We start from the raw sequence: 72,089 nt of genomic DNA on the forward strand, positions 1-72,089 counted from the left end.
ATATAGTGAAGTAAACAGTTCCATTTTCTTTGGAGACATTTTTCAAGCATTTTCCCTGACATGTCTCACGTGAAGGATTTTTATCGTTGAGGAAGAGTTCTTCGTGAGATTTTTGCTTTTTACCAACTTCATGGTAACATTTCATTATACTTTGTTAGCGCGAGCATCTCTTCTTTGCGACTCCCCATCGCGATCATCTTCTCTCTTGGACCCATCTTGAGCACGTAAGTTACCTCCAAGGTGGATAGACGGCAAAGGAAAGAGCCTAGACGTCTTATTTGAAACAATGTTTCCTTCTCGCTTTTGCAGTCCGCCCGTAAATCCTCATTTCAAATCCCGAAACTCATATAAAATCTCGCTGCGTCAGGTCCGAGAAGAAACCCTTTCTACCGGCTATTGCTCGCGTCGACCTTCGTCCCGATTCCACGGCTTTCTGACCGCCCTTCTAACGTGACCTCGTCCCTTGCCATTTTCCTTTTGATATATCGCCTGTAGTATGGTTTTTGCGAAACGTGCCCGAAGCAATAAAGAAATGGCTCCAAGATAGGAATTTGGTCTTCAGTTTCAAACTAGTGAAAATGAATAGAAGTTTTGATAGTAAAAAATATCTGGACGTGTCAATTAATTTTCGTCTTAATATATGAAAATCCTTGCCGAAGTCCAGCGTCGTTATGCGTTCACACCGAGCCACGTTTCAATAAACTTGGAAACTTTACGTGCATTTAGAAGCCACCAAGATGGCGGCCAAGCGTTAAGGGAGCTCTTAATGAGGAAAGTTTTCATTACGCGAAGCGTTTAAAATTAAAGCAGTCTCGAGCTTGTTCGAGCGTAGTTTCATACCCTTCAGCCGTCTGAACTCGCTAAATTCCCTTGCTCGAAGCTTTCTGTTTCGAGAGCCAAGGTAGGATAGAGAATGCTGATGGAATTCCACTTCCAGGCGAAAAGGTCCCGCGCGAAGGGGAACGCATGACCAGCATTCTTGGTATTCCATGTACCCGTCTATCCGGAATACCGTGGGGTGTCGTTGCTACATTCACGTTGCTACGTCGACGTCTAGGCTATCAGCCACATATATTTTTCACGTCTACGTCGCTCGTCTCGTTTCCTGTCAGATAGAGACTTACTTCGGACAGATACGATCTTATTAAGGGAAACGCTTTTAACTCGATACATTCTCCGATGAAAATTCGATTACTTCGTCTCATTAGACAGTAATTTTCGTTTTAGTGAATCTAATTTATTATTTCGATGATAGCGAGCTCCGTTAGCTAAAAGTTTTAATTAGAAGAATCTCAAAGTTTACAGTTTTAGAACAGCTGCCACGTAAGTGTTAATAGGATGCCACTCTACGAATAAATTTCAAGCATCTTCGACAACGATGATGCAATTTCGCAGAGATAAGAAGTTACAGCATGTATCATCAATTTCTAAATTGACTGTTTTCATTTATAAGTCTCGAAAACTAAAGCCTTTTAACGATTCACTCCTAATTCTCAGAAAAAGGAGTTGACTATTAATATTCCTTTTTACGTAATCTGAAAATGTAAAAAACTTTTCGAATACAACATAATATACAGTGTGTATGAAACTTCCAAATAACTTATGCAGCATTCGCTTTTAGCCATAATATCTTAAACGGAAATTGTTAGAGTGAAATCACGTTGGTGGAAAATTGGACAGCTGCCTTTAAACGTTTCCCCGGAAACGATACAATTTCCACTCGAACAGACGGGTTTTAAAGTCACCTCTTTCTCGAGGTTTTTCCCTTGGAAGACACGTAAGAGTAGATACTTTCTAGCAAGTTGGCAAGGCTGAAAGAGGGTGGTTGTAGGGGTGGTAACGTCGCTATTGATCCATCCTCGGAAGAAGACCCGAGGGGTGGAGCTGTGCCAGGGGTCGCGAAGGGTTGTTTTAGCCCCCTTTGGCAACAGCAGCCAGACGATTGGTGGAATCGAGGGAAAGATGGCCGTCTGGTGCACGTACCGGAAACGTGACCGCCTTGCCAGCCTCGTTCCCCGGCTTTTCTTTGGTTTTTCTTCGTTCTTTTTACTTGTTCCTTTTCTTGCAGGCCCTTAGGCTAGCTGCAAACCTTTGCCCACCCTCCTTTCGGGTTTTTTGCGAAATTTATTACGGCGATATATTCGCATCCATTAGATAGCTAGGTTAGCTTGCATCCTTTCCTATCCTTCCATTCCTCAGACCTTTTTCAACTTTCAACCGTGTAATCAATTACTTTGCCTTGGATTCAAAGTGCATCGTTTTTGTATCGGCTAGATGCAATGGGATTTTCCTCTCGGAAGAGGGATGGTTTAAGTTTAATTCGTTTATGGAGAGAGAAAAAAGTCGAATGGTTCTGGTGATGGGTTAGGTTAGTTAGGAATTATAGGAATAGATTTAATGGTTCATGGCGTTTAATTTCTCTTACGTATTTTAACATTGCAAACAAACATCAGAGCAATTAGCAGTGGAGAGATTGCAACGAATAAAAGCAAGAAACGTTTAATTCGTTTTAATTATTCGCTGGAATCCAGCCGGGTAGAGGAGATGGCAAAAGGGTGAAGGGTTCGAGGATCGTGGAGGTTGTTCGAAGTGCAAAAGGAAGGAGAAACTCGGAGGTTGAGATGCTGGTTTGGCCTTTGGGGGCCGCGGTCGATACCGCGTCTCTCTGAGGAAAGCAGTGTTGCCAACTGGCTTCCCTGGAATTTGCACTTTCTTAGCGAGCTATACGACCGTCTGTTTCTCAATAGTATTTTTACTTCATCAATAATACAAAATAATAATTTGAAAAATTTAATTTCAAAATTACCGTGTTATGTAAAAATTCTTATATCTTCAGTAGCAATTTTTGGAAACGTTTTTGTAAGATACCCGTTGCAGGTATCACGGTTTTATGATTTCGTTTCTATGGTTGTAAATTTATTGGCCCGTCGAACAGCCTCGAACTTTGTATTTGAACGGCACTCTTGACGAACGATGATCAACGATAAATTGTGATTTTACAAACCTGCTGACTGGTGTTATTTAAACGCGGTGGTCGTCTGTTTAATTCTGACCGTTTGCAAATTATGCTGCTATAAAATAATAAACATAAAACACACGGTGGGTCGACAATGAAGCGACTGGGTCTCTTCCATGGCGTAATTAAGCGATCAATTTTTTATTATTTTCTATTTTGGTCTTGTTTCTCATAATTAGCGTGAAAAGATTTGCATAAATACGTCTTAATGTGTACGTCTAAAATTTCATATAGTGTTAATCTGGATTCTCCCAAATTCTGGCTTAATGACACTTGCAACCCTCACAAAAAGATTATCTATACCCTAATTTCGGCAACAGAGTTATTCTGCAGTTGAACGAAGCCACGATGACCTTGTAAACCTTCCACTAATACGTTTTCCCTTTCGAGGTTATGCAAAAAATCTTGGGGAAAAACTGCACCCTTACCTTGAATGTTTACCTTCACCGAAACGATGTTTCGTCTCGGATTTATCACGATACAAGGTTTTTCTATCCTTTTTTTCTTTCGTTCTTGATCTCCGAAGAGGTTACAGTATTCATAAATAAATTTCTTCGAATATTTAAAATCGACCTTGCAAGTCATCACTTCTGTGAGACAGGTTGTGATGATTTATTTGACGTTTTAGTATCTTACAACTTAACAGTCGCATTACATAGTAAAATCTCAATTTCAAATTAGGCAAATTATTTACACAATGCTTTAAATGTAGCACTTCTGTTTTTGTCTATCCTGTTACAATTTCAACCAAGAGGAATTACATATTTTTCTGCCCGAAGAAGTAAAAGAGAAGCTTACGGTAAAAGCACGTGGTCTAGCTCGTTCACTCTCAATTTCAATGTGTTTTTATTGCGCCTCTTAAATTCGCATTTATGAGCTCTTATGTTCTGCCGGGCCCTCTCCGTGCACACGAGTGGACCGTGTTAACGTTTCCTTGTGTGCCGAAGACAAATCGTTCGGTGTGAAGTTAAACAGACGATAATTGTGACGGATATCCCGCAACAATCGTAACCGTAAATATTTTAATGAGCAAGTGACAGACCCCAAGCTGCACCCGTCACGCGTGACGATTCAAGTTCACTGTCCGATCGCGTTTATTAAGTTTTACTTCTTCTGTCACTCTATTTCTTTATTTAACAACCTTTTCTCCCGCTTCGACTCACAGTTGATGATGTAACATTTTTTTCGAGAATAATTTCGTTGAATAGAAGCGTTGTTGGGGACCAACAGCTGACGAAAGAAAATAAACGAGCGGCCATTTCGTGTACTCGAGAGTAGCCTGGAACCTATTAAGATATCATGGGTTGGACCGAAAATCTTGAGACAGCCAAGGTGGACCAATCGCTGGAATTAACATTAAAATCTTTCAGCGGTTCTTTCGAAATCCTAATTCGCGGTGGAGTTTGACTCTTCTTCTTTAGTATGTTAATTAAAGTATTTAAGATTGCTGGGCGGTCATACAAAGGGCTACGAATATATTTGACACTTTTATCGTTCCTCTTGAAATGGGACTCTGTACGAATAACGCCAAGATCTGACAATTTAAAATGAAATAACCCTTCGAGAAGAAGCATTAATTATTCCTTTCAAAATATAAAATATGGCATTTCAGTGTCAAGAAAAGTTAGATCACAAGTTATTGGAATAGATATGAGAAACATATTGGAGGTTTTGAACGCAGTTTGAGCAAGACGAGGCTTCAGATGAAGATATTGAGACTGAACAGGTTAAAATGTCGGCGAAACGTTCAAGGCATAAACCTCTGAGAATGGTACACGGTCGGTGCGCAGTTAAAAGAGTCATTACAGGATACTCGGCCAAACAGTGTTCTCCATCAACCAGAATCTTTTTTTAAACAGAGACGATGGTATTTTGTGCAGGACGAGTTGATTATACATTCATAATTGTTTGTTCAATATTTTTCAAATGGGTAACAATGTTTTTCTAAGCGGCAAGCGGAGATATCGTGAGAAGTCTGAAGCGAAACATTTGTTCGCGGTCCGATTTACTACGATACCAATGTCGATTACAATGTCCATGACGACGACGATCATCGAGGTAATGAACGGTCTTGGTAAACCGCCACGAGAAGGTCAGGCAATTCCACGATAAACAACAAATGGTCCAGTCGAGAACGCTAAACGTTTCCAGGAGAGCAGCAAGTTCAATCAATGGCGAGATCCTTTGTTTCGTATTTGTGGCTGCTGTCTGAAATGCTGGCAATAGGGAGAGAAATAAAAGCGACTAGTGACTCAATCAAGCGCAGTTCTGCTCTGCAACTTTGCTGTTTCTTTTCGTAATTAGCTCGATCCTTATTTATCTGCGATCAGGGAGGTCGGTTGAAAGGAACGTTCATTGTTTCTGCCATTACTTCTGATTCTAATTTTATTTTACTGAGAATCTTTAACCTATTTTTTTGTTTCGTCACTATTTTCTAACAATTACTAACAAATAGTGTCATAGTAATGATATTGAAATTTTTCCACGTGGTCCTAGCCTAACATTATCCAGTTCCACTCTGAATTATCTTTTGAAGGATTAATCAATCCCATCACCGCTGTATGGAACTAAAAAGGGATTAAAGAAACACACTTATAAACCGTCGATCTGTCGTCGAATGTAGCCGGCATTTTACAAAGTATAATATCCAGTCACGTTGGCCGCAGGTGCTACACAGAAGGCAGTCCACAGGTAGATACGGTGGCCGCCTGATTGGCTTGCTTCGAGCGGGGTACCATCCTATGGTTTAGCGACGGCTATCGTGCCAGGCTAAGAGAAGGCGGTCGTTGTTAAGTTCTGGTGCCGGTCGCGGGGCTCTTGCTCTCTCCTCGTCAGCCTCGAGAGATACGTCTACGAGAGAAAGCAACAGAAAGAGAATGAACAAAGATAGACCGGTACAGTTGGAGAACATAGTAAATCCCGTTGGCCCGATACCTACCGACACACGATCAGGCCTGGTTGCACGAGTAGTGTAGACCCGGCAAGCTTTGCCAAGCGAGCTAACTCGTTCAGCTCGTCGCGTGTATTTCCGTTCCGTTACGTTTGCGTTCGCCAATGCGCGTATACAGCCTCTCTGCTTGGTTTCATTTCGCTAACTCGCCGCTACCAGCCTCAGTCGAAACTTTACCAACGCGATGCATTCCTCTTAACAGCATCGTTCTTTGCGTGTTCTACGCTTCTTGTGCTTCTTATTCCTTCTTGGAAGGTTATCTTTTGAAGTAGCACCCTTTGAGCTTTCGATTACAAGGTGATTTAACCGGTGCTGGATCCCAAAAATCGCGTCGTAGTGAGTGTAACATGTTACCCAAAGAATTATAAACAATCTATAGTAAGATATATATAGTGTTTGAAGAATTGAGCTTAAAGGCTGGTTTCTGTGCCATTGAAGAGAGAAAGAAGGGAGGATTGGTTCGCGACGGGCAAACCTGAAGGACCAGAGCCAATATCCGATGTGTTTGGCCGGCCAAGTTGAAAACGAGTTGAACGTGCATTGGATGTTTCAGCAGCTGAAAAACGAGACGGCATGGACTAGCCGCTCGGGTCGTGGAAACCCTTGGAAGGGAAAAGGGCAGCGGCATCCCCTCCCTACGCCCTGCTACCGTCGCGACGCTCGACGACGCTGCTACGTCGTCGCACCGCAGCCACCTCTTCAACCTTGCTATTTCAGCCGAAAGGTGAGTGACCACTTTTTCAACCTCCTCTTACTTTCGTTTTGCGTTTCTCCTTGATTGGAGTGGAACGTTCCTGGGGTTAATTTCCTTCTTTCCTTGAAAGTAGCCATTGCGTGCATCCTGTACGATGGTAAATGAGTATACTATTACTTTCTCTTCGACAGAATTCTGTAATCTTTTCAGCTTTGAATACCTTTTGTAGCTCACGTTGAATTATCTTTTTCTCACTATGAAATTTCTTGATAATTACTGGTAACTGGCGTTTCCAAAGCGATGCTGGTACCGAACATGTTAACAAGACACTGCAATGGAAACATTGCAAGTAATTTTCTTTAAAAAACCCAGTACCAGCAACCAGGAGCTTGGAAAAACCCGTTTTCCTTGCGATAACTTAGAGCGCGAACACGTTCTGCGTAAGAAGAGAAGAAATTTCGCGTCACGTTTCGAAGAGGCGGTCATCGTAATCCCGAGATTAACGGTCGAACACGTACGCGTCGGTGTCGTCGAGTTTCTCCCTTCGGTTTAACGCGATCCACGGGGCTTTGTTTTATCATCGGCTATCAGCGGCCATATTTCAACGATGCTAGCCGTATGATCTTCATTAGGAGCCCGGAATTCCCGCCACGGAGAGGCAATTTCATTAAAGGTTGACGGAAACCACGCAGGAACTATCAAACCGTGTACAGTCCGTTTCGTCTTCCTTCTTTTTACGATCGTTCAACGTTGGCCGCATGTTCAGCATCATTTTGTTCTTTTCCATGCACAAACAGGTCGCTGGTCATTACCCAGTTCCACGTGAGAATTCTTGAATGTGTAGTTGTTCGACTTGTTGTTAGGCAGATAAAGGGAACCATGAAAGAAGATGGCTACTACATTTTCTAAAAGTTTCGTTAAAATCGGCGACTCGTTTCCGAGCGAAGTTTCTTCGCTTGCAGCAAACGAATCTTCGAATCACATTCTCGGCAAGCCGGTATCATGGGTGTTCTTGAACCCATGGACCAAGCGCGGATGACCTGGTGGTCTGTGGATCGGATTGGACCAACGGTCGAACCGGTCCTCGTGTAGGGATAAAGACGCAAAGAGGCGACGGTGCAACCGTGTGGACTAAATAAAATTCAGAATTTATGGAAAACGAGGGGAGAAAGGTGAACGCCGGCGGTCGAAGGGAAAGAGAGAAGGAGGAGGATCAAGCAGGAGGAGGTTGGCCTGTAAAACTGGTGAGCTGCCTAGCGTTCCCTCGGCCATCGTCGGAGTAGCTATCCGATGAATTTGAATAAAAATGGAACGGGGGATGAGGTGAAATAACCGAGAACCCCTGGGAGGAGAGAAACAGTGGATGAGAAAAAGGGGTGGCTGAATGGGTAGGCGGTTATGACACGTTGTGTTTCTGTTCGTATGAGAAAAATGGATACCCTGATGCGCGTGTGTTACACTCTGTGTATGACCAGCGGCTTTTTACAGCGTTGCTTTATGCTGAAAGTTATTTCCTCTCTACTTTTTTTGGATTATTCAACAGAACGTTCGCAGTCTGTTCAGCGTCGAATGTGACGAGAATTTTTTTTAAATTTAAAATAAGCTTCTCGAAAGTTTATACAATGTTAAGAGTGGTTATGCAATTTTTGAAACACTTTTGGTAAGCTTATGCGAATTTCTGAAGATTGGAAGATTCTCGCGGAAAGAAGAGAATGGCCGCCGTCGGATAATGGCGTTCTCCCGCTTTCGATCCGCTCCGTTCGGTTCTACCTCCTTCGGCTGTTCCTTTCACCCGGTATCCCCACTTCTAAGAAGCACGTTTGGGTACGAACCTACGAGCGTGCATCCAGACTAACTCCAACCTAACTTCTATGATTATGCATATGTTACACTTGTAACCATGGCATAAGTTTACATAAAATTACTGCTATCAATGTTTCATGTATTACAACATTGATAAGATATAAATGAAAATTCTAAAGCAAGCAAGGTGTGTACTGCATTCTATAAAAAACTGTAGGAATTATTTTCTCCATCTTCTATTCATTTACATTTGTATGAAGTTTTTTCTTGATTTATGAATAACTTGGGTCAAGACATTTCTCTTAAAGAGCAGATAATTTTTTCAAATTTTCCTGAAGTAGAGGGTCAAAATGTATATTCATTTTAAACTCGAAGAGAGGGAATTTTCGAGGGAACGAAGGGGACCGAAACACACATGTGCGGCAAAAGTAGAGGGACGCTGTGTGTTACCGGGTTGCCCACGTATACTGCAACTCGAGCCAGCCATTTTGAATTCCAGCTTGCCTTCTGAAGCTGGCTCGCTAGAGAGAGAGAGAACGAAAGATGAAGGAAAGGAGAGAAGGAGGTAGTAGATATGGTGTCCTCGTCTTATTTTTCAGATGTCAAAGGACTGAGGCCACGAGGCAATATTGTTGATAGTTGATGTTGCAGCCATATTCCAGTGCTCGACTGCCACGCTCTCCTCTTGGCGGGAGATTCCCCTTTTTCCTCGTATTCTTTCTTTTTTCTACCAACTTGCTAGTCTTTGGATCCTTCCACGCAACGATCCTCCCCTCGAGGAAACGTCCGCTTCCAAACCTTTGCTTCCTATGCCTCGAACGTTGAATTCTATCATTTGAAATTAGCGTGACCCATATTCTAGAACAAACGCGTTTAGAAACTGGGACTTGAAACATGACATAAGTGTCCAATAATAAAATCATCCAGTGTTGTTCCGTGTCTCGAAATACCGTTTGCTGGATGGTTGAAAACGCCAGCCAGTTGGATCGTAGAAAATTCAAAGACAAGCGTAAACGTTGAAACGTTTGATCGTCTCGAGGATGGTGGATAACGTTTCCCGTTAGCTCATTCGTCTAATGGCAGGCACACGCCATAGAGAAAAAGAGAAGATTGTTTTGCCTCGATCGTCGCCAGAGGTGTTGGATGTCTTTCGTTTAATGGCGGCTACGATTTGAACGAAAAGATAGAGAGCAGCCGGGCTGTTTTCTACCGGCGCTCGTCTACTTAATCAACCGTACGAGCCGTAATATTCATAACTTAACCGGGGCAAAATGTCGTAAAGCTTATCCCCTGTCCCCATGTTTTTACGGAATCGCCTCGAATTTATTTGAATTCCCTTCCTGCGTTGGCCGTCATTTTCTATACTGCCCGAGAGTGCTCCGCTTCAACTAACAAGGGAACCATTGCTGACTGATATGGATGAAATTTTATGGGTTTATAGAATCAAATGAACTCAAAGTTTCCAAATTTCTGCATGGTTTGCTTTGCACCACCTATGCCTTTTTGATCGTTTGTTCGTCCCAGCTTCTTCGTCGTTCCTTTCTACCGCAGGTTTCCTCTCTAATAAGCTGCAGAATTTATTTTCTGTACATACGCGCGAAGGTCCTTCGAGGATTCGCTTATTACGGCGCACTCGCTTCGCTTGTTAAACGTTCGAGCGGTTCGTTAATCAGCCATTCGAATTTTTCCGTGTCAGTTTCCTCGTGGTTGATCGTTACCCGCAGCTTTTTGCACACACATGAACATGCATAAATTATTTCTAATTCACCATTGTAATTTACGATTCGTTTTAATTCGTCTTTGAACCGGCTAGAAAGTTCATTTCCAATCTAACCTTTCGAGAACCTAGAATTTTTAGATGTTTAATTTTTCTTCAAGTTTATTGCTTATTAAATTCAGTAAATGCAAGCGCATCATTAAACATTGGGAAATTTTGATTTCTTTATCGATTACAATCTGAAAGATCATTTGAAACACGCGTCTGAGGCTCGTAGGATGAAACTCGTAAGCTTTGGACGACCTTCCTTTCCATTGTCCATCGTTACCAATCGCGATATGGTAACACGGTTGAAGGCATGCAGCAACCACGCGGGGCCGTGTGTTTTCGAGCCGTTACGGATTATTTATTCAACGAGAATAGACTTCTATATCAACTTCCTATGTTTGGGATCGCGTGCGCACGCATAAAACCGGCAGATCGGCTGGATGATACGTAAACGCGGCAGTTTACGAGCAACGACAAGTTTACGCGATTCGCTCGTTATCCGCACACCTTTTCCGCGACTCCGATCTTCATTAATGTTTCAAGTGGTCCGCTGAATTAGACGAAAGCTGCAGACAGCAATTCCATCTTCAACAAATGTGATTTATATTCTTTGAGGCAATTCATATCGGGAAAATTTCGGATCATGGCGTCTGGTATTAGAAAAGCTTTGAACCGTGTCAACGTTTATTAGAAAATCTTTGAATTCGCGACTCTAATATCGCAAAGAGCCACAAATAGCCGAAGGAAGAGTATTAGACAAGCTTCAAATCATTATGCCACGTCCAAAATCACCTTCTAATGGTTTTCCTAATGGTCCTGAATAGAATCCTCGCCTATCTTCCCACGAAATAACGAAATAAATGTGACCAGCACCTTTGCTCGCCTGCGTGTGTAAACATACGGAATTTATGTTCATATAGTGCAGTTAAAAGTCTTGATTTACGCCGGACACTATCCAACACTAGATCTACCTCGCATAGATATTATCCTCCATGTGTCGGAACGCGAATATTTAAAAACAGCTGTTTCTTTGAAGGGGGTTTAATGATATTTCAGCTCTGCACCGTGATTGGACCATTAGTTAATAGTGTCGTATGAGGTCAATTGAGGTGGGAGGAATGGAGCTGTGGTTTAATAATCCCAGTAGCTTGAGACACTCGCTGCTGATTTAAATTCGTGGAATGTGTTGAGGTCGAAGCAGGTCGATGGTAAAATATCTTGGATTCTTTTCGAAGCTTACCAGGGTAATTCCAGAGTAATTTCAATTCTAAAATAAACTGAAGATCTGTTACTTTGCTTTTGTAAAACAATTAGCTATTCAAAATTTAGCTTTACAGAATATTATTATAATCCTATAACAATACTTCAAGACCTGGTAACAAAAATGAAGTTTGAAATATTATGAAAACATAAGAGCAAATACTGTTAACAGAAATGGAATAAATTTGAAGCTAATTTTGTTAATAGCTTCTATTTGAGAACCCTATACGATCGCGTTAAGTTAAGTCCAAGATTTTTATTCCCGTCGCCTTTTTCCTTCTTTTGTTTGTCTTCTCTAGGAGTTTCGTTTGTTTACGTCTACAAACTAAAATTTATGAAGCAACCTATTTTCTCCTCCATGAAAATAACTTTTCATCTTCTCGGAACAGGCCACCCTCTTATTTATATTACCTCACCCTTTCGACGTTCCTCAGACGTCGTAATATGAGTAATGAAATGAGGGGTTGCTTTTTCTTCCAATTGACTTTATCGACTGGTCTCCTTTTTTCTACCTTATCGATTCTAGACCAGTGATCTTTCAGCCTGCTTCGTACGATGGCGCCACGATAGGATCCTAACTACTAGCCCCCATTTTAATTTTATGTCCTAAAAAACATAAGATTTAAGACTTGAAACTTAAAATTAACAAATAATTTATAAAAAAATAATTAGTAATCAATTAGGAGTAAATTACATGTAACAGAAGGGGGTGTAGCAGACGATTATTTAAATGATCTCTGTACCAACACGTTTTCTCTGATCTTTTGACTACGATCGAGTAAACTTTCGCGAACCGTACAGCTGAACAGCAAATGTAGCGATCTAAACACGAATTCCTGGTATGTAAACGCAGACTTTCCTAAGGTCTGATGCAATGAATTTCACGTATAAAAAGCTCGCTGCTGGACTATTCGGGAATGTTGTTTATTCGCGAATGAAAGCAAAAAAGAGACTGAACAGAGGAGCTAGCAAAACCGTTCCACACAAGAGGTTTTAACAAAGCAACAAAATTTTGCGTTCCTTGCATATCAAATGACGAATTTCAAAACATAAAATGTCCGACAAAAAAGTATCGCAAAAAAGAACACTTATAGTAAATCAATCTAAAGTTTGAGGTCTGACAAAAATGACTATATGGTTAGTTTTGCGATTACATTTCGAAACAGTTGAGTTACCTCAGCTTTAAACGCACTAAATTTAAAACTACCTCGTCTCGTCAGCTCGCTTTTATTTTGCAAGGCTCTCCTTCAACTCGATATATTCCGTCTGGCAAAGCGTTCATTTCCATCGCGAACACCGACGCCTATCGCGATACAATACGCTTTTTATAATAGCCGGTCTCGTGTGGGCGGAAATGATTTGCGCGTGTCTGCGTGTACAGCTAAACTCCACCAGTTCAAAGTGTATTTTCTCTTTGAAACAGTGATGGAGGTGTGTTTTATTATAAATTTCCGTATCTTCCCTTTGAAATTTCAAAGAAAATAGAGGCCTACTCTGAAAAAACAGAAGAAATTCTTATCATCCATGGATTTCAATGAATAATATTACAAAACTCTCCTTCGGCAAATTTACAATTCCATTTCCTTGGAGATTCGAAGAATTCTATCAAAGCCAAGCTTAGAACAGAACCGTGTCGAGGAGAAGGCAGAATAATCGAGCGTGCTCGTATAAAATCCTTATCTAAATTCTTGGCTGGATCGTGAGGCGAGATACAGGCGAAAAAAGGAAAAAGGGGCGGACGTCTGGAAAGTAGACGTTTTACTTCCAAGATGGACGAGTAGCATGGAATGGGGAAACTACGGACGAGGAAACAGAGGGAAAAGCGAGCGTCGACGAAGATGGGCTTTGGGATGGGCGAGGATCTCCAGGACTCGGTAGATAGTTGGGGTGGAACTGGCTGACTCTCATTAAGCTAAATTGTCTCCGAGGATGAGCTTCCTTAATTACTTAGCCTGGTCCATCGTTGCTCTTCCACGTTGTCTACGTTTTTGGATACAAATTTTATCTGCAGACTGGTCTCCTCTAAAGTCTTTTCAAATACGTGGAGCATTCCACTATCTGAAATTAAATCATAGTTTAAAAGGGAGAACACATCAGTGTAGCTTAATTTAACAAACACCTTATGAAAATCAAACTCTCAATTTAATCCTAAATGCCGCCATGTCTCCACAACTTAAACAAGTAAATTTTCAAGAAAATATTATGCAGTATTCCAGTAATCCGTTTCCAAAAAAGAAGATAATCCTCTAGGCGATGAAACGTTGAATACCGTCCGAAAACGATTTTCCAGGAAACGCGAGACGCTAGCTTTTCCATCGAAACATAAAACCGCTTGCCTCCACTTTCTCGTCGGCGCGCAAAATTGGATGCACCGGGTTCACCTCTCAGCCAGTAGGAAGGAGGGGTTCGTGAAAGGGAAGGGGATGGTGAAATGGAAATAGGGTGGGGAATGAGCAACGGACAGAGTGGTAGGGGGGGTTGATAAGAGGTGGAGTGTCGGGAACGATTGGGGCGAGCTACCTCTAAATATGCTAATACCCCCTCGACGTAGGGTAATGAGTTCCTCGCGCCACCAACCGACTGCTATGCATATATATTCAGCCATAAACACAACTTAGATTACTATATGTAACGTACCAACCGCCGTAGGGTGCACGACTTATTGGTACCTTCTTCGTCTTCTCTTTTGTCCTTGCCACAAAACGCGTCAACTTCTTCCCGTGATTTGCGTCTGAAGGGATCACAGCGAGGGATGAAATATTCTCTTGCTTGTCACGATCCTAGGACCAAGGGTCTAACGTCGAATGATTTCTTCAGCTTCGTTGTAATACGATTTATTCAAATCTTTGCAACGAAGAAGAATAGCTTGATTGTTTAAGTAATTTATGTGCTTCCTGAAAAAAAATTATTTATGAGGTGTAGTAATAAAGATATTTTATAAATAAAATCAAATTCAAGTTATAATTCAATTTCAGCGCACAAAACGTCAGAAGATAATTATTTACAGCATTCAATCCGTGTGCACGTACTTGAAAGCGTAGGGCACGAAAACGACTCACGTAATTTCCGTAGACTTGCAGCTCCATTCCTATATCCGGCCTTCCATCTGTCCCCCTTGCTTCGTCCTCCATCCCATTTTCAATTTCCACCACGTTTCCCGTTTCCTGTTTCTGGCCTGCTCGAGCTCGCTTTCATCATAGTGGGTACCTCGTTTCATTGGCCCTGAACGGTCTGGAAGGACTTCCCTTTCACGGAAAGGAAAAATCGTGACTCGTTTCCTTTACTGGATTCTGCTGAATTTTTTTCTCTTGGTTAAGGATGCTCTTGAATACAATGCAAATTTGAAAAAACCACCTACCTAGAGGAAAGAGGGCCAGATCGCAGCTTTTGTTTCTAAATGAAAATGGAGTTGACCGATCTATCGGGTATCAGTCGCTTTTAATGGAGGTTAAGGAGGAATAAATCCGTGAACGATGCAGGTTGGAGGCTCGAAGAGAGTCAGGGACACAAGGCGCGTGGCCTGCGCCGACGACGGATCACGATGCCCCAGGAAAAACTAGACTAGGCGTTTTTATGGGCCATCAAATTACGCCGACCACCTCATAAAATGTTTAAGCGGGCTTCTGTGCAAGAAGCTCAACCAGCGACTGGGCTAATGTCCTTTGGCAAAAGTGCATCCTTCAGTTGTACCTGTGTCCTTTGAATTCCTCTTTGAGCTGCCCTTTGATAGTCCATGAAAATCTGCACCAGGTTCTTGTGATCATAGGCCCATAGCACAGCTTCCTGAAACCTTAAAGCTAATGATAGCGAACAGCCAGATTAAATGGAGAAGTTAAATATTACAATGTAGCATACAACATAGGGCGTTTCAGTATGGTAGCCATCGCAGCGAGCATAATAAATTTCATCGTTGACAGAGGAATCCCAATCGAGCAAGGGAACAGCCATCTCGAATAAGTCGTCCAACAGGAACGAATCTCAACAAAGAAGCTAATTCGCGAGACCAGTTAGAACCCTTTCCATTTTGCGACCAGGCCCTGCCCGGATCCCTGAACATTATTTCCTTTACGACCAATTAGTAGATCCAGAAACACATCTACGCCATTCGCGATGGCAATGAAGAAGGAGAAGAAGAAAACAAGAATGAAAAGAAGCAGAAATAAGTAGGGGAAGTCTCGTTTGGTAATCTCTTAAGCAACGTTCCGATCCGCGGTCTCACGATCCTCTTCGGTTTTCGAATTTTTGCCCAACAGCCAAATACAAAAAAAGGAAAATGGAATGCCGAAAACGCTCGAAATTGAGGTATATATAATCAAGCAGCATGTGGGTGGTCCCGACATGTGAACCTCGTTTAAAATGACCGCCGCGTCATGAGAACGTGAAGAGGCTTCGTACCGATCCCTTCTCTCTCTTCCTTTTTCTCCTTCTTTTCTGTCTTACATGCCGGTACTCGATGATCACAGGTATTAAGCTTGAAAATTCTTCTGCCGAATGATTCTTTCGGTATCTTCTTATTTTTGACAAAATTCATTATTTACAACACACCAGTGATATTTCTTCTTTCTCTATCCGGTTGGTCCACAAAATCGACTCCCATTCGTCGAGTAGCCCAAAAGAATTTCCATAAAGATAAATTTCTCCCACCGCAGCGTTTTCGAAATGTCGATCCGCCCAGTTCCACTCTACTGTCCGAACTTTTTTTTCCACGAACAGGCGTGAAACTGGGACGGTATCCCATTAACCGACCGACAAAGTGGTTGATTCGAAGAGTAACAAAGTAGAGAATCGGACATCGCGATTAATTAATGACCAGCTACTTTTAGAAGCCTTTTAGAACGTCCTTGGGCAAACCACAAAGTTATTGAGACCTCGAGGTTCTTACGAGCTTGATAAGCTTGTCTTTCAAACATAGTTCACAGCTTACTGGTTCAAAATGGAATTTCTTGGAGCTATAAATAATTATTTAAATTTCTATTTACATATTTTATCTATGAGCATACCGTTGTTCGAAGATACTTTCTTGCACCTGTTTTAGGTGGCAGAGTAGTCCGCGCTACCGGCAATTACTTTAACGACGCATATTAATCGGCACAATAAAGCCAGTTACGAGGGTATAATTACAATATTGAATTATGACCGACGTTTATTCTTGTCACGCGATATTAACGGCGCCCCTTTAGTTGCCCACGCGGATCGTTTACGCGTTCATTCACTGCGTCGCCTCGCGGACACTGGATTAACAAAAGTCAACCGAGAAACTTGTCTTTCTTCCACTTCTCCTTTTCCTGCGTCGCGTCGTTCCTCTCTCTTTGCTAGCTGCTTACTTCGGCACTTTGTCACTGTCAGGATTCGTTGATGTCTCTACTTCACTATCCTCGTAACTTGACAAACTGGTATCGCCTCGCTGAATGACTTCCCGATTCCTTCTGGCGCGTTTAATGACACACCATCCACGCTACTTGGCTTTTCTATAAGGAACTCGCATATTTGTCAGATTTCCTAACTGGTCCATGCTTTGAACATGGATTATATCCCAGTGACGAACAATTTCATCCCTTTTATCTGGTTTTCTCTAAGTCCACTTTTCACAGTGAAAAGAAGAAAATAAGCTTCTTCTTTGTTTTCTTACCTAAACTCATTTATCCGACGCGTGCCAGAATGTTCTTGTTCGTTTACGAAATTCCACCCCCGGTTAACCGTTTGTTCTTGGAGGACGACGCTGCTGCCGGTGGAGGCGGCGGCGATGGCGTTGGTGGTGGCAAATATATTATGCCTCTCGTAAAATTAAGTTTTTACGATCATTTTATGGTCGCGCGCGGTCCGTCGATGCTTAGTACCTATAGGTGTGCATTTCTCGCAGCTGTGCTTTTGCGCGAGACTCGGCTCGGGGGACTCGTCACGCGGATCTCTTTCATCATACACACTTTACCAGGACATTGTAACCCTTTTCGACGTCTTGATTGATCTTTGTAGCTCATATTCCCAAGTATCATCCAGTATGAACAGGAGAAACGTTTCATAGAATCTTATAAATATCTATGATCATACTTAGGCACTCTGAAGTATCCATACTTCAACGATCACAATATTTTATTGTCATAAGCACAAATACTGAACACTATTTGGCACACGAAGTACGGTAAAGTAGAATCGAGCAAACGGTTCGAGCGACGAGGACTAAATGAGAGCGGTTTCAAAGCGCGGTCGCCCTTCCCTCTTAGGGTTGCAACTTTCTCTTCGTATGAAAAAATTGTCGGGTTTGATCTATGTGGATTTCACCGAAAATTCCAACCATCACGGGTGTCCTGAATCGAGGGAAATTCCTCGTTCGTGAAAGTTACAAGCAGATACCGGTTGACAGTGAAACGAAGCACCAAACATTTCTTCTTTCCTTTGAAACCTAACTGAAACCTATTAAATGGTAATGTTTAAAACGATAACGGTATTCAAACATCAGGGGGTAATTTCGACACGATTCTACCACAGAGTAAATTATTTGACTTGCTTGTTACGAAGTGACGATGCATAAATAACGTAAAACTTTTTAAGACCATGCAGTTAGCGCACAATACAAGTTTGTTCGATCCAAAATTCCAAGAATTCTGGTCTAATCCAATCCACGTGTGCACTTATGATATACGCAAGTTCATGTTTTCACAGATGCGTATGATCCATGTACGGAGGGTGAACACGTGGGTGCTGCGTTTCGAAATGTAATAAAACCACGCTGGACTTCTATATTTTACACGTCCATGATTTTTTAGAAAACATTTCGCGCAAAATTTCGACCAAATCTAAACAGACCTAATTTCATGGCAGCCATAGTGGTAAAAGCCAAGACTGAATGCCAAGGAAATACTATGGTCGACCGAGGGGATATTATTTTAGTTGAATTATTTATAGAACGTTGCTCGTGTGTTTCTTGAAAAGGAGGCGAAGGCTTTACCTGAAGAAAAATATAGGGTATCTTTTAAAAAAAGATGATCTCTTGGAGGGAGATAGTACAAAAAATAAAATAGAATTGCTGATACGTAGTTTATTTTTAACATTAATTCTTGAAGAGTTCTATACGAAGTTTCATATTAAGAAAGAAAAAAGGGTTACAACAACAAAATTTCACCATACAACGATTATCGTTTTCAAAGACACCCTGTGTGCAAAGGGGTATAAAACGGAGATCCCCACGTACGTTCTCTTGCGAACGACGATGAAATTCGAGAAAATTTTGTCGATTCGGATTGAAGGAAAAGCTTCCAGAGGGACAGAAGGACCGTAAAAAGTTTTCCTTAAACAATCGCTGCTAGAAGGATTCCTCTTTCGTAGAATAAACGTTTATTCGATCAATGGCTGAGTTTCAAGAAAGGCGAGTCGGTATTTTCGCATGTTGGTATCGGATTGTGATAGTAAGGAATTCACCGATAAACTCGAACGAATGGGTGGGGAAGGTAGCAAAGTCTTGGCATCTGGATATATCGCGAGGCGTGGTTGCGATAGAATTTTCTATCTATAGCATCGCCTACCTACCTGACGCAACCATTCTTCGAATAACCTCACAGAACCTTCTTTTTATTCGTAAAGAAATTAGAACTTTCAAAATTTAACTCTATTGCAAATTACAATATAACATAATTGATGGTAAGAAATTGATTCATCACTTAACAGAGACGAAACCTTTGCTACATTGTAAAACTAACCATCACCGTTATCAGTCGTTGGTTCAATCAGGTCCCAGAAAGTCTTCTCTCCTTTATCTGAAGACCAGGACGATAGAATGCAAAACGGTGTCGCAAAAACAAACTGCAGAGAGGGGCATCGACGGATCGTCCAAAAAGGAAGACAAGAAGATATGTAGAGGCTGATGGGGCCAGTCTTTCGAACAGAAGAGAGAAGGAAAATCTTGAGAGAGACTTTGGCTGATGAGAGAGTACGGTTCCCATGACAACGCAACCCCAGGAACACGAAACGGTCTAGCCATCCTTGACTCAATACCAGCTCGCTGAATACACACGTAGCTTCGCATCAACCTCACCACCACTAGTACATCTTCGCTGTTGAAACCCTCTTAAGCTCTGCCTCGGACCGTCCACCTCCTCTTCGTCTCCTCCATCCCTCGCCACCTACTTTCACCATCCTGGCTTTGGCCAAATGGAATATCCCACTTTCATACTTTGTTCCATCTGCAGCTTCATATCGCGAGCCTGCCTGTGTAACCGACGGCTCGAACGCGGAATACAAACGATCGAGAAAAAGAAGAAGACCGAGTGGACTTGGAATTGTTGCATTAGGGGTTTGTTGGACTTCAGGGTTCGCCTCTGGGCGATTCGAGGAGGTTTCTCGAAGGAGGAGTGAGATAAGGGATTGACATGGGGGATTACATGTTTTATAGGCGATTGCGTTGATAGGTTAAGTTAAGACTTAGAGGAATCGGTTGGGGTAATTAATAGGTACTGAAAATTGGGACTTCGGTTCGTTTCTGCTTTGCCTAATGCTAAATATAAACGTCGACCGCCTCTGGGTTATGAAATTTAGAGAGAAACTTTTGGACGGTTGGAACAACTTAATTGGTCGATGCCTGGTAAGTGAGGGGTTCAGCCTGTACCCTCTTCAGGCGTTTCAATCCTTTTGGGTAAAAAACATCGTCTCACTTTTCACTGAGAACTGGTATCGTGTATAATCTACCATTTTATCATTGAGCTTTAAGTGTCAGGTGACTGTTTATCTTAGAAAACATCATAGAACAAAGTTAGAGAACTGTCGAGTTTATATCTGGAATAAATGGCAGCCTTTTGAACCAATGGTGAAATCCTATTTCGAGTGTAATGGGACGATAACTGATGGAGTGTTTCAAAAATTGAAACCAAATAAAAATGAAAGTCTTGATTTATTTCACATTAGAGTTAGGTTGACGTAGCCTACTGGAAGAATCGCTTGTCGTTAGCGTTGGAAACATTTTTTGAAAATAAAATATTTAAGAATTGTGGCGAGATTCGAAATCGCGGGATTCGTAAGTCCATTCCGTGTGGCAGAGCGCACGTCACTGCCATGTTGGAGGCAAGCGTCGAAAGCAGCGTCTACGATTGGTCGCGCGGCCATACCGTCCGTCCGTGGAAACGAGAGGGCGTCCCGGTGCTGGCGGCGCTCCACGCGGAAGGCGTCTCGACGCCCTACTAAAAACGGCACGCGTCACCTAGCCATGGCTCTGGAATTCGACCGACCCCTTTTACCGCCCACCCCTTTGTCCCTCGTCTTCTCCCAGACGATTCGACCCCTCGTAGTCTCGTACTTTTCGTCAGGGTACATTTCAATTTCCTCTGTCACGATTGATGAAGATTTGTATTAGATTGATCCAAAGCTTTGTTGTATTTATACGACGCCCGATTTTATCCAAAGATTTAGATATCTTAATTGCGAGAAAATATACAAAGATATCCACGCGGATATTTTTATTTTTATTTTTATTTTGAAAGGGTTGATTTTTATATATTTATTCTCAGAAAGAAAAGAAGGAGGGGTTGAAGTGAGGTTGAAAAATGATTCAACGATAGAACAGGAATGTATTTTGCGGTTGAATTATTATTCCGGTGTATACTGGATCGAGTAATTTCCGACCGAATGATTCGAAGATGGAGAATACGTTGGAAAGTTTCCTCGTTTAATATTACCGTTTCGAATAAACGAAAGCTGGACGATCTTGGTCGGCTTTTAAGGATACCCTTCTAAAAGCCAGAGAGTGTAATTTAGTGAAAACTTTCTTTTTTCACGATTCGAGTTTCGTAATCTCCCGAAAGGGCTGCCGCAATGAATGCAACCCTTTTTTACCGGGGTTTAATATCGTTTCGCCCGGTCTGAATTAAGGCTGCCACTAGCTCCTGAGGGATCAGATTTTTTTTCATTATCTCGGCCACGTTAAATTTTTTTTTCGGGGGTGGTCCTCCAAATAAACATAGCACGGCTGGGGGTGGTCGTTAAATTAACTTTTTGTTGCAATACCTGCTTTAAATATATTTGCTGTCGAAAATTAAAAATCAAAGAAATATGAAACTTCGGGCGTGAAATGAAATTTTTCAAAAATAGTCGAAATAAAATTGTACCATTTGAAATGTCCTGAAAACTCCATTGACTCCGTTCAAACCACTCCTGCGGGATAACGAGGCGATAAATATCGACCCATTACACCAATAGGGGGTGTTATCGAAAACGTGCGTTAAAGTTACTTCTAGGGTAATAAATTTCACTGTATTGGGGGGTCAAGGTTGAGAGTTGTGTATTTTCAGCGTTCGTTTGATAACTTTCAACTATCGCAACCGAATGAGGGAAACACTTGAATCTAAGTTTCAAGATAACTTCGCTTTCGTCAACCGACACCAATCGTAAATTTTCTCAAGTGCTTTACACTTTTCCTTATGACAACAAGAAATTTCTTAAAAACATACAAAAATCATCACACTAGCCCCAAGATAAAAATCATAAAACTCCAATGGAAAATATTGTTTCTGCTCCGTCAAACTCAATCAACCCTTCTTCGTGTTACTCTTTGAAATTTGCATAAATTCACTGTTCCAAAAATAATGGCGAGCAATGGTGGACTTTTAATTTGATTACACGGATGAGATCCAAACTCACGAGCCGTTGACTGGCTGAGTAAATGACAAATGGACGGCTTCTGCGAAGCGTTTCATAGAAACGGCATAACAGAGTCACCCCTTGTCACAGGGTAGCGAGAGCTTTCTCGTGTCCGGCTGTCGCGCACCCTCGACCAATCTCTTCAGTACACATCGACTGGCCAACGTGTTCTTTGACACCCCTCCTTACTTTCCGACCTTTGCTTTTACTTTGCTCCTCCATGGTAATATCCCTCGTGGCACGTCCTACCCACATTTCACAAGGTTTACCATTTTCTCCCTTCTCTGTTCTGCTTCTTATTTCTCTTGTCAGAGGACGAAAAGGATACTGGTGGAACTTTTGTATGGGGGTTGGATTTGTCTATCGTTGATCAGGGGTTAGAAAGATGTCGGGTTCTATGGAAGAGATGACTGTTACATGGTATTTTGCTGAAATGATGATTCTTTATAATTTAGGAAAAATTTAATATTTTTTTTCAGCAAAATTGAATTTCCCAAATTTAACTTGCTTCAGTATATCAGTTTCAGTAGTTTCCTTTCCTGTCGCTTGCAAGTTAGATGAGTATATCTTTCTTCATCCCTTTCAACCGGTGTTCAACGCAGCGCCGTAAACTCACCCCTAGAGATTTCACTCCGTAGACACTTTCAGTTTCCACGTATATCCACGTTTCCCAGGTTCAGCCTCGATTTCGATATTTACGTTCGCTTGGATGAATCGGAATTCATAGGCACGGTTTCGATTGAATTTGCCGAATCGAAATAGAAGTCGTGATCGAACAAATCCCTTCTTTTAGAAATCTTCCATGGATTATTGCACGTTGTTAAAAGAAGTTTATGAAAGTACGAAGTTAAATGACATCTTATTACGACCTGACAGAATCCATTAATGGTTATACAAGATATGGAACTTTATACCTGGCGCGATATAGATCGCAAAAACCTACATAAACTGATGGTGACCAAGGGAACATGTTATGAAATACGGTATCCACAAGTGGTTCGCTTAAACCTTCTTCTTTTTGCTTGTTTCAGGCTGATGTTTTTTCTTGTGAACCTGTAAATAAAAGGCCTCAAAGTGTACGGCGCCGTGGAGAAAACGTTTCACCCGTTCGACCTGTGCAGCAGGTAATTAATCCGAATTTGATATACGACGATGAATTTACATTACAAATTTATAATGATGAATTAAATTTGCGGAAGTAACGATTGATATTATTGATATTTATGAGACACGAACATTGATTTACAGTATCTGCTTATGTTACAGGCTTTCCCGCGTGTTCCAGCCAGGAACACTGGCCGGTATACAAGGTGAGTTGCGCACGCGCTTACTTTCTTTATATTTTTTCAATCCTCCACATTAGAAACAGACTTTAGGGCAATCTTTTTTGTTAAACATGTTTTACACCTCAATCCCTTAAACAGATCGTGAAAACCTCAAAATATTACTGCAACAGATTGCCCTGAAGCTCCTTCATGTTTTATACTTCAGCTACCAGCGTGATTGACTTTAAGAGCCGATATTAAGATAATTTTTATTAGGGCTCTAATAGAGTCATCTCTGAATCGGTTAAACTTAATGACTTCAAAAAATTCTTTAATTGCTTTTAAAAATCCATCGTGACTGGAAGATGTTCATTCACAGCGACACTTGGTAATCGATTATTCATAAAACAAATAGTGTGTGTTGAAATAATTAATCATCAATAACTGAAAGAACAAGTACATTAAAGACACATTGGAAGAATACAAAGGATTTCATTCAATGCTAAATGCGATGAGCATTGTTCGCTGAGTTAATTTGTCGTCCTCGACCTGAAGACCTCGAAACTAAAAAGCAAAGGGGATGAAGTATCATTTCCTACGTACGTACTTGCCGTAAACAGAGGATTGTATACAACTTGCGTGGTACTAAAAGCCATAGCTACTAAACCGCTCGTACTACCTATAAATGGTCGGGTTGCTATAAAGTCCATTCATGATCGCGTCGCTTGTACAACAAACGTCAGGTGATTCGCGCCTCCCCCGCGATTTATCGCATTGCTGTTCCACCGACAGAGTAGTGCTTCCTACTTGCTAAGTATGTACGATGATGAAAGAGCCAGCTGATTCGTTATTTCAAGATAAGAACGAGTGTAATTCATCCTGTTTAATAGAAAATTGTAAACGGTTTGAGAACGATAGCAGAGAAGATTTTATAACAGTGAAACTCATCTTCTTTTTACAGAAAATTGTGAATAATATGAGATAAAAGTTTCATTGTTGGGTAGGGTAGGCAAATGAAGAAACATTTATTTTAACTTAAAAACTTTATTTATGAAAGCACCTGTACAAACTTGACTAACTTGTCTAAAGTATCTTTTGGTTAAATAATCCTGATTAAATGGAAACTTTGCTAATTCCACAAAGGTGTATCATCGTCAAGCAGGATTAGCTTGTTCGTGGTTCGTTTCTCGTCCAGACGTTCGGATCGAACGTTTTTGTCGAAACTTCCTCGTAAAATTCCACGCTTTATACATTTTCACGAAACGTTCGAGACATCGGACGATAAAAGTTTTCTTCGTCGGGCAGCGAGCCGCTCCCTTCTCGATATTCGATGTCGATCGCTGCATAGCCGAGTTACGACGAGAGATTCAACGCGATTAAGAAACGGCGCACACCGCGAATACAGACGGGAAATTTATAGATTCCTTTCGAACGGCTTCCAGCAGCCGCGTTATTACCTCAATAATAAACTCGTTAATGGATCAATTACATAACGGACAGCTATCCTCCGTTTATGTATCGGAGTCAAGTTCAGCCACCTTTTAACAGTCTCCGTTTATGCGACTTTCAAGTTCATCGTATTGAGAAAGATAGGAATGAATAGAAGGATGCAGTGTTTTACAGTTTCAATGACTTCAAATATTTATTATGATACAATTGATACTTGAATAATATAGGTCCATTCAGAGAAAGTGATAGTAGTATGAATCAGCTTTATTTTAGGAATCATGTAAAGGAAATCTGGATATTGTACTTCTTCTTCAGGCACTCGGTTTCTTTTCTTAACTTTAAACGATTCCAGCGAGGATGTTACGTAGCTGGTTAGTAAACTTTTGATAATGATTTCCTGGTTGACTATTAAACGCAGACAGGTCCCACGCGTGGCGCGATCTAGTGGCGCGTGAGCCTGATGGACAGATGGAAGACGTATGTGCCACCGGAGTTGTTGTCAGACCGTTTTACTTTACTGCCCCATAAAAGTACCGAGATTTAGACTGCAATACTGTCATGACGTATTGTTCGCGTCTAGCGTATGCATGCGCATGCACGCGTTCGGCTAACCCGTGTGCGTGGATGCACGCACCGTGAAACGATTCTGACGGTCACAAGACATCATTCATTCCTCTTTTCACATGAAACTTATGCGTGAGAAATAGCGGCGAATGGTTGAGGACTCAATCGTTCGTTCTCTTGTTGCCTTGCCAATGAAATTGTAGCAGTACCAAACTTACACTCTGTTGAGTTAACTGGATGGATTCATAGAAGTACGACAATCTAAAGTTAACTCTGGGTTAGATTTACCCGCTACTGTAATGTGCATTTAGCCATGCGGAAAAATATTCTAAAGAAAAAGAATTAGAACAGAGATCTTTGCAAGTGCAAAATCTAAAGTGCATCCGTATCGAGTGCAGTCTTATAACGAAGATCAGCGGAATTAACCGTGAATAAACCAATAATTTAATAACGATAAAGAGTAGTTATTCGGCGAGATAATGGATACCATAAAAGACGTATCAGTAAAGAGGATAGGTACTCGAGGCGTTTCTACATGAAATATTACACGAGGCGTAGCAATGGAGACTTGGAACGAGGAGGACGCTGCTAATTAGCGTTCTAAAGGGGCGCCGATAAATTTTTTCCCCCGATTTATCGCGCGCTCAAAGGGTGAAGAAAAGGAGAGGGAAGCACGTAAAGCGATGAGACTGAAGAGTTTGCTCGATTTGCCGCGAGAGAGGCATCGTGAAGTAAACCAAGAGAAAAAAGAGCGGCAGAGAGGGACGGAGAGAAGAAGCACCTGCTATTCATCCATTGGCCCACAAATCCGGGTCAGACGGAGCCTTTCGTTTTTCATTCATTTTTTATTTTACTGGCTAAGTCAAGCGTTTGAAAATCAAAAAGAAAAATTGAGTGGCGACAAGTGACAGAACGGAGTCGCGCGATATTCAATCTTTGTGGAAGAGAGAAGTTTGTGTGTGTAGGCGACCTCGCGCGCTCACTCGCTGATTCTCGCGATGTAAGGGTGGGAGAGAGTCAGATTAGAGCGCGGACTTGTCGGAAGAGGGACGAGGTAGGGTCGAGGGGGTTAACATCGCGGCAGAGCGTCAAGTGGAAGGGGAGAAAGAGAGACGTGTCCGTGCAAGGAGGGTTTGCTTGCCAAACGATCCGAGAGATCGCGCTCGTGTCGCTTTCAGCCCGTTTACGCGTCCGAGCCGCGGGCAGAGCTCTCAGTTGACGCTCAGTTCGGCTCAGCGAGGCCAGAGAGAAGAAAGGGAGTCTTTTCGTGTGTGTAAACATCGCGCGTGTGTGTATCGTTGCAGCAGGCCACAGTTCCGCAGGGACTAGGCTCTCTTTCTACCTGAACAACCCGCAAAAGACCGCCCGTGTTCCTGGGGGTTCGGCTACCTGACTCTCCGGGGACATAAGGACGATAAGAAAAAAAAAAGGAACACTGACGGGAGATCATCGGTCCGACCACAGACGTTCCGTTTCTCCTGACCCTTCGATAGGAGTTACCTACTCGAATTCAATTTGACTATAGTTGATCCGTGTGTCTCGAAGTGGACGTGGATAAAAGAAAAAAAAAAATAGAATAGATTTGGGAAGAATTGACAGCAAGGAAGGGAGTTTGGAGTGGAGAGCAAGTGCGCGCTGAGAAGAGACGTCGCGTGTACATTTTGAAGAAAGTTATGAGCAGGGTGACAGTTTCCGTCGAGGAAGGAGACGCGACGACATGTGGCTCGACTATGACCTGGAGCGGGACGACAATAGCAAGATCGGTCGAGCAGTGAGAGAAACGCGGTCGTACCGTACGTACGACGAGGCGCGTTCGTTTCTGTTCTCAAGAAAACGTCGATTGCCAAGTGTCCTGTCCGCGACATGTACCAGCCGCGTTATCGTTGACGGTCTGGAGCATTCATTGTCGCCGGTGACGTTTGACGATCGCGAAGTCACGTCGACTCGGTGGTCAACGGATAAGACTGCTGTCTTACGCTAATTACTGTGCTAGCCTATCACAATAATATTGTTCGTGGCTAGAATTTCGAAGAAGCATTTCTAAAGGCGTGTTGTGTCGTTTTGTTTTCATTTGTTCCAACGTTACGGTTCCAACGTATCGTTCTACCTGGTCACCGTTTTTGGACCATTGGACTACTGGAATCTTGGATATCGGTGTTGGACAACCCGCCAACCGATTTTCATCGACGACGTCTCCGCACGTGGCCCATTCTGCCGCCCGTCAACCTCGATCAACCTCGATCAACCTCGCTCGTCGTCGCGGACGTTATCGCTGTTGTGGTGGTGGTGGTGGCGGTGGCGGTGGTGGTGGTGGTGGTGCATGGACCTTTCCTCGACGGATTTGCTACGCATTTTATCGCGCCCCTGGGCGTCTTCGTCTCCCTCTCCGTCTCACACTGTCTCTTTTCGTTTCGTTCTTCTCTCTCTGTTCCTCTTGTTCGCCGTGTGCCGTCTCCCTCCCGCGCTTACCTACCCCTCCACCTGTCTGCCGCGCCGCTGCACACCCTCCCCTCCTTCGGCAACCCTGCTCGCACGATCGCGTACCCGTACAATTTTCCCTATCCCCACCTTCCGCGCGCCTCCTCTGCTTTCCGCACGCGTTTTCTTTATTTATTCCGCGATTCCTTCGGGCAACGCGACGCGACTCGACTCGCACACATACGCACATACGTACGCATACGTACACGCGATGAATCCCGCGTCCCACCGTTCCGCGACTTTTTGAAATTGTTTTGCGTCCTCGCGCCGGACCTGATACTTTGGTCGGTCGCTCGGTTCGAACGAACGCGCCTGCCTCGCGCTGTCCATTGGTTGTCGATCGGCGAGACCGTCTCCTCGTAAAATCAACGATAATAACTGCCGCTTCTACTCTTTTCCCCTCTCCCGCTCGTTTCAACCTCCTTCTTCTTCTTCTCTTTCTCGTTCACCGTCTCCTCCTACTACTTCTCCTTCTCCTCTAACCGTATTCTGCCTGTTGGACTAACGTTACTCGATCGAACATTACCTTGCTTCGCTGTCCGTCCTTGGATCGTACGCGCACGCCGTAAACGCAACCGCGCGAAACGACGACGATATGCGATCGTGGTTGCTCCTGGTCGCGTGGTGAAAATCATCGATTATAATCGAATCGACGTGTTACCGCGCTCGGTTCATACCCGACCGAATCGACCGGTCGAATCGGCCACGGAATCGGCATCGACGCCACCGTTCGTCAACGTCAACGTCAACGTCAACGTCCACATCGACATCGACATCGACATCGACATCGCGTCCGTTCCGGACGTGGTCGTTATAACACCGGCAATCACCTGTCACCATCTGCACCATCGCCGATCACGTGGCTTGCTCGACGGCGACGCTGTACGACAATGTTCACGCCGCGCCGCTGTGCGGCTCCGGCGTGGGCCACCCTGGCTCCGTCACGCCGATGGGGACAGCCACCGGAGCGGGGAATTCCACCGGGGTGACCTGGTGGGCCATGATGAACGGTTCCCTCTACGAGGACAGCCCGCCACCGGTCCCACCAACAGCCTCCAGTCTCGTATCGATCCAGCAGCAACAACAGCAGCAAGCAACATCGACCCCGGGTTCCCATCAACAAGCTACCACACCAACCTCACCAGCTGCACCAGCTTCAGCGACGACCACCGTGCCACCGGCTCCAACAGCCAGCGCCAGTTCGACCTCGCCGAGCGCCTCCTCGGTGGCGAGCAACAGCGGGCCCGGACCGCTCCACATACCCGCCAAGAGGTTGACCGCCACGCCAGCCGGATCCTCTTACGGGGAAGTCGGCTGTGTCGATTCCTCTGCGGCGCCCGCCGCTGGACCAGCGGGCGTCATTCGTCATTCCCACTCGTCCTCCGCTGGCTCGCAAGGCGGCTGGAGTTACAGCCCTCATCATCCCCAGGAATCGCACTACTCGTCCGCCGCGGCCGCTGATTCCCTGAATCATCACCAGACCTACGGGGGAAACAATCCCCCGACCTATTACAATCTGGCGGCCGATCCCACCTCTACTTCCGGCTCCTCCAGGGACAACCGGAAAGCCGGTACGTTGAGCTTTTGGTCGCCAGCCGCGGCAACCGCTGGATCCGCTGTAACGCCCGGCGCCGCATCCGACTACAAGTCCTACAACTCGGTCGGCTCTGCAACCACCAGCTCCTCCACGGGTGCTGGTTCCTCCTCGGTCCCCAGCGGGGTCACCGATCCGGCCGTCTCCTCTTGTCATCAGAGCTTCTCCCAGAGCTGGTGTAACTACGCGCCGTACACCACGGCCAGGCATCACCATCCGGTGGACACGGCCGGTCATCATCATCCTCATTCTCAAGCAGGGGTGCCGTACTTAACACCATCCGCGGCAGACGACCGGGGGAGGGTCACTGCTGCCATGGTCGCAGCCGAGGGCGCATTTCCTCACGATGGTTACGGTGGTCTAAGGAATTACGGGGCGCCCGAACCTGTCACTTCCAGTCCGTACCCACCTCCAGGTAAGCATCGACTCTTTCCTTATTGTTATCATTCGTTCCTATCCATTTCAGTAGGTCCCGCCAACGTTACGGTAAAGTATACCCAACTAATCAATTCTGAAACCGCCCCAATGCTTAATATTTCTTGCTCCACGAGGTCGTTCTTTATACGCGTTCCGGTGAAACCGGAAGGAAGCGTCGTTGAAAGTCGCGAGATCGTGCCACCCGGTCTGTTCGAAATGCCGGCCTTGAGATGGGAGGAGAAAACGGAAGGGTAGAAAATTTAAACGGTCTAAGACCACGGTGCCACAGACCCGTCGTGCCAACGATCGTCATCGTTCATTCACGTGTTTGGTCATTCTCTTTCGTCCCCACTCGGCGTCCTTTTCTCCGGTCCCTGGAACCCATGAAACGTCGCATGAGCAACAACGAACCGCGGCAGGTTTATTGGCGGCCGTAACTCGTAAACTCTGGCGTGCGCCTCCGATCAGCTGATCCGTTCCATGACCCGTACGGACGTTCAGTCTTCTGCTAACGACCGTCCTCGTTTTCCTCCTTGCTCAATGTTTTCGTTCGATTCCCTTCTACCGTTCTCTTCTCTTTTTTCCTGCTAGCCTTTGGCGCGATTTTTAAACATTTACCCCTTGCTCTTGCTACCTGACTCATATAACCAGTTTCAGTTCTATCGATTCCGTGGCAATAAGTTTCTTCGCTAGCAATCGAATCTAGTCTTAATTAATTGGCATTCCTGATACATCGTTCGGTCGGGGAAAACCAAACGGGTTTTAGAAGCAACCTCCGGTGGTTGATCGTAACGCTTTAGGACCAGGAGATTTTTAGCGACGATTGGCAACCGTTAGCCAAGAGGAAAGGAAAAAACATCGAGTCTACCGGCTGAATCGTAAAGAATAGAAAAATACGAGACACGGCGGATAATCATACGGGCACGCTCGGCCCCGATAAACGAGATATCGTTCGCGTGATTCTCTTGTCCACCAAGTTAATCGTATGCGTGGAGAAGGGAGGTGCACGCGCAGGCGTGCGATACATACAAAGTAGCAGAATACGAGCGCCACGTATAGTTTAACCGTCACCCAATAGATGGCAGCTCCATTATCTTTGTTCGTTCGTTTGGTGTCTGAAAGGAGGGTAGACTGGTCCGAAAGAACATAGCCGGGCCACGGCACAAACTCCGATCTTCAAGAGTTGCGCGAACGACAGCTGCTTTCGACTTAGTTCCTCGACCGTTTTAGCAGTTCTGATAAACATCGTCCTATGTTTAGGAAGATGTGTCCGAAAGGAAACCGGTTGCACCCCGACGTCGTACGTCCATCGTTTAAGCGTCATTTCACAGCCCCGTAAGGACCAGCGTCCTTTCGTTTCTTAATTTATCTTGCGACCATCCACGCCTCCCTCGTTCCTTTAATCGTCTCTAATTAGATCCTTTGCCAATTTACGGACCAGTACGATTGAAAGAGATATTTCTGCGTTTACACAATTCTTATCTTAGATCCTCTGATAAAATGGTTTCGTTAGACTTTCTGACCGAGGGAGGGTAGGCGCGATGACCGTATACGCTAATTGCTGGCAACACGCCGGCCGCAAATCGATACCTCTTTTATTCCGCAGTTTCGTTGTAAACCCCATACTCGTGTGCGTACACCGTGCACGTTGACATTCGTGAGAATCCTGACCTTTGTTAAATAATTTGCATATCCCAGCATTTTACTGGGCAATAAATTCCTGTCGCTTAAGCAATCGCGCCGCGATACCCGCGAAACGAGACGGGACGAGACGAACGTTGGCAAAAGACGGGAATAGAGGAAGAGCAAGGGGAGACAAGGGATCCTCTGCTCGAGTCAGGGATAGCAAGAGAAAGACGAAAGATGGAAGACTAGAGAGGCAAGATATTACGCGATCTAATAACGGGGAGGAAGGAAAGACGGAAGTTGTACCGGCTCCCTAAATTTTCTATAAAAACGCGTTTATTATATTTTATTTTTTTTATTTTTCATCAAAAACAGCGAGTTAATGTTGACGGAAAAAGAAAGGGAAACGAAGAGTTTAAACGTTGGATAATTTATTCGTGTCCCTGTCGCGGGAGACGTTATTTCAATTGTAAATAAACCGGCCTATTTTTGGACACTTTAATCAGATTTCACGATAAAGTCTACGTTAAAACAGGAAAATGAAATGAACGGTTTTGGAAAACAGGACACGACTGGTAATTGAACATTGATAAGGGGTGGAGACAGAATTTTGTTGCTACGTTATTGAACTCCACTGCATTTTGTAAACATGCACCAATTCCTGGGCACTCTTGTCCGTACTTGGGTTAAAGATAGACGCTGGCCGTCTGCTTTCGTAATCTCTTCGAAGTTTCACGCGCTTACGACCGGACTGTTGCAGCATCTTCCGAATAATGATATTTATATCGTTATTTCATGGCGTACGCCAATCCGGAAACGGGATTGTTTTCAAATCGGGTTAAACAAATTTTTTGATGTTCGTTAACGCCGAAATAAGAATCAGAAAAATATTTTCAGAAGACAAATTATTCGATCGTTTCATCTTTCCAGTGGGATATTGCCTTGCGCGTTTTAATTATTTTTGATGAAATAAAAATAATAAAAAAAACAGACTACTGGTGTTATACAAACGAAACGAACGTGTTCACGAATAAATTATAAAGTTATCGCGCCTTTTAGAGAAAAACAAAAAAGATTATTCCGATATTTTGCATTTGTAATTTTTGTTATCGTGATTTGATAGCAGAAAAAATCGGATATGGGCAATCGGCTGCACGTTTTTATATTTTTTTAATATTGCAAAATTGCGCCTGATTCCCATTTGATTTACGCTTTTAAATTAGAAATTTATGCAAGAAATGGTAAATATTAAAGTTTCAATTAGTGCCCGGATGTCCAGTCGCTCATATAAAAATCTGCAAACCAGTTAAGCGTCTCGAACCACCTAATACGAAGTGGAACATACTAACAGTTCCGCGTTTCGTGTTCAGTTTCATGTTTTTCGTGCGGCTAGTAAGGCAGGTCCAATTATATCGTGGCAAACCCTTCGTGTACGTGGGTCACACACACAAATGCGTGGGTTAAGAGCACGCTCGAACGTTGGGGAGCTGCTTCGGGTGTGAATTTCACGATCTCGTGACCTCACGACCTTCTCTTTCAGGAAAACCATGTATCAGCAAGAAATTTCACCACTTTGAGTTTTGTCACCACGTTCCTCATGAATTTTGAAATGTTGGAAGTTAATTATTTTTAATAGACGAGCTCTAATAACTCGTCAGTTTCTTCTACAGGAAGGATAACTATTTTAAATATTAATGGTTCAACCAAGGTACAAGGACGAGGATTAAACTGGTGGAGATTGTTAAACTTCAATAATAAATTACACGCAATCAATATTAGATCATAAATAAATGTTAATGGGGCTGTAAAAAATGATATCAACATATTTTTTATAACAATTAGTCGGGTGTTACGTTTATCGACTTGGATTTCAACTTAGGCATTTGATGTCAGCTCATTATCAGAGTGTTTGGTCAACTTGATAGGGTAATTTTTTGCTGAAATTAAAACTGGATTTGATACTGTCTATCATACGCATATACCAGAAGTCAATAATGATTATATTCAGGAAAAAGTGGAACGCTACTAGTATGGTTACGCACCGATACGTCGATTAACGAGCTTGTGCTGTCTAATGACTTAACGAGTCGAAAGAAAAAAGAATTGTTATGACTGCTCATTTTCGATTAATCGCGATGAAGAAGTTTGAGTTAGGTTAGATCAACTAATCACGTAACGTGTTGTAAATAGTGTTTGTTAAAATGCATTAGATCTTGGCTGCAGCAAGATAATTCATGAACAATTCGATAAGCGTAACATTCGACGTTGAAGGAAAGTGGAATTTTGCACGCCAGCTATATTTTAGCTAGCAACTAGGTTATTTGTTACCGGCAAACTAATTGTGTTAAGTGATGTGGGGTTCCTCCCCATCTTCGTTGTTTCCCGCAGGTTCCCTGGCGGGAGTCGGCGTCGGTGTCGGCGTGGCCGGGATGGGCGTCGGTTGCGGGAGTTCGAACGCCCTGGAATGGGCAGCAGGCCAAGCGACGGTGCGGAAGAAACGCAAGCCCTATTCGAAGTTTCAAACGCTCGAACTCGAGAAGGAGTTTCTGTACAACGCGTACGTGTCGAAGCAGAAACGATGGGAACTGGCGCGTAATCTGAACCTGACCGAGCGTCAGGTGAAGATCTGGTTCCAGAATCGTCGGATGAAGAACAAGAAGAACAATCAACGACAGACGCAGCAGCAGAACAATAATAACAACAACAATAGCAGCGCCAATAACGCGAATCACCACACGGCGACCGGAAGTCACCACCATCAGAGTGCCGCGCATGCGCCACCATCGAGTCACCACGTGGTCGCGCAGGCGCACCACGCGAACGGTTCCGCGAAGCATCATCAGTGACCCGTGGCCTTCTCTGGGATCGTCTTTGGCCATCATCAACACAACCAGGGCTCGACGAACGGTTGTGGGACTGGAAACGGGACCGGAACAGCGACCGTGTCAGGGAGCGGAAACGGTACCGGCCACACCAACAGCAGCCACGCGGGCCTGGTTACAGGTCACAGCCATACGCTTCACGCGCCCCAACCTCAAACGCCTCTGCCGACCCACGCTGCCGCTGGTGCATCCTCCAGCACCGTCACACCCCCCACCGCCATCGTTCATCCTCACATACATGCACACGCTCATCATCATCATCATCATCATCAGTTGGCACACGTGGCTCAGCAGTATCCTACGCTCCTTCATCAAACACCCCATGGCCTGGCCGCCTGAACTCGATCCTATCAGGCACGGACGCCCCAGAGAATAATCATCGACGAGTCCTGTCTCACGTGACTCGTTGGATGCAACGCAACTTCTCATCGTCTTCGTCGTCGTCGTCGTCAAGGATTGGCCATCCGTGACTACGTCGGGATAGATAGACACATGTACTTACCCGCACACACTCTATCGAACCTTGTTCAGCAGCTGTTCAAAGACTGCCTACCACTTGTAAGGAGAGATAACGTTTCGCGAGTAGTATATTATTATTATTATTATATTATTTTATTATTATTATTAATGTTATTATTACGATCATCGTCATCTTCATCGTCATCATGGTTATCAATTCAACGGAAGGGACACTGTTGTATAGAAGAGCACTGTTGGTCCACCGTCGGACTCTTTCTTTTCTTTTTTGTTCTCGCGTGTCGTCGATGTCAGGTGCCGATCTTCTTCGAGTAGTGCGCATTAGAAGATATATGCGGCACCGAGAAATCTGTCCAATTCGTAATTCGGTAGTACTTCCTCCAGTTATACATATTATATATATATAGAGATATACATAGTAAAGCAAATTAGTGTCACTTAGCGTCTGGTCCCCCTAGTTCCCGTCTGGACGAACACCATCGACTCCTGCTCCACCCCATCCCCAACAGGTTTTTACTCCTTCGACCGTGCGTTTGCTTTGTCTTCAACTGGTTCGGCCCGTGAATCGGAAAGAATCGAAGAACGTGTCGTGGCTGTTATACGAGAAGACGGCGCCATTGGGTCCCGAGGCTACGACAAATGAGCTCTAACCGGGGATCTCGAGATGAGAAAATCGCCTATCAGGGGTAAGTGTGCAGAAACGAGGTTAGAGCGCGAAATTCGAGTAAACGATGAATTCGTGCGGAAAAATTTGATCGGCGTTCATGAAAAATCGTCTACCTTCATTTAATCGTTGGATCATCGATGATCCAATTAGATTCGTTGCTACTGTCTGTGATTCGCGGAAAGTACTATTGTTTTTTTCTTTTCTTTTTTTGCGGAGATGGTGACAATCGATCGCGAGTTACGGCGTTCTTTCATCGACACCGGTATTGTCGGTGTATTTGCACGGTTGACGCGTGTTAGTTTAATTTCGTCGCGAGACAAAATCCAATAATGGAATTGCTCGTTTCATGGGATCCAATGCATCCGTCGTTCTGAACACGAGAGCTGATTCCCGATCCTGGTAAGGATCAGTGGATCTTACGTGAGAAAAACTCGATCGCTGGAGAGTCTGAGCAGGATCAAGCGTTTGGACCTCTGTAGATAACTTCTATATTCATTGTCCGACGCTTTGTTCCGTAGAAAAACCAGCTATCGATCAGCGATTGTTTAAAAAAACAGGCCAAGACACGTTCGCATTAGACTTAGTGCAAAGCAACCATACGTTCGTAGGATTAGTCTAATTATGTCCAGAGTGTTGTATTCATCGCCTACCAAGGATCGCAAACTAGTACTTATAATTCTTATATTATATGTAAAGAAAATAAAACGACTTTTAGATGTAAAGGCATACCTAGTGGACTATGGAGTGCTGGTGAGAGCACTGCTCTAAGACTGAGTTTAGGAACTTCATCGCTAGAGCTGTGTTATGTGTGTACTAAAATGAAAGAAAGTTCGTTTGTTAATTGTTGAACGTGGAAATTAATGTTTTTTTTTTTTGTTTGAATTACAAAAATCCAAAGAGATTTCACTGAATTAGAAGATGTTATCTGGCGGATGACAGCACTGTGATTAGTCGAAATGAATTCGAATCGATGTTATAAAATTAAATGTTGTGGAATGTGAATATTTTGTTATTCACGGAAGAAATTTTATTCAAATTCGAGGACTTTTAGCTCACTCATCAAACGTCTTTCGGTAACCGCGACCGAGTTGAAATTCGGGTGTACAGGATGATGTCTATCCTTGTATTAGATTGGCAACTGAATTCGAATCTAGACTTAGAAAGCTTATATAACAATAGGATAGTTTAAAATTAAATTTAAATTGTCGCTATTTCAAAAAATTTGAATTCCCAAAGAAATCGAAAGAATTCTTCTCGATGGAACCAAGTCCTAAACCCGGTCTAAGAGCGATGGTAATCGAAGCGTTTTACCTTTTAACCGGTACGTCAGCGAGTAAGTAGGTAATTTAATCGGATGTTCAATGAAAATAAATATCCCAGTGGATCTCTATTCTCTAAGGTGCAACATTATCTAAATTGTAAGGGCCGCTGAATGAGTGTGCACACCTACGGTATATTACGTATACATACTGCGTGTGTCCTCTTCTTGTATGCACTTGTGCATGTGTGTGTGTGTATGCGCTCGCGTGTCTACACCCGCGTATACGTCAAAGAAATACAAGCTTTGCACCAGAGAGAGAGAGAGAGAGAGAGAAAAAAAATCGATAAAGAGAAAGTAGGGCCAAGGAGAATATTGAAATTTCTCGGAGGTGTAGGTGCGTGAGCGCGCGTGTGCGAGTCAGTGACTGCGAGAGAGAAAGATGAACGGAGATAACTCGAGCGAAAGAGAGATAAAGTGAACACACAGTCAACGTAAAACTTAGTCCAGACTTGCATACAATCGTTTGCACTTAAGGTAAAAAAATACCATGTTGCAAATAAAATTTTATAAACAAAACTATTTTATTCGCGTTTAATAAAATAACGGCAAATAACTTTTACATATTTGTTTCAATGTTTGCGGGCAAAGATATGTATGTCTGGATTAGGTTTAATAGTTAATGATAAATGCAAAACGTGACGCGAAACGAGAATTACAAAAGATATTATAATAATTAGGATAACATTAAAGAAGAAAATAGACACGAACACAGACACAAATGGATACACACGGAACACAATTGTAAGATTGAGTCTTGGATGAACGATACACTGCTCCGCCACGATTACTATGATACACTAATTATGTAACGACCGTTTAAGTATGATAACAGTATAAGTGAAATAAAGTGATTCTTGAGAAGCAAGCGAAGAAATATCAGAGAAAGGTGAAAATTTCATCGGGGTTTTCTTGGGGGTGGTGGGGGGTTAATATGGTGTCTTTTACGTCAAGATCAAGATCATGCAGTTGGCGAACCACATTCGGATTTTATCGTGAGTTGTAATTAGTTGCTAATTGTCTTGCCGCTGACGATTTTTATTGCGATTATTATGATTATTATTATTATATCATTATTATTATATTATATTATTATATTGATTATTATTATTATTATTGTGAGCGTCACGTTAATATTATGTTATTGTTTTTATTGTGTGTTGTTTTGTATGTACCTATCAGCCTATACGATCATGATATTATTATTAACAAAGCGATGGATTTACACAGGTATACACACACGTCCACGAAGCACACGTCGATAAATATATACAGGGCGCTCCATAAGAGATGAGACGTAGAAATATGAATTAATATCTAAAACAACTTGTGCAATTTTTTTAATTTTGTTTCAGTTTACAGCAATCGTTGTATTTGAGTAATTCTTGATTTTTGAATGGACCTGTACCTTGCAGATGCTTATATCATTTTCGAAATACAATAGACGGGTTTTAAATATCAATTTGATTAAGTATTGAAAAACTGTATATTTGTAAAATTGGATTCCACATATTATGAGGCGCCCTGTATATTCAAGGAAAGACGGTGTTATTAAACGTGCACAATTAATTTTAACTCACGCAGGATAATCTGTCGACCTGATACACATTCTAGCCTACTTCAACATGTTTTTTGTTCATTTAAACAATATTTTTTCCAATTTCCTCTGTTTTGTCTTTAGCTATCTTCCACATAATTACAGCATATCTCAAATTTTCTTCTGATACACTTACATGATATTTTATTCCTCCTCAATAGTAATGCATATATTTCTTAAAAATTTAGCAGAAATAATTTGTTGAGTTTTAGAAAAATTGAGGAAATAGGAAAAAGGAAAAAGAGAGAGAATGTGTGTATGCATGCGTGTGAGAGAGAAGAAAGAACTTCAAGTCTCGTTTATCAGATTAAAAAAATGTTTATGTTTCTTTTTTTTTATATTCGAGTTATTGGAAGGAAAGGAGAGATTGTTCTGGTGTTATTTCCTCTTTTTTTTTGTATATTGACGGCTAGAAAATTTATACATTTTCTTCTGTTGAACGAAAAAGGAATGTGAAGAGAATTGCAATTATATTATTGTTTCATGCTCAATATTGTTATTAACACTATGATTAATTAATCCTTCCTGGTGTACGAGCATCCACCGTAACTTATAATCAAGCTCATCTGCTTAATGTTTATTTTATATCTCGTGAATCCTCACCACCACCCCCAGATCCTTAAGCTCACCCTCTGTTGCACGTTTCTTCGGCATCTTCTCATTAGCTCAAATATAATATAGGAAATTTTGATCATTTGGAAAATCTCGATCATGGCTTTAATAATATTGAACGCGTATTGACTTCTCTAAAATATAATTTTATCAATATTCAGTTTGCAAAATGACAAATGTTAATATTAGAGCTTTAATTTGAAATTTGGCAATTCGTAATTTGAAGCAAATTAAGATGTTAATTAAAAATTTTAACACGTTCGTGTTATTTTAGCCATGATGATCGTAAGGTGATTTTTTGGGGGAATTAATTTTATTTCGCGAATAATCTATAGCAAGGGATGTTCGCGTTTCGTTGGAACGTTTCGTCAGCTTGTATCTGTTTCTAGCTGTATTTTGTATGATATTAATTACGGTCTTAAGGTAGACATTAATTATGCTAACTTGTAAATAAAGACACAAAATTTATCCTGTATCGAAGTGCAATAATAAAAACATGTTTAATTAGTGCCAAAGTAATTTTGCAGAGATGAGAAGAAAGTACAACGATATCCTTCAGCTTTAAACCTTCTACTTCCAAAAGTAATAAAGAACATCGCAACCTGATTATTGAATTATTTCTTACAATTATTTCTTACGGTAAGTTATACACATTTTACTAACATATTTTAAAAAATGCTTTTACAAAAGTACATTGTAAAATATGTATCTATGTTAATTTGTAGATATACTATATGTTAATTTTTGCAAAACGACACTATGCATAGATTGATCTAATAATTTTAACAAATTTCCATCGCCAAACCAGTATAAAGATTTTTAATTTTATGTTGAAAGGGGTAGAGATAATGGTATGAAGAAAGGGTATCGAGGAAAACCGTTGTAAAAGTAAAACCGCCTGTTGGAAACTGTGTTACCATGGGTTCGTGGGTCGAGTGACCAACTTTCTATCGATAAAAAAAATTGAACAGCCTCTCTGGGCGGCTTGTTGTTACTCGCAGGAATTGTCCAGCCCTTGAATAACAGAGCAAAAAAAATTAGAAACTTCTGCCCTAACTTTCTAAACCGATTTTAGTTTCACGAACATCTTCAGTCCTGTGAAACATGCTGCTCGGTATGGACGCGATTTTCCAATCGAAAATGGTGCAGTATATATTTACTTTTTTTAATTTTATAAAAATTTTCAGGTGAAATATTGACTGGTTTTGCATTATCGTTCGCGCCGAGTAACAGTGTAGTACAAGTTATGTAACAAAGATACCTAAGCTCATTGCATGCCTTCAAATTTTTATTTTAGTGTTTATGAACGTTTTGTTATGTGGTAGATAATGGTGTTATCAGTAATAACTGAGGTGACATGGTGGAAGGTACAACTTCGGTAGAACCTGCAAGTAAGGTAAGCATAATGAAATTGTTAACTTAGAAAGTAAAAATTTTTGAGGATGTAATCCCAATTATCGAAGATGAAGCGGTAAAACATTGAAGGATAATAAACACTGAAGAACGCTCGTGCAAGAAAGAGCGGTACTGAATCAGAATAACGGAAGATCTAATAACAAGAATCAGTAGGTGTAATTTGTGGGACAATATTTCACGATTACCACTCCCACGTTGACTTACAAATCAGTCTTAAATGCAATCTCTTGCATAAGACGTCCTCTCTGTTCTTCTTTCATATCCTGTGCTCTAAAATCTGTACCACTCGCTTCGTTATAAAGCTGTTTGATTAATCTTAGCTACTTCGGTTAAAAAAGAAAAATTTTCATAAATTTTAACGCTGAGACAGTAGAAATGAGGAAAATGAAATGGCATGCATAGATCAGCTAAGGCAGATAAATTGTTGAAAAATTTGCGTACCATTACGGAAGCGAATCGAACACCTCGTCACACTAAATAATAATTTAACGCTTTATGCACAGTACCTGCTTTTTTCAATTGTTGCATAAATATCACGCGAAGGACAGTACAACCTTTTTATCTAAGCATCGTAAACGGAGGTCAATTTGTTCGCTTCGTTACTTGTAAACGATAAACGATTCAAGATAGCAACGTAACACATTCTTGCAACCAATCGGTTGCGTCGACCGTAACTACCTGTTTCCTAGCTGTGGAATATGCAGAGGTAATAGCACGCTTCGAATCACAAAATGGCGTACTTTCCACAACGATAAGCTGTCTATTTCTAGTAGACCAAGCAAAGGTGAAACATGACTCGATAATATGTAAAAACTAGAAAGACTGCGCTATGTTATCAAGCTGGTTTGAGGAAATGTCATTCGAAATATAAATAAAAAATTAAGTCAGCCACGGAGTTAAATCACAGAGTACCAACTGGTATTCGTGCGGCATATAAGACAGCAAAGGGTTAATTACGCTACTCCAAAGATTTTATTATAATCCAACAAAATTTACCACTGAACAGGACCGATTGGTTACCGGTGTAAATTAACATTCCTGCTGGCATAAGTCGTTAACGTCGAGCATCCAAAGAATGCCTCCACGTCCACGACTATATTTCGACGAGATAAAAATTTCGAATCGCCGGCTTAGTTCAGCTGAAAATCTGCAACATTGTGCGAAAGATGATCGAAAGAAGAAGATGCGTTCGGCTCGTGGACTAATAAAAGGTTGACCAAACGTCCTCTCCCGGGCCAAGTGGAAGAGCCAGTTTTTTCGAGGCAACCAAGACACCCGCCCACCGTGTTCCACCTATTCCACCATCACAACCACCGACACCAAAGGATATCTCCAACCCGAAAATGAACGCCCACCCGCTCGTATGACCGCTCCTTCTCAGCTTCTCATGGCCTTTTTTTATTCCTTCCTTCGAATTGAATTTTATATAAAGACCGTTGTTCTTCGAGCACGAAATTGATGAAAAATATTGGGATTTCGATAAAAAAGAGAGAGTACCAGAAATTACTTTCAAGCGGATTAACATGGCCAGCGATCAACATCGAATCCAATGAGAATTATGTATCTGTTGGGGAATTGTTCACTGCTCAACACCTGACTTCCCGTTAATTTCGTAACGACAGTAACGACAATCGTTTTAACGGTCGCTAGCTGGAACACGTGCTCCAGTCGCGGATCGGCCACGTTTTTATCGCGTCCACGGAGAAAGAAGGCCCAGAAGCACTTACGATCGAGCTCGTTATCTCGAAACTTCGTTCTGATTGCCTCATAAATAATTCATTCGAGGAACAGGCTTCATGCCGAGACATTTCTTTCTTTTCCTTCTTTTTTTTCCTCTCGTTTCGTGCGATGCCGCGCACTTCGCGTCCAATGAATTACCGGTATCCAGTGTAACGACGATACTCCGCGAATCCGACAGCTTCTTTACTGTATCTTCTGGAACTGCATGGTCCACTTGAAAATAACCGGCTCGTTTTATCGCCAGGAACTTCGCTGGAAAGGGCTTCAGGTGGATGAACAGGTTGAAGTACGGTAGAACTCCATTTTGATTTAAAGGAAATTGTAGTAGAACTTTGGGGTATAGACAAAATTGTGATAGTGTTCGAGTGGAATTCTAAAGCTACCCTTAAATTTTTATTGTCATTCAAATCATTCCCGCTCTTAAAGTTTTGATCCATCCTGTATAATCCGGCGTTGTTCGACTAGTAGTCACGATTTAACCCTCTTAACCGCGAAAGATCTAGAAGGAAGAAGGGAGAAATGGTATAAAGCGAAGGGTAGAGAGAGTAGGCGCGAACAAAGGAGCAAAAGGCTGACGGTTACTCTGTGAATATCGCATAGCAGATCTATTCTTAGAAAAGCATCGCGCGAAACATTCGTATTTACAATGTAGGTGTACCACGTTTAAAATATTACCCTTGATATATAGTGGACGTGGTGGCTGCAGCCTCCGCAGATTACAGACATAGTGGGGGGCAGGGAGGTATTTAATACGTTTCAACGCATAAATTGTCGAGTATATGGGGCATTATGGGGTGGGACCAGACCATCGTTGTCCACTGGTCCCTTTTGCCACAGCGAAATCGTCGCTGTCACGGCCACCATGTTGCCTGATGCAACGAGGGACACCGTTTTTATCCGACTTCGAAAAGGAGGAGGATACTCAATTCGATGAGTATATTTTTTTTTTTTTTTTTTTTTTTTTTTTTCTGGCTTTGTTCACCGATTACGCCGAGACGGATGGACCAATCGGAACGAAACCTTTTGCATCTTGTAGGATATGTCTTCCGATTGGTCCCGTTGAAAAAACATTTTGCATTTTTTCATTCCGAACGCTTTTTATTGCAAAAAAACGTGCTATTTCATGTACGTGCGGTATACGTTCGCAGATTACTCCGAGGCGAATGGACCAATCGGAATGAAACTTTATGCGTCTTGTACAGTACAACTCCCCATTGGTCCCGTAAAACAAATATTTTGCATTTTTTTATTCCCAACGACTTTTTTTTCTAAATGTACGTTCACTGATTACTCCGAGACGGATGGACCAATCGGAATGAAATCTTTTGCGTCTTGTAGGATATGTTTTCCCATTGGTCCCGTTGTAAAAACATTTCGCATTTTTTTATTCCGAACGGTTTTCATTATTGCAAAATAAAAACGGGAAGTTTGTAATCTCAACATAAAATGACTTCAATGATCCTTTAATATATTGTCGGGAGCATGATTCTGAACAACTTTTTCATTATGCATAATTAACGGAAACCTTTAGTTTTCGAGATATTCGTGAAAAACTATTGTTATTTTTTCTGCCTTTGTTCGCCGATTATTCCGAGACGGATGGACCAATTGGAACGAAACCTTTTGCGTCTTCTAAAGTATGTCCCCCGATTGGTCCCGTTAAAAAAACATTCTATATTTTTTCATTCCGAACGGTTTTTATTGCAAAAAACGTACTATTTCATGTACGTGCGGTGTATGTTCACCGATTATTCTGATATGGATGGATCAATTGGAATGAAACTTTTTGCATCTTGTACAGTACAATTCCCCATTGGTCCCGTAAAAAAAATATTTTGCATTTTTTTATTCCCAACGACTTTTTTTTCTAAATGTACGTTCACTGATTACTCCGAGACGGATGGACCAATCGGAATGAAATCTTTTGCGTCTTGTAGGATATGTTTTCCCATTGGTCCCGTTGTAAAAACATTTCGCATTTTTTTATTCCGAACGGTTTTCATTATTGCAAAATAAAAACGGGAAGTTTGTAATCTCAACATAAAATGACTTCAATGATCCTTTAATATATTGTCGGGAGCATGATTCTGAACAACTTTTTCATTATGCATAATTAACGGAAACCTTTAGTTTTCGAGATATTCGTGAAAAACTATTGTTATTTTTTCTGCCTTTGTTCGCCGATTATTCCGAGACGGATGGACCAATTGGAACGAAACCTTTTGCGTCTTCTAAAGTATGTCCCCCGATTGGTCCCGTTAAAAAAACATTCTATATTTTTTCATTCCGAACGGTTTTTATTGCAAAAAACGTACTATTTCATGTACGTGCGGTGTATGTTCACCGATTATTCTGATATGGATGGACCAATTGGAATGAAACTTTTTGCATCTTGTACAGTACAATTCCCCATTGGTCCCGTAAAAAAAATATTTTGCATTTTTTTATTTCTAACGACCTTTTTTTGTAAATGTGCGTTCGCTGATTACTCCGAGACGGATGGACCAATCGGAATGAAATCTTTTGCGTCTTGTAGAATATGTCTTCCGATTATTCCCATTAGAAAAACATTTCGCATTTTTTTATTTCGAACGGTTTTCATTATTGCAAAATACGTTCTGGTTCAAGGAATGCACCGATTGCGATGAAAGATTTCACATTTCGTAGATCATTCCACGATGATTCCATTTCCCAAAATTTATTTAACTTCTTATTGTTAATAACTATTGTTATTATAATAAAAAGCCTATTCTTTAGGGTTACCCTCCAAGGAATATACCGATCGCGATTTTTCAAACTTGTCCCTGCAAGTAAACTTCGAATACTGCTCGTTCCACTAAAAAGTGTGAAATAAAATAATTTTTAACAAAAAAAAAAATCCGACTTCAAAATGCACTAAAAAGTATAAAATAATTTCCATTTCATTTATATCTGTATTCCACAGCTATTAATACAATCTACTTAATCATTAAATAGGATACTAAATATATTTCAAAGTTTTCGGAGGCGGCGCAAAATTAAAAATACCCGAACAAACGGTGCTGCCAATAACGATTTGATTGTGGTATGGCAAACTTGGTAATTAATAAGTCGTAAGAGCAAAATTATAGGTCCGGTTGAAAACATTTGTAATTGTAACGATTGTATGAGAAATTGTCAGCACTCCTGATGGACATGCACTATACTGCAGTTTACAAGAGACCATACTTAACTCGTGCCGCTCACTAGGTCTAGAGAGATTTTTAATGACGTGTGTTATTCCCCTCTCCAGCTTGCTTCTTATTATACCTTGCGATCATATAAATGGTGGGCAGAAATATATGACGTACGATAATTGAAAAGCGGTGATGATATTGTAAAGTTTCACGATGCAATGAAAATTCTATTATTTTCCGGAAAAAAATGATGTGAACGCAAAGTTAGAAGCAAGCTGTAAAGGGGAATCACACGCACTATTAAAAATTTCCCTAGACCTCAGTAGGTCACTAGCTGCGCGACTTAAGTGCGGTCACTCGTGAACTGCAGTATAGTTAATTCGTAATGGGTATATTGATTCCCACTGAATATTGTTTACTTGAAATTATCAAATGGGTCATTTGTCACTGGTTGCCGACACCTGAACTAGGATCTTCCCAGTAGAGGAAAAGTTTTTAATTTTGCGCCGCCTCCGAAAACTTTGAAATATATTTAGTATCCTATTTAATGATTAAGTAGATTGTATTAATAGCTGTGGAATACAGATATAAATGAAATGGAAATTATTTTATACTTTTTAGTGCATTTTGAAGTCGGATTTTTTTTTTTGTTAAAAATTATTTTATTCTCCCTTCTCTTCTTCGCCTCCTCTTTCCTCAGCCACGCATTCCTCCCTGTATCGTCGACCGGATTTACCAACGACGAATCGAATCGAAGAAATGATGGCTGGTTTCCTTGAAGTCCGACTCGACCTTTACAAAGTGTTGCCCGTTGGAACTTGCAGGAACTCGAATTTATTATATTACTGCTTGTTCTACGGTAAGAATATTCGAAGGTGCTTGTCGATATGATTATCATTAACCTGAAGATACTTTCGGATGTGCTACATAAAACTTGTCCTTGCGGGTTCGATCATAATTGAAGGAATGGGATTGCATGGGTGTAAAATTATTTCTTACACGTTTACTTTTTAATTTAATGTACAAATTTCCGTTATTCGCGTATAAATAACGGTACGAAGACATATTTCGTAAGAACCATGGGAACGTCATGCCCCTAATAATATAACGCAGATGCTATCAATGGTCATACCGATTCTTCCTCGATCCAAATTCGAATTCCAAATAAAAAGTATCCCATAAAACGAGGTACGAGTGTATTGCAATAAAAGGCAGCAAGAAATATTTGGGCCAAAGAATCCAACGGTTTAAAAAAAACACTTGACGAGATATCTCGTCCACAGATGCGAATAGGGTTAAAGAACCAATGGTGGTTGTCCGATTTCGGGGGCAGGCATCGTCTCGAAGAGGCGCTCTGAAAGATGTTTCACCGGTTCCGGGAAGCCGGTCGCGGACCACGTTTCAATTTATTTACTCGTCCCGCGAAATTCGCCGCCTCCTATTGGTCGCCTCTGCTTATGCCCATTGGCATAAACTGCGAAGGCGAAGTCGTCGTTTGGTCCTGGCTGCCGCTTAGGGTTCCTCATATTAGACTTTTTCGTATTCCTTCGGCGCATTTAACCGGCTATTTTATGCTCCACGTGTAGGATAGCGTTTTCTCCCTCACGTGGGTCGCCGCTGGTTTGCCAGCGACCGGATAATAACGTCCAGAGAGACGGTCGGTGCCGTCATTTTGAGATTTTATTAGGTATATTGCCGTTTGTCCAGCTCCGCGAGGGAAGAGCACGGCTTAAGCTCGCTTCTGGTATCCGTGCCTTGATTGGGATTAATACAAACAACGAACGCGACATGTGTTGCGTGCGTGCGAATTTGCCGAGGTGCTTAAAGTTTCTTCACGTTTTAATTCCTGAAATGGGCTCCGCTACCGGGCGACATTAACACCTTCAGTATTTTCGGGGTACTGGTAAATTAAGCCTTACGCGGGGGATGAGATATTCGGCGATTTTGTTGGTTTAATTTTTGAGAAGCCGATTGCGGCTTGTTTGGTGAAAATTGTGATGTCTTTTTCTTGATATCAAAATAAATAATCAATAATTTCTTTTTTTAAATTTCATTAATTTGCTTGAAAATGGTCGCCTACAAGTGCAGCGGATTCAGTAAGTCCGCGGATTGATCTCATGTGCAGGTAGTATCTCCTCCTTGCAAGTTTGTAATTGGCCGATGCCTCGAGTGCCGATGGATTCCAAGAGTCCCGAGCTTCCCACGAGGCGCAACCGTTTTCTCTTGCTTCATGCCGCTTCCTCTCGAGCGTTTATAACCGAAGCGGCGAAAATCGTTAACTAGAACCATAGTCGAGAAACAGAGAAGCTTAGTTAGCTATCAGGTTAGTTAAAATGGCATGTATCCCCCGGGAGGTCGGAGCGCAGGAAATCCGTTTGTGGCATTAGCTGTGAAGGTCTTTGAAGAAAAAATTTAATTTTCTCTGTTTTATTCTACTTTAATTCAACAGAGTCACATCAAGTATATATTGGATAGAATGGAAGTGGAAGATCAATTTACGCGACGATGTAAGATAAAAAAACAACTGGGGACAAGAGAATGGACAGAACGGGAAACCAACGTTTCTTTCGCTGGTTGTTCTGTGGGAGAGCAACATTACCTAGAATTACTTGGTTCAGAGAAACCAAACGATGCGATCGATCCAGACAATGCCCGTGTAGTCGCGGTACATTAATTTCTTTCTGGGAAATGTACTGGGTCATGCGCTCGTGACAAATTTCATACAACGGGAAACGTAGAAGGACGTGCAACGGTTATTTATCATTCTGAAAGGATTTGCGCAGAAAAATGTTCCTTTATTCTAAAATTGTCATCAAATTATTGAAAGATTAATTATCTACAACGTTGTTGCAAGATATCGGTGATTGCAAAGCAACATGAGAATTGAAAGTGAAAGAAGCAAAACTTTTGACTATTTTTAATTCTTAATCGATCAAGTCAATTTACTTGCAGTTATTTGAGTGAAAGTTGATTTTTAACATTTGCGACTGATTTACTGCGCGCTGATGATTGTTAATGAGAGTGCAGCTTATCAGAGCACGAAGACACGGTCCAGTAAACTAGTCAGAAAGCGCAGTAATATTTCCATGGGTCCAGGAAACGACATGCGATTTTCATTTGAAAAAGTATATGTAACATGTCGAATATCATGTTCCGAGGAATTTTTATGTTAGTATAGCTATACTGTATTCACCCAGCAGCTTTGAGAAATGTTACATGCTTCAGTGAAATTAAACTGCATGGCATTTGTCGCAGTGTGACACGTCATCAAATGGCATCTCTTATAATAACCGTCGGATTAAATAATTGGCAGACGACGTATGTACAATTGACTAATTTAAAAAAGGGATGCAAGTTACATGTGGTTCAAAGAAAATATCGGAGGGCGCCACCGAACAGAGTAACAAGAAACATTTCCACCGAGGGAACATTTTCTCTTTGTTTCTGTTTCCCCTTGTCTCTTTTCACAATCTCCTCTCCCCGATTCTACTGGACAGAGAAGTCTCTCGTCTCGATGTTCCTTCGACCAACACAATCTTTCTCCGTTTCTCCCTCGAAAAATCTCTCCTTCCACTACCTCCCCTTTGCCATTCCAGTCGGTTACTCTCCTCTGCTAAACGAGCGCCGCGCCCATGTCGACGACGACGACGACGCGACGCTACGAACCCCTTCGACGCATCCCTTTCATCCGTCCATCTTACTCGATCAACTACCTCCGAACATGATAACATGTTCCTTCCTCTTTGTCTTGTTGTCAGGGAAGAATAAGGAGGGTCATGGAGACGCATAATTTCCTTTTTCCATATCATTGTCTTCTGTGCCATATCGTTTGCTTCTGTGAATTGACATCATATTATTTCTTGGTATCAGAACCCTAACACTTTCTCTTCGAGTGAATTTAATGATAAAGATTGAACTAGAAAAGGGGCCCCATTTCGAAACTTCTACCAAATGCAGCCCACTGTGTAACCCTACACATCCCTTAACTAACGTCCGGACAAACAAAAGAAGTAATGCCCTTTAATTTAAAAGGGAATAAAATCCCTTGTTAATTAAACTGGGCACACATAATCCGCGTATAAGCATTAAGCACGATCAAACCTCAACACGCTAGATCCTTGTTTCAGCGGTCGGTTGCGCATCGTCAAGAGAACAGCATCATCATTTACTCGAATCCTGTCTCGATGTAGCCTGCGGCCTCGCCATCTTCCTACAGTGGTGGCCGACGTTCGGAGAGGGAGAATCCGGGGACAGACGGAGATTTCGAGGGGGTACCATCGTCCTCGTTTCTTCTTCGTCATTGACATCGCCACTCGCATGGTTTTGTCTTTGTCTCCCTACAGGATCGCACATTTTGCGATCAGGTTGGTACCGCGGGGCGAGAGAACCGGGGCGCGGCTCCATGCATCGAAGAGGGGACCAAAGAGGAGCGGAGAGGAGAGGAGAAAGGTAAAGAGAGAAGGGTGGTCGTAGCCGTTCGGATGCGGCGGGTGGGGGAGGGCGAGAGGGGAGAGAGCGTTCGCAAAGTGTCCCTAAAACTTTTACAATCGCTCGGCTTGGCTCGCTCGCTCTCGCGTTCTCGCTAGGGCTATGCTTGATGGCGTATCTTCCAATGTGAGTTGCCCATAATACTAAGATGTACGGCTGCGCCGGTAGGGGTCCCGCTTGGTCTCTCGCTCACTTACTACCTTATAGTATAGCAAAGCCAAAGGCGTATAGCGCGCCGAACGTCCAACGTACGGTTCTTCCATCGTCGTTTGCCACCAGTATTTCGCCGGTATTTTCGGTTTCTAGTCGCCGAACGATCGCCCTTTCTTGCAGGGCAGCTAGTCCGCCCGTTTCCACCCGGAACGTCGACGCCAGCGCTCGTCGCTGCTACGCGAGTATTCCGTGCCTTTTTCTCCTTCGTACGCGCGAATAAAGCTTTGCAAATTCAGTAGAGGAAAGTTTCTTTCGTTCTTCCGTGTCCGACAATCGGATCGAGTTCGACATGGAGCGTGTTACGTCAGTGGTGTGCAAGGGGAAGTTCAACGTTCCTCCAGTTGATCCGCTAAGTAGCTTGAGTCACGTGATTGTCCGGCATTGTCGTGGATCGGTTGGTCGGTTGCGTGCTGTTGAGTGCGTGTCGCGTCACGATGCCCGTCGCCACCGTCGCCGTCGTCGTCGCCGTCGGGACAACGGGGATGTCGGACAGCTTATGGTAAGCGCATTACAAACCCTCACTGTGAGCTCCTCTGATGGCTAGTCTTATCGCTTTTGCCCTGATAGAATACGCTTCGCGGATCAATTTGCTTAATCCAAGCTACCATTGTTTAGTTTTGTTTCCATTCCCATTTGCAACACCAGAAGTCCCTCAATCATGGCAATTATCTAAGTCTAATAAACTAAATCGTCTTCGTCCGTAGAAAATGTAAAATAAACTTGGTAGCATTCCCATTTATCGTTTCATTTGATGTACACAATTGCATCGTCTAAACAAATGCGTCAACTTTTTCCAAATTCCCCGACGGGTAGTCATCTAAACACCCTAGCCAAGAAGACGCCAGACAGCTCGTTCTATCGAGTAACGAGCTTGTTCTGTGTCTCCGTCCATTGCTCCCGAAGAATGCACTCCGCCGGATAAACAAACGTCGCCACCCAAATACTCAATTAGCGGAGATTTTTTCGCGGTGCACAACGTCGGGGGAAGATGGAAACGCGAGGGGAATCCACTTAGATTCTTGGTCCAGCTCGTTGCACGGATCTCATGCCTGGCTGGCATGGTGGGGAGAGATGGTTATCGATTGGTGGAACGGTCGTATAATGGTTGGCCACGCCCAGTCAGACCTCGTCGACAGGCATCCGATGTATCGTGACCATGCGCCATGTGACTTTCCCCGTGCATTTTCTCGACGTGTTGCAGGAAAATACTCGCGCAGGTCGGGATCACCTTTTGCGTTATCGACCTCCGGATGCAAAGCAGTACCTAGTCGTAAATGTTTGGCAATGTCTTTATCCGACCTATGATTCTTTTCATAGATGTAGTTTTTAATCAGATTCCTTGATTCTTCAAGGATAGATCGTGAAATCATAGCTAAGTTAGATGATATAGAGATGAGGATTTTTTCAATTATTGTATCTGTGTATGAATACGTTTACAACTCTTAAATTACCATCCTTCAACATTTTCGTCCCTTATGGATAGCAAAAAATAAAAAGAGAAAGCGTCTAGCGAAACTCAATGCGACGCGCCGCAGTTCTTACAACTGTCGAAAGGATTGCCATGTATAAAAACTCAGGTCGAAAATCGAAAATATAACCTACTTTCACTTCTGGGTTTTCAGCTACATACCAGACGAGCGCTGTATGAAAAAAAAAGAGAAAACACAACCCCCAGTGGGTGAAACGAGGGTAGCAAAAGAGAAAGTACGAGACCTGTGCACATGCTTTGAGATTCAAGCGAAAATATCCTTGTCAAATATAACTTGGGATTAAGAAACAGGTTCCAAGGAAATAATTTTTCGTGAAAGAATAATTACGTTATAATTTACAATAATTTACGATTCGTAAAGCCATTGATAACCTATAAGCTCCTGTTTATATCATCATCATTGAGATTTTTACACGAATTGTATTTTTGTTAAATGCAATTGCAGGATTTACATTCTTTAACAATCGTAATACTTTTCTACTTTAACTTATCATATCAGTTGATTAACAACCCTTAAAAATAAGATATGAGGTGTTAGTTTAAAAGTAATTTATTCTTTGCTTCTGAGATGGATACTTATCATTAGAATAGACACCCACATCAGTATTCATACGAACCTAATCGTTTGTTTAATTATCTCTCTGTAATTTAACACATGTAAACATCGGAAACGTTTAACACCTTTCAGATTTACATCAGGTATCCGACTAAAAATAATGTTCCATTGTTTTCACCGTGTGACGATGTTCATTCATGTTTTATCTAGATTTTCAAAGGAACACCGACGAAACGGGGACTTTAATTTACATACAAATTAGACAGTGAGGATAATGACCGTTGAATTACGGGGCTTTAAATTAGGTTTAGATGAAAGTCCAAATAAAACGTTTTGTATTAAAAAGATCGTGATTTTCGTTTTATTTAACGAAAAAAAAAGTTTATATCCTTCATTTAAAAAGTCGGATTTTGCATTGCTAAACGGGTATGTTCATTGGACAATGTAACAACGAAGCCATGTTCTATCCTTCGCTACGAAGATATCGACGACAATAACATGGAACGATTTGCATCCAAGTTCGTGCATGACAACAGGTTTATAACGCGTATGAAGCAATCAGGAGTGTACACTCTTATCGTGTAATTTACATCGTATGCAAATCACGGGTTTTACGAGACATGGCTCTGTGTCCGTGTGTACACTTTCTTCGAACGTGGCTGCCGCCATTTCGAACAGCCGAGGTGAAAAGCTTCTAAGAATATCCTTCGATCGAATCTCGAACTGCCATTTACCCTTTCGAGTAGCCTCGAATCAATTTCATCTTTTTTTCTTTCCTTCGTTTAAATTTGCTGCTCAAATGCGAGCTAAAAATATGGTTTTAAAACGAGTCACCGCATTCTTTCGTCGTTCCTCTTCAGTTATTTGAGGCGGTTTAATAGAATGGAAGACGGGGATGCATCGTGCACAAATGCATTTTTGAATGAAGACTTTAAATGCATTCCATTCTTTTAATTATTTCTTTTATGAAACGTCGCTTGTCTTAATTAAAGTTCTATTCAGTATCTATTTTACAACCGCATCAAGAAAAGCAGGTTTTAATTAACTTTTGACTCAATCTATAGCAATTCATTTTTTATTTAATTCCAGAAATATTGGATTAAAGTAATCACAGAGATCAAAGTAAATCATTTATTATAATAATTATTCGCATACTTTGATCAAATGTTTCATCATACGTGATATGCCTGAATAAAATTCACAAGTATACTTTGTGGGTCAATGTAAATGAATTAAAAATTATTTCTTTTTCCTTGACCAAAGGAAATATTTTTTAGTGTTGGACCTTGGTCAAAAGGGCAACCTCTAGATTGAAAAAATTTACTATTTACTCCGACACCAATTTTGAGGCTCCAGTTGTGTCTCCAAAAGACGAAACAAATCTCAGAATTACATGCATCAGATCTTTATGCCATTATTTAAAAAGATATTGTAAAAGATATTCTATATTCATGAAGAAATTGTTTCACATTTCTAATATTTGTACTACGGTTCGAATAAACCAGTATTCCAGGCGTCGAGGAAATCAAAACATTTGGCAAGCACCGAAGACGAGGTTCGTCGCGCTGAAAACAAACACGAGACCGAAGACGAACGACCGAAATCACGCGAAGAATGTTTCGATCAGTAGGTCGTTAACCATTGTAGGGCAACGTTCTCGGTTGTGTTTACGTTGTCCGCAAACAGCGTTCTCCACTTTAATCTCATCCGACGCGTCGCTCGTTACACGTGCGGTTATGTGTGATTGAATCAACCGAGGAAGACTATTAATTGATCTGATCGCGAGATAAAAGAAAAGAATAAATGACGATACTCGTTGTCGTCGATTTATAATAGACACGAAATGAAGAAAGTGGTATCACGTGAACGCCCATTCGCCGCCATTGGTTCGTAACCTTTCGTGTTTGTGACCGGCAGCTTCCTACCGACTACCGACGTGACGCGAATGTTCGATACACGAATAAGCTTCACCTTCTTCGACGATGCTGCCTCTTTCGTTTTTCGTGCAGTGCGCATGGGTATACCTGGAAGGAAGTAACCCCGGGGCAAGTGCGTGAAAAGGGGGTGCTGCAAATGGGTGCATCGGATGCGCCTCGAGCGTAGTGCAAGAGGATCGGGAGAAAAAGATATTCAGTGCCGGTGTTGGTCCGCGACTTTGATCTCGCTTCGTCGTCACCTTGAAGAATCCGGAAGATATTTGATAAATCTGCTGATGCAAATCAGATTTCTAAACTACTCGAGAAAGGTTCTGTTATTGAAAGTACACGGAGAAGGACAATGTGTTAGTGTCTGTTTACGATATCCCTACTACGATGTAATTGACAGAGCTATAATATATTTGAAAACCCAATACAAGATGAAGGATGAGGTTGATACCGATGCGATCGATAATCTAGACAAGGTTATCAACTTCCTGGCGTCGCATAATCTAATCAAATTAACTCTACGAAGCACAAGCTAAATAACGCCCACTTGGTCTAACTCCTTCCTTCCACAAGACAGTAGAATGAGTCAAGTATCATATCCCAGAGTTCAAAGAAACAATTAACACAGTGTACGACAGTGAGCCGGAGGAAGAGTTACAGTCTCTGAACGATCACGTTTGTGTATTCTACCTTGGATAACCGCAGTCCACTTTGACCACCCCCTTTCTTTCCTCTGCTAGAACTCGATGGTGGACAACAGAGTAGCTGTAACAATTCACTCGACTCAATCTTTTACAACATATCCATCTCCAGGACGAGGACAAGGTGGTGGACTAGGGAGGGAAAAGAGGGACGGAAGCGGTTGTGTGACGTTCGCAGGGGTCAGACATAGAGAAGGGGCGCAAGCGCAGTTATGTTCGTGAGGCTCGCGGAGCACATGGTCGACCCGGCTTCTATTCCGCGGTCCTCTTCGTTCCTTATCTTTCGTTTCGACATCGAACACACATATGTAAATAATCACGATCCAGGCTGACGTGTTTGAGGAGAATTTGAGATTCTTGGTTAAAGATCGTCCTTTGTTTGAAGATTGATACGCTTTGATATGTATCTGAATGGACATTAGAATTCTTGAGACACTGTGTACACGTGAAAGCGATGGTATCAGTGGGGAATGTTTGGATAACGCTGGGCTTGGAAAATGGAGAACACAGAAGTGGAGAGTTCGATTGGTTGCACGAAGAAGAGGAGGAAGAGAAGATGAAAGATAATTGTTGAGAAGCTGAGGAACGTTCAGTGACCTCTTTCTTCTGATTTTGACAGGGAGTAAGCAAAATGGAGAATTTTAAAGAAGAGGATACTTCAAAGGTACACCTTGACATGTACAAGAAAGGTGTAATTAGTGGAAGACAACGTTCGTTTTATGTATATTGAACAATTTTTAATAAACAATGGTACGTGGATCGCTGTGTGAAAGGAAGTTAAACAATGTAACAGATGTGAGGGTACGAACTAGTCGTCCTTGACCCAGGACAAGTCATCGATGAATTTTTGTGCCGGTAATGGTCGTAAATAATCATCGTCGTTCTTCAAGAAAATTTATGGACGAACTGTGACACTGAAGAGACTGTAGTGCGGGAGTGGACTATTATTAAACAATCGCGTGCTGACTGTAATAGAGTGCAGTATTCTGAGACCGGCAGTTCAGAGTTCATCGATCGGGGTGAAGGGTGAGTACACTATCTCAACATTTTATTAATTACAATTCTTTATCACTTATCAAATTAATTATTTTGTAAATATTTCTGCGATTCGTTACCATTCTGTGCACAGCACTAGTTGCGTCTACGATTGCATTATCATTATGCAAAATATTTACTTCTATATTTATTGTGATGCATGATATTGATAAAAGAAACTAATGATAAGACGAGGGTTGACCTTAATTTTTGCTCAAAATTAGGTGTGAAATGGTACCTCGACCATTAGAGGTAGCAAGTTTAGACTTCATACAAACCTATAGAACCCATGGTTAATTTCAGATTTCTCACGTAGAGTTTTGTTAGGGGGTTAAGAAACCGTCTTGAAAATAGAGTACCCTAGTAACATGAAGCAACATTCAGAGGGCGTAGTCCGTGAGGGCATTTTTAGTCGTGTAGAGGGTTTTTCGGGAGTATCCGTGGCTGCGACAGATCCGCGGCTTGTTTTTACGATTTAAGGGAGAAGGACGAGCGTGGTGGGGTTTCAAATGCGGGGTGTAACTGTCAGTCTTGTAATAAAACTTTTAACGCCTTCGTGTCCAATAAGCGTGTCGTCCACCGGCTTTTACATTGGGCGGTGTTCCGCGGCCATTACGCCGTAACGGGGCAACGCGGCACGCTGATTGGCTGCTCGAAGCATCATGGCCGCTCTCTGCCCAGGATTACCCCCACCCCTTAGCTGATACTAGTGCTTTCGTCCCTCCACTGAATCATTCTGTCCTTGTTTATGTTAAACCTTTCAGGGTAGAGCAATGCAAGGCCAGGTAGGACTTTTCACCTGGTCAGGTAACATTTCATGATTTTCATGATCGGTATCTCAGAGGAATTTATTTTGGAAATAAAGAACAATAGCAGTAATCATGATGATACTTTACTATGCAGCTCATTTTGTATATGATATATTGTACATATTTTTATTAATATGAATAATATTGTTTATAGCAGATGTTGGATACATTTAAATATTTAATTAAAAGGTGTAGGTTGTAATTATAAATGACATTAATTATAAACCTTTTTCTAAGGATTATTTTAATGTTTGAGATTAGATTTTCTGAGTATTGTATAAATTGTACAAATTTGTTATTGTCATTTGATATTAGTTAATAATCAGTAATAATATTCCGTATGGTTTGATTCCCGCGTTTAATTTTGAATAGGCGACTACAGCAGGTCGATAATTTCTATCGCATCCTACTTTACCGATCGCATAACTTTCCCGCCAAACAGACACGATACATCCTGTTTTTAAATACCTTTTTAAGAAATAATTGACCCGTTTACATGTTTTAATCAAAACTTTAGGTTTACTCCGAAAAGTTACATATTAAAATTTCTTCTTTTTTTACTCTCTTTTTACGTGCACAAAAAACCTACATACACGATATTGCATAGTCTTAAAGAATCTCGGCCAGTCATTAAACTACGCGTTAAAATGTTAATTCGAAGCAAAAGCTTCGAGTAAGATAAGCTAGTACACCGGGGTATTAAGAATCTGGGGGGAAAAATGAAGTTGTTCAGCAGGAACAATCTTATCACGAAGATAGGATGGAAAGGGAACTTAATTTTACTAAAATCCTCCGGCAGCATAATGTTACCCTTTTCCAAGTTGAAAAATGAAAGTGCAATGTGCATCACAAATACAGCATCACATATGAGCATCTAAATAGAAATTGGCTGGTGCATTCGATGCACAAAGTAATGGGCTAGGGAGTTATATAGAGGATTTTGTCGTAGTGCCATAACTAAAGATACGATGGAGTACATAGGATGCAAACTCATAAAAACCCCCCACCTTCCGTAGTCGGCTCTTCTCGAGGCGTCTTCAGACAGCGTTACCTTTACCTAGCGCCGAAACGACCGTATCCACCTACAGCTAGCAACACCTTCAATGACGAAAGTGACGTAGATAGGGAATGCACACGGTCGACGTCGACGGCAGCGCCAATAAACAGGGTTCGCGTGCCCGCCTGACTTTCGATTATGTCATAGACTACATATTTCATCGGGACGCGCGGCCCGCGAAAGCCGGAAGTGATTCCGTTACACCATCGTGTGTTGTGATAAAAATAAGTGATAGATCGGGAAAAGAGCGTATGTGAATCGAAAGAGTAGCTTTTCGGTCGAATAACGTTGTTAACTATCCGATAGTTTCGCTCCGGGATAAGCACGCGGCAGCTTTTTAAATTGTCGCGTAATCAAACTGTGCACATTGGAGGATATATAGTTATTCTTTGATATTTCTCGCGTGTATGTATTCGAGGACAGAAGAGGAGGCACTGTGCACGGATTAACTGTGACCAGTTCGTGCCACGACACGCGGCCGTGTCGATCGTTGGATCGCATTAAATTTTATCCGACGGATTGTCAGCTCACCTTGTCATCTTGTTCGCGGAAAATTCGTTTGTTTCGCCTCCTCCCGCATCGGCCTGTCGTGGTAGTCGCTAGTGTCAGTGTGTGGGTTCGCGATTGCGCATGCGTCTGGTCGTGTTACGGTATCGTTCTTTCGGAGTGGTAACATGCGTGCTTTTGAACCACGTGACCGGTTTAATCTTCAGCCTGAATAATGCACGACTCCTATTGGAATTTTCTGCTAGGATCGTTAATACAGGTCAGTACCATCGTTTCGTTTTATCATCGATCTGCCCACGCCCTATGCTCTGCCATGGACTTTGTCTCATACTGGCCGAGCATGGAACACGCTTCGAACTGCTTGTCACGTATCTCGATGGTGCATGTAAAATAAACGCACTATTCGCATGCGAACTAACACAACTCGACGGAATTAACAAATACGTTGTAACATAGGGGATTTGTAGAAGTTCTTAAATCATTCGAATGTCTCCCTTGACAGACGTAAAAGTGATATATATTACATAACCTTTACTAATGCTCCATAGTCACGTCAATCAACGTGTAACCGAATAGGTAGTTTGAGGAGTTAATTGTTTGCTTTATAAATGTAGGATATTATTAATACGTAAAGGTATCCACTTAAGGGCTGATGAGAGCATCATTTGCAAGTGAACACTGCTAAAAGTCACTATCAGATGACTGACAGTCATTTCGAGCACAGTGTCCACGTGTAAAAGAAGTTTCCAATACATACGTATATTTTTATACTCCAAAATAGTCGCTCGTCGTAGTTTGAATAATAAGCAGTATGTTGCAATTTTTTGGTTCTTGACCTTCGATATTACAGTGGAGTTAGTTTCATTGATATTTCGTAAAACGAGAATGTTTATAATGCAACAAACTATCATACATATGGAACAGCTGAGTATGCCAGTTAGTTAGAACAAACTCCTGACGATGGCGCGCTAAGATATTCGAACCGATACGATGGGTACCTTTACGACAGTGTGTAAATCTTTAGCCATCGTTGAATTATTACTTCGTAGCTACGATTAATTACGAATCGTTCGTAACGTTGCGAATCGTTTAAATCTTGATAAAGCGTATGTCTTCGCATTCATAGTAAGCAATGAATTATTCGTTGACAGATAACAAGGAAACCGTTTAAGAAATTTGTTGATCAGTGGGAGAAGATTTTTGAAGGAAGAAGGCTTTCCATGTAACAAACTACTGGCTTTCATCGGTAACAATTCGTCAATGTAAGTCACATTGTTTAAACAATTTCATATTTAGTAGAACTGCTTTAGCAATCTTAAATATAAGTTTTACATGCTTCTTAGAATACACTTATTCTAATTATGTTAACAAAGATAAATAGTTCAACGTCATTTTTAGAATTATTTCTAAATTTTGAAAAAAAGATTTGATCATCTTTTCAATGCAAATACACCACCGTGTAGTAGATATAGAATAAAATTGTAGACTTTTGTTTTTATGCCGGTGGATATAAAACTCGATCGCAAAAAAGGCGGGAAGGAAACCCAACCTAACTGAAAGCGTAGAATAGCGTACTCTTTTCACCGCGTATCTTCGTTAAGCTTAATAAGAAGCAAGCAACATTGGATACGTAGCTTTACCGTAATATTCACAAGCCTAAGGCTATTACATTTTATGTTTCAACGTCCTTACGTTTGATTTATCATTGTCTAAGGTACCTGCAATCATGGTACTCCCCCCTGCTGATCACTTGATTTATCGCAATTGTACAATTAACCACGCATCCCGCTAGATTTATATCCCAAGAATGTCATACGCAGCGTGTACATCCGATGTTGTAGCAGCTGACATTCAGGGTCAGTCTGTACGTAAAATAAAGTTGGAGTAACGTAAGTACGTTTGTATTTTTCGTTACTTCAACTTGGCGCGATGCAGTCGAATGATCTTGGGACAAAATGAGCGCCGCTTTCATTTTGTTATACACGTTTCTGCTTTTCCTACGCGTCTTCTCTTAAATGATCTCTGAATGACTGTCTCGTTACGTGGAATCGTGGCTTTTGTAGGCAATTTGCAAGGAAAATACGAACCTCTTCGCGGTGGTGATATTTTATTAACGCGCTTCAGAGTGAACTTCAATTATAAAGCCGAGCGCACACCAAATGGTCAAATAAGAGCAAATGTTTGCTCAAAGGATCTTCTGAGTTCACACTGGTTAGAATTATTTAGCTGAGAGACTATTTGTTTCTTGATTTGATAAGTTAGTCCTTATTAGTATACTTCCGCTAATATACTTCATCACTTACTCTACCAATGTAAATCAGGCTTTAGCAGTTTACCAAATATTTGTCTAGTTGCCAAGTGTTCATTCACGAAAATTATGTTTGCTTTTCTACTCTCTACTGTGTACGCAGCATAAGATATCCTAATTTGTCGTTAAGATGTTCTGACTCAACTGTTGTCTTTTATATTGTACATCATTACTGGATTTTATTATCTCCGTGGTGAATCGAACGGTAGGAATATGAAAGTAAAGGCTTAAAAAAAGATGTGTCATTGAGTTGACGATGTTTGGCGAAAGATCGAATAAAAGCTTGGTCGTATGAAACTGACGTGACGGAAATTGTAAATTGTATTCTTCTTCTTTATTCATTCTTGGTCCTTCTTTTCGTTTTAGAGTATACTGAAAATACATAAAACAAGATTATTCTTAATAAGATCCTCGAAATATGCATGAAACCAAATTCCAAAAATTATATTCACTAATTAACTTTTTCTGTTGTTTTTTATAAGATTAACCTTTTGCATTTGTAATAATATGAACTTACCTTTAGAAATAGATTTAATATTTTAGTTTCTCCTTATTTCCTGAAAATGTAGAATCACTTATTCAAAAGTTCAAAAGTATCAAATAAAATGTTGAAGGGTGTGCCCTTTTCTAGTTCACGTAGTTGAAGTACACTGACCGAGAGACATGATGTTGAAAGGCAAGTTTTGATAGCTGTACGGTTTTAGCTGGTACATTGTCCTCGCTGCATAATCCAGGGAAAACCGCAGGCGATAGTCTTGCACGAAATATTTTGCGGGCATGAATAAACTCGAGCCGCCGCTCCGCAATTTTGCCGCAGTGGCCGGCTTTCTGCTTCCATTTCGATGCAGTCGTTTTTATGTGGTTTGTCCGTGTTCCTCCGTACAGTTCTTCATTATTTTGTATATTCGTGATTTTTCGTATTTAATAATCGGATAACACAATAATTACTTTCGGTTGTCTTGGTGTTCTAATAATTAAGAACTATTCAGCAAACTTACCGAAGCACGTTTCAGCTTTAAGGATAGAATATCGCAACATCTTCGAACCTAGCTTGTCTCACGTTCTCAAGATTGTCTCTACCCTCCTGTATCCACCATTCTACCCCCACTTCTTTTTCTTCGTCTTCCAATCACACGATGTTTCTTTTCATTCTTTTTTCGGTTCATCCCTTCCTTAAGATCATCTTTTATGATTCTTCCAATAGAAAGTCTCGTCTTTGTCTAATCATCATAATCTTCGATCCTCTGAGTGTTCATACTTCTATTTCTATTTCTTCCACGTTTCTGTTTAATACAACAAACAGACAAAAATTAATTTGAAGAGCTTCTGCAAACATCTATAAATTCCTACAAGATTATTATTCCTACTAGTTTACCTGGGAATAGCTGTAAACGAAAGGGTATGCGAAGAAGTTTACAGGAAAAAAAATTCCATAACATCGACCCAGGTTGCCTTCTTGTTTCTTGAGAAACGGTTTGTTCGCAGCAATAGAACTGGCAACCCCTTTTTTGTACTTGAAGAATACCGTTCCTCTCTTGTAGAATACCGCTACATCGCCATTCTGTTAGAAACGAGATCATGGTCATCCTTCTAGAAACGATTTGTAAGAACTATCCCATGATCGAGAAGGCCATGTTACTTCTTTCGTTAATTTTTTGGAAGATTGATAGAATAAATAGCAAATCACAACAGATATCTCTTTATCTTCTTTAATTATAAAGTACAAATAAAGTCCGTCTCAAGGACTGCTGCAATTGCATTCTATATTTAAACTTCAATCAGACACGATACATATATTCAGTGTTACATGCAATTAGAAGATACCAGAAATTTATGAAATTATTCAGCTTAATATACACACCTGTGTGCAGCCTGCATCATCCTATTCTTCGCAAACTACATATGTATAAGTGATCATTATATTCGATTATCTACACCTGCGTGTATAAATCTTTGTGTTCCTCCAGAATTATTTCATATAAAAGATAATTAGTTTGTGGAAGGTTGATTCACTCGGTTGACCTCGAGGGTTGGAAGCAATATGCTGGTTGAGAATCTGCACACAACAAAATACATTAAAGAAAAATAATGAAATAATGACAAAATATTTGGAAAACAGCATTCAAACATGCAAAATTAAATAAAAAGACATCAGAGCTGTTCATTAATAGACTTCAAGATCTTTGGAGCCTGTCAGACCCGTCTTCAAGTATTATTTATTAAGGCTTTTATTGAATCGTGTCAGCAACTTTGTTTGGCGAAAGCATTCGTGTTTCTGCAACAACTAAGTATAGAAGATGACTCGGAAATCCCTGTACGTAAATTGCAGTGGTGGTTGAACTAAGAAAACGTCTAGGATTTCTCAATTAACCGTCTGGACTGGTTGGCTGTCGCAATAAGCGGAATCCGCTTGAAAATGCACCGAGGATATCATCGTAAACAGGATTCTTTACGCTCGTTCAGGACCGATCGTTGTGATAGTCGGGAAGTTTATGCTTCCATGAGAAGGGGCTCAGTCCAGCTGTTGACCACTATTTTCAACCCGTCCTCTCCCTTCAGTATTTTTAGAAAATATCCAACTTGTTGCAATGTTGCGAAAGTATGCCCACAAATTGATAATGTTTTCGAGTCGGATCTCGAATAAGTTTACCCCAAACCCCACCCCTTTTGCCTTCATTTTATTTCTTCACCCTCTTCCAAATTCTCAGAATATGCTCTGAAGTTCGACTTTCGTTTGCTACCATTTCGCCTGGTGTCATAATTCTGTTCCACTAATCAAGTCTTCCATTTCTTCCTCGGGTATTTTTTTTTTAATACACCGCCATTTTGATCGTCGAGTTTTCTTATCAAGATGGAGTCTTTCCACGCGTTTCTCCTTTCGTCTCATCAGCAATTTAGCGAAACAATGGTGAAAAACAAAAGACATCTCTGGAGTTTTCTCGTCAGGAAGTCGAAATTTTATTCGCCGGCGACCAAACGTAAAGCGTGTTACATTGTTGACGGGAAAATTGGCCACGTAAAACAGCGAGACGGTTGCAACGAGATCCGCATAGATGGACGAGAACTCGTCGACGAATTTCCAGGGTAACGTGGACGACGAATGCACGCGAAATACTCGGTATGCTGTAACTCTGTACATAGGTCCATGTAGCGAAGGGTTTAGGGACGTATATACATATCCACCGGTCTATCTCAATGGTCTACGTTGTAGAAGTCTCATTAGAGCAAACTCCCGTGGAACGAGGCAAGGAAACTCGAAGCGGCACGGATATATTCGGAGGAGGACATGAAAACTTGGAGATTGTGAAAACGTTGGAATTTCACCGATCTCGTTGAGCATGTAACGAAAGAGACACGCTAAAGGGTAAACGAATGTTCAGGCAATGGAAAACGAAAAGATAAAAATGAACGAAGAGATAAAAGTGAAGAAGAAGAAGATAAGTTCGAAGGAGAAGATTCCTGAAGTTAACTCCTCGCTAGACGCACCATACTTTATGCTATCTTGAAACGCTCATTACCTTTCTACAGTGTTGCGTGTACAATGTTTCAATCGCGACGATTCAATTATTTCTAGTGGAACCGCAGAAAAGGAAGAAATGTTCAAGCAGAATTGCTTGGTTGAATTATTTATGCGAGGCGTTTAGAAAGTTATAGGAATGTTTCCCTTGTTAATTCTTGGGCTTGGTATATTATTTGATTAGTTTTTGTGATTTCTATTTCTTCTATTTTATCTTCTTTCATTATTTCTCACTTCTATTCATAAATCAGACGAATTTCTCAAGCATAGTAGCTCATGTGAATAAAATTTGAAATTCCATGGTAAGGGAAACGTTGTAGGATTCGAAAGGCAGAACTGCATCGAGGGAAAAAGGGTTGTCTAGAGTCTAGACAGTGATCAACGTAGGATTGTAAAAGTTTTGCAAGGGACGTGATCCGGTATCGACGAGCAAAGGAGACTTTGCTCTCCCATACATATGTATTACACCATGGCGCTAGAGCGGAGAGAAGCCAGTCGTGTAATATATTTAACAATGTCTCACGATATGAGACGTTTTTACGGAAAGTCGTTGGCATAGGAATTGCTTCGTTGGATTTGCTAGCAGAGGCGGACACATTGAAAATGAGTTTTGCTCCTTTGGTTACCTAAACTTTCGGCTTACGCTTGCACACGCCCGTGGCTTCGATCCTCTTCGGCTTGTGTGCGCGACAGCACAAAACTAACGTTGCCTGCTGGCTGCATGAAATTCAAACTTTTATAACCGGTTCAGAAGTCTGGTCATTCCGTTGAATTCAGCTACGACACGAAATCGTCCAATTTAATTCCGCCCGCGGAACGAAAACTTGAACCAGCGAATATTATCCCCCCCGTTCCCACCCCCTCTGAATGCCCGAATTTCGTCGACAAAATCCGACCCGCGTTCCGACGAAAAATTTCGAACGTCGCGTATTATGCTCCCCTCGTTTTATTGTTTTTTTGATGACAACCACTCATCGCCCCTAATTCGATGTTCTTTATAGTCGAGAGAAATTTTGTTAAATATAAATTCTTAACAGAAGTTCAAAAATTAAATTAAAATTATTTGCGCGTAACGCAGAATTATTCGATAAAGTACCCCGGATCTTCTATAAAATTTCAGCCATCCAATTTGTACGAAGTTACAAAGTAACGAAAGGGTAACAAAAAAAACTCGATTCTCTCTTTCTGTTGCTCGGACAAAACGGATTTCATTAACCACTCCCTTTTGGGTCGGCAAAAACCTTGCTCCCCCTCTTTCTGCCCTGCTGCGCGGGTAGTCCTTGTCGGCCATGGTGTGTATTCGTTCGAAAAGAGGGCGTTCAGGGATGGAAAAAAGGAGGGAAGGAAAAAAAAACGAAAAGCATTCGAAGAGGGCAAAGACTCTTGAAGGGCGGGAGGACGGACGCGTTCCAGGAAGGTTGGGTTGAGGTTGCAACGACGGTTCCCTAGAATGGTAGAAAGACAGCAATGGTTGGAGGAGAAGGCTGGGACGGCGGGAGGGCGAGAATGGTTGGGAACGAGGTTGATTCTCGAGCGAGGTCACGTATTTCGAAGCCAATCTAATACACTCTGAGAAAGATGTGAGCTGGAAGTCGGGAGGAACGTCTTAGCTTTGGAATTAGAGGATCTTGAACAAAAGCAGTCAACGGGAATTTGAACTTCCAAGGAAACTTGGATGGTGTAACCTATTCCTTGCGCCTCATTAATTGTTCTTGAATTTACTACTAGCTATCTCTGAACACTCTCGATCAAATAGAATAGTCATGTAGATCTATAATTTAATTTTACTGGGGTAGGATATCTGAACGTAGATTTTTAATTATTTCTTCGATCGATAGATCGATAGACAGTGCCCAGAATCTCGGTCGTTTCGAAAACCCAGTGAAATTGAAGAATCCAGCAATTTCTTGGACCGTTGACCTGTTGTGATAACCATCGTGGAACGTAGCAGTCTTGCGTAATAGACGAACGTAAGGAAGTCCGTAAAACTGCATGTCCCGATAGGGTTTCTTTGTAGACGACCTTAATTCGTTTCCCGTTTCATTATCTCCCTTCGTCGCTATCTCTTATCTCAGAAAATATATTAATTCCGTTAACGATAAATAAGCGAAGAAAATATATAAGGTGTTCGCGCTCGTAAATAGGTTGCTTGAATTTTTAGAACGAGCTTTCGACACTCAACCCTGCAACGCTTGGTTTCTTTTTTATTTATTAGGATTGTGTAGCACGGGTAAATGTAGCACGTTTTATACAGCCGTAGCCTTTTCATGTTTCTGTTGCACAATATATCCGGTGTATATATAGTTGCAATACCAGGTGCATGCGCACCACCGCCGAACTGATGAGACGCGCAGAAAATACTGCATCCGTGACGATCCTATTCGTCGGGAAGAAGTTTATCTGGAACACTGTTCAGACTAGATTGAAGTTAGGTAGAAACCGTGTGGATTGGATAGAATTCATTAAAACAAATCAAAAAGAAGAGTTTCATATCTCTATTAATTTTTATAATTTTATCCTCTGAAAAATCTCTGAAAATATTTCGTTTAAGAATAGTTGAAACAACATATACGATCCAGTGATGTAATAACGGCAAGATTTCGCAGCTGTATTCGTGTAAAATCTTGCAATAATTTAAGCTTACACGTCACATTATCTTGAATTCCTCGAAACTTTCTCTACCGCGAGAAACGATCAAAAGGAAATTTATGCCCGTCCACCCTATCCACCTAAGGAAAATTAATTTAGGGTTGGAATATTGAAAAGTGATAAAACGGCAACGTTTTAAAAATAGCTGCAGATAACGAAAGTATCGTAAATGTAGATTGGAGAAAATGGTCACAGCTGGAGCGACGGGCAACGGGGTTAAAAACGTATTGCTACAATATTTATTGAATTCGCTTTAAAGACTCGAGGAGAAATGAGTTCCGATGGTATCTCGTTATGCTTTGGTATTTTATTCAAAATTCAGAATAATCTCATTTGAATAACTTCATAAAGTTAAAATATTTATTTTCGATTTAAAAGTATGCATAAGTCTAATTTTGACATTCATTAACATTAGTTTAAATGAGTAATTATCAAGGATTTTGAAAACCTTTCTATTACAATAATTTTTCATTAAAATATGTTTCATTTTTATGATTAATAATATCGTTCATTTAGGTTTAATTAAAAGTAAAGTTTCCTCTTCAAAGAAGGCACTCAAAATACGAATAATTTCAATACAAAAATATATTGTAAAGTATGCTATGAATATTTATAAAGAAAATGTCAGGAATTTAAGAGGATTGGCTGCAAGCGGCAGCCATGATCGCCGGAAGAAACGAGAAAACGTGCGCGCGTCGCTCGATGGGTCGATAAAATGGACAACCTTTCGTGTATCTGTCCTTATTCCAGAGTTTCGAGTGCATCTCAAGTGCTTTTACCTATGCATCAGTGAAAAAAATCATCGTTTAAGAATGTTAAGAAACTCAGAACAAGCTTATGACTAACAACACGTACATTTCTTGAAGATTATTTCAATTTTGTATGCATTACTAGACCATGCGACTGAATTTTACAAAATTTTGCAATTTATATAATTAAACACTTGCAATATATTTATTTTTTTGTCGTGAAGTTAATTGAAATTATTGACTATTGTTGAAACATTAAGATAGACTTATCAGATGGCAATTGTTTTTGCTATTCTTGTCGATCTTCAAATCTTTCTTTTAAATTTTCCAAATCGTTTAAGAATTGTTTAGACAATACATATTTCAAACAGTAGAGATTCGAGGAATAATATTTGTAAAAGAAAGCTTTGTCGAGAAATGGAGAATTTCCAGAAACGATGGCGCCATTCGCCAATTCTCAGTTGCTTTCTGCTTCATTGGTCCCGTCGCATCGGTTCGCTGCAGAATTAACCCTCTCGTGGAATTTACGAGCGTGCTTACCGCGACTGATATATTTTTAAACGGAATCGTCGCGACTCATTCATTAATCCTGTCAATGTAATCCCTGTTTCTCCCTATTAACCCTTTGTCCCGTGATAAAATTATCTGGTCAAACAATGCTGGAGTGTTCTTCGCGAGCGAACATTTCTTCTCGTGCATACAGCACAGAAAAATATTGAAATACTCCGTCGTTTTCTATCTTCTATTTCTTATCTTTTTAACTATCACCTCGTATTTTCTAAAGTTGTCAAAACTACCTCCAAGAGCTGTACGTTAAAATAAAAGAAAATTAACGACCAAAGTTAGATTTTTAGAAATTTCATAAATTAAGGTTATTCCCCTGCAACAACCTGTTCAGAGATCGGTGCAACTCGTTTATCGTTTGTCGAAAAGCATTTCTGAAAGCATAAATTTCACAGAATTGATGTTATCGCGTCCCGAATCTTCGTGACACGAACGTCACACGTGGATAAAAGGAAAGTTTCCTAGGAAATTGAGTGGTAACACACGATGCAAACGTCGCATGGCCGGAGCTATTTCACCGGGTAGCAAAACTTCCTGCCCACTCGTAACAGCTCTCGAAGGCGATTTCAAACTTTCAAGATCCAGGCCAGCGACAATTTGCTTTGCTGCGCAATCGTGCTACCAGAATGAAACTTAAAAGGGAGCCAACTGATCGTGAAAAGGTACCATTCGTAGCGAACAAACAATCCTGGAGACGTTTCCCAAAACCAGAACAAAATCAATCCATCGGTTCCTGGATCTAATGCTATTTTATCAAAAAAAAGCAACGAAAAATATTTCAAAATTTACAAGAACCTTCGAGTGCCATGGCATAGACTCTCAACTAATTTCAGATACCGTCAGTTTTTTATGATAAAAGAAAAAAGAAGTAATAAAGGTACGGTTGCGTGGCTCGAACGTGAAACGAGCAAGAAAAGGGTGGAAAATTTTCGAGCTCGTTGCTTGTTGAAAGTTTCGAGATCGGAGTCGGCGACATTCTGCTTCTTTCTTGGAACTTGTAAAGCTTAAAAGCACTTGGGGGATTTATGCTCGGGCGCGTATCAGCCAAGAGGACTGCATCCTTCGGAGTCAGGGAAAAGCCTTTAAATTCGTAAAAAGTTTAGAGCACACCAGAGTGCGGCAGGAAGTAGATTTACAAATGAAAAACTTTGGATTTCTCGTAATAAGGCAAGAAGAGAATTTTCCTTATTTCCTTCGAAAATTTCATTTCAATTTTAACTTTTCTTCGGATTTTCTATAAAATTTTACATTCACTTTGAAGTGGATAAATGAAAATCAAACGATATTACTTTTCCAATATACGAATGTCTTTCGTTTGGAAATTTGAATGCTTCACATCACATTTTTCGCCATTGATCCTCGACATTCAGTGTACATTTTACGAAAGACTTAATAAAGGAATCGATGCTCAAAGGACAGGTACCTTTAGGTAAATGGAACGAGTCGATCGAAATAAGAAGATACCGATATAACATCGATTAACGATTACGAGCAAAGTTTATTTAAAATAATGAGCCAAGGGGGATACAATTTAAATGGAGCTTTTGCCGATCGGGAAGATCAAGCTAAGCGAAAGCTAATGAAGCGAAGCCTACAAAACATTGAACATCGGAAGGGAACGAGATTCTGAAGAAGAGAGGAGCCATTGGTGAAGAAGGAGGATTCCATCGCGTAGCGAAGACACACAAGTTCCGAACTAATTTCAGGTTTTACTCCTTTTAGGGGAATAGCTTGTAATAACCGGCGAACCGAGGAGGTGGATCAAGGTAAAGATTCGAGGGCGGGAGGGAAAAGGGATATGCCGTGTTGTAAGAAGGGACGGGATCCTGAGATTCGATTGGATATGAGATAGCTCTTGGGAGAGAAATCCGAGGATATACAGCATCGTTCAAAAGTCTTAGGACTTTTGGGGAATTTTATACAAATCCAATGTTGTCTTTGAAAACACAGTGGGCATTCTATTCATTATTTTCTTATTTATAATTAAATAGGACAGAGAATTTGCAACAAATTCTAGGAGTTATCCCTTATTTTTTTCAAGAAATTATGTATTAAGCAACGAACCATGCAGTCTGTATAAAATTCCCAAGTCTGATTAAATCTACCAAGTCTTTTGAACAGCAATGTATGAGAAAAATGCAGGTTCATTAACATGGTAAAACGCACCGCCCATTTTATCGCCAACTTCCACCACGAACACTAGCGTCCACCTGTATCATCTGCTCCCCTTCATGCAATATTCCCATGTAATTGCCGACAAAGTTAACAGCATGATGTTTCTCGGTCGATACCAGACGATTCACGGTTCTTTGTTTTATCAACGTTATCATAATTATTGAATCAAGGCGCGTCCAATGCACGCGAATCCATTTCCACGGTCCTGCTCTCCGAACACGACTTTGTTTCGACTTTAATCGTGCGTAAACTTCCGGTTGGAATGCTGGACGAGAGATATCGAGAGGCCCGTAACCGCGTTATTGAAACGTATAAATGTTTTATGCGCGAATTAAACGAGGGACCATCAACGATTCGCCAAGTTTTGCTATAGAATCTTTCTTTCGGTAGCGACTGGGTTTTTTAAAGTGTTTCAGTAGAAAGATATTGCAATTGCTATTCAATGGATGGGCTATTAAATCACTAACGTTGAAATTAATTTTTCATGGGCAAACTGTTACAAATTTTGTCTGTAAAAAAAAGACTCGAACATCCTTCACGATGTTTCTTCTCGCGAAAGTTGAAAGCATGTTTTCAACACCCTCGATCATGTTCCACGCTAAGCCATACACGTGTTCGCCAACCCTTACTGTTTACCACGCTCATCGGCGCGTTTACAAGGGAAGAATTCCGTCGGTGTTCGCCTCCAAAGACGAAGCAAGTTTATTTCTGGGCGTTTCGAGGCTGCTTGAACTTCATGGAAATCGTACGGAAACGAGTTCCCAGTATCAATAAAAAACAAAAAGGTTTCAATAATCCAAGGCAAACACGTGACTCGCCGCTTTGAACAAAATTAAAAACTATAACGAATCCTTCTGCTCTTTTTGTGTCATTTATCTCTTTCAGCTTTAAATTCTTTGAATCGGCTTTGTCGAATACGTTAATGACCAAAAAAGAAAAAGAACGAGCATACTAATTAGACTAATTAGAGATGACGCAGTGGAATCTAGAATTGTGTTGCTATGTTCTGAACATTTCTTGCTTTTTCCGAGTATTTTATTCGTCTTGAAAAATCAAGCATACGCCTTGAAACCAATCATCTATGAAGTTGGTACCTTCAAGATCGATGCTGGTTGGCGAAGAAGAAGATGAGAGGGTGGACGGTGGTAATATCTTCATTTGCATTGATGGCCTTTTTCGTCGATACGATCCCTGGTTGTTAGCTCTCGAGCTCTCGTATCCCGTCAACGAATCAGAATTCGCGGTGGAACATTGAATTAGCGAGAAGTCTTCACGATAGGTTGTTGAAAATTGAAATAATGGGGTATTGCTAACAATATACCATTCTCGTTTTGAAAATTTGATACTTTTAATATTGTTTCAAATTCAGAATAAAAAAGATTCTGGAAGGAAGTATGTTGTTTTTAGTATCTTCGTTCCGTATCGAAAGGTTTCAATTACTTAATGCAACCAGTACATTCAAGATGCAGCGAAATTTCACCGTCCCTTTTAAAGAAGATTAGATTTTCTACAGAGACATTTGTAAAGAAGCTACCAGTAGATTGAACGTGATAGACCCACAAATTTGTTGATTACATGTTATAGAAAACGAAATTATCTGATAGAGTAGCTCAGACTCCTGTACAGGTGGAAGGTTTGGTAGAAGTTCAATTTTCCCGTAAGAATTTTATACCAATATTACTACCTGTACTTCGCGTAGAAACAGTAAAAATTTACGTGAAAATTTATTGCTTCGCTCGATCGCGTAGATTGAACAATGAAATTCTGTATTAAAACGCGAGAGATGATTAATTACCACCGTTTGATGGTTCTTGGTACTCGATGACTTTTTGGTCCAGGTTGCAATTGAAGAAATTCCTCTAAACAGAGATGATTCCTCTGAACAGAAATTCCTCTTCAAGGTCTTCTTTGTTGTAGTAATCTTCATGAGAACCTCGAAACATGGCGGTACACAAACACACCCGTTCACTTACGTTCGA

General features: G+C 41.4%; 1 protein-coding gene across 3 annotated transcripts; it reads left to right on the forward strand.

Annotated features, from left to right (window-relative positions):
- Nucleotides 1-6,048: 6,048 nt before the first annotated feature.
- On the forward strand, nucleotides 6,049-39,572 carry LOC114878918 (homeobox protein abdominal-B-like). Of its 3 annotated transcripts, none has more exons than XM_046289818.1 (5): nucleotides 6,049-6,690; nucleotides 23,143-23,235; nucleotides 23,378-23,421; nucleotides 28,897-29,876; nucleotides 33,854-39,572. In XM_046289818.1, the coding sequence occupies exons 1-5, from the start codon at nucleotides 6,466-6,468 to the stop codon at nucleotides 34,348-34,350; spliced, it is 1,839 nt and encodes a 612-aa protein (XP_046145774.1). In that variant the 5' UTR covers nucleotides 6,049-6,465; the 3' UTR covers nucleotides 34,351-39,572. The 3 variants fall into 3 exon arrangements, with proteins under 3 accessions (XP_046145774.1, XP_046145778.1, XP_029049125.1); XM_046289822.1 differs by having other exon boundaries at nucleotides 33,893-39,572; XM_029193292.2 differs by lacking the exon at nucleotides 6,049-6,690 and having other exon boundaries at nucleotides 23,198-23,235; nucleotides 28,827-29,876.
- Nucleotides 39,573-72,089: the final 32,517 nt, after the last annotated feature.

The sequence above is a fragment of the Osmia bicornis genome, chromosome 2 (assembly GCF_907164935.1).
Source record: "Osmia bicornis bicornis chromosome 2, iOsmBic2.1, whole genome shotgun sequence".
In the NCBI taxonomy this organism is placed as follows: Eukaryota; Metazoa; Arthropoda; class Insecta; order Hymenoptera; family Megachilidae; genus Osmia; species Osmia bicornis.

What these genes read in the sequence shown, in the direction of transcription:
- LOC114878918 (XM_046289818.1), top strand. Translation starts at nt 6,466, where the DNA reads ATGTGTTTGGCCGGCCAAGTTGAAAACGAGTTGAACGTGCATTGGATG. An exon ending in CTTGCTATTTCAGCCGAAAG is followed by an intron (nt 6,691 to 23,142) that starts GTGAGTGACCAC and finishes TGCTTGTTTCAG; the next exon opens with GCTGATGTTTTTTCTTGTGA. An exon ending in CAGTCCGTACCCACCTCCAG is followed by an intron (nt 29,877 to 33,853) that starts GTAAGCATCGAC and finishes AATTGTGTTAAG; the next exon opens with TGATGTGGGGTTCCTCCCCA.